Source organism: Leiobunum rupestre, chromosome 7 (genome assembly GCF_980474605.1).
Source record: "Leiobunum rupestre chromosome 7, qqLeiRupe1.1.hap1, whole genome shotgun sequence".
In the NCBI taxonomy this organism is placed as follows: Eukaryota; Metazoa; Arthropoda; class Arachnida; order Opiliones; family Sclerosomatidae; genus Leiobunum; species Leiobunum rupestre.
Genome location: NC_143390.1, coordinates 35,865,828 through 35,919,936, shown reverse-complemented (window position 1 = coordinate 35,919,936; position 54,109 = coordinate 35,865,828). Strand labels below are relative to the sequence as shown.

The 54,109-nt window shown below is 34.9% G+C and overlaps 4 protein-coding genes across 4 annotated transcripts; 3 read left to right on the top strand and 1 right to left on the bottom strand.

Annotated features, from left to right (window-relative positions):
• Nucleotides 1-15,616: 15,616 nt before the first annotated feature.
• Nucleotides 15,617-16,890, top strand: LOC149936109 (trypsin-2-like). Its single transcript, XM_090153102.1, has 6 exons — nucleotides 15,617-15,722; nucleotides 15,809-15,992; nucleotides 16,072-16,201; nucleotides 16,269-16,404; nucleotides 16,468-16,607; nucleotides 16,688-16,890. Exons 1-6 carry the CDS (start codon nucleotides 15,665-15,667, stop codon nucleotides 16,850-16,852), a joined length of 813 nt encoding a protein of 270 aa, XP_090009228.1. The 5' UTR covers nucleotides 15,617-15,664; the 3' UTR covers nucleotides 16,853-16,890.
• A 96-nt stretch (nucleotides 16,891-16,986) lies between these two features.
• On the bottom strand, nucleotides 16,987-22,331 carry LOC149936108 (MFS-type transporter SLC18B1-like). The gene is made up of 14 exons (XM_090153101.1): nucleotides 22,214-22,331; nucleotides 22,006-22,138; nucleotides 20,405-20,500; nucleotides 20,258-20,331; nucleotides 19,953-20,100; nucleotides 19,618-19,686; nucleotides 19,375-19,462; nucleotides 19,168-19,307; nucleotides 18,838-18,936; nucleotides 18,681-18,772; nucleotides 18,521-18,616; nucleotides 17,385-17,459; nucleotides 17,229-17,322; nucleotides 16,987-17,171 (listed from the first exon to the last, which is right to left on the bottom strand). The coding sequence occupies exons 1-14, from the start codon at nucleotides 22,285-22,287 to the stop codon at nucleotides 17,073-17,075; spliced, it is 1,377 nt and encodes a 458-aa protein (XP_090009227.1). The 5' UTR covers nucleotides 22,288-22,331; the 3' UTR covers nucleotides 16,987-17,072.
• Nucleotides 22,332-23,009: 678 nt separating this feature from the next.
• Nucleotides 23,010-25,302, top strand: Archease (protein archease). The gene is made up of 7 exons (XM_090152930.1): nucleotides 23,010-23,237; nucleotides 23,460-23,484; nucleotides 23,548-23,558; nucleotides 23,622-23,815; nucleotides 24,942-24,994; nucleotides 25,065-25,101; nucleotides 25,181-25,302. The coding sequence occupies exons 1-7, from the start codon at nucleotides 23,177-23,179 to the stop codon at nucleotides 25,268-25,270; spliced, it is 471 nt and encodes a 156-aa protein (XP_090009056.1). The 5' UTR covers nucleotides 23,010-23,176; the 3' UTR covers nucleotides 25,271-25,302.
• A 1,749-nt stretch (nucleotides 25,303-27,051) lies between these two features.
• gbb (TGF-beta family member glass bottom boat) lies at nucleotides 27,052-31,387 on the top strand. Its single transcript, XM_090181614.1, has 6 exons — nucleotides 27,052-27,700; nucleotides 28,864-29,056; nucleotides 29,126-29,277; nucleotides 29,338-29,517; nucleotides 29,596-29,678; nucleotides 30,984-31,387. The coding sequence occupies exons 1-6, from the start codon at nucleotides 27,247-27,249 to the stop codon at nucleotides 31,242-31,244; spliced, it is 1,323 nt and encodes a 440-aa protein (XP_090037740.1). The 5' UTR covers nucleotides 27,052-27,246; the 3' UTR covers nucleotides 31,245-31,387.
• Nucleotides 31,388-54,109: the final 22,722 nt, after the last annotated feature.

Sequence of the window (54,109 nt, the reverse complement as noted above, 5' to 3'; positions counted from 1 at the left end):
CGCCCCTTGGCATTGGTCAGCTAAGGAGGGGCGTATCGGTTTTTAATAAATAAATAAATATATTTTAGTTTCCCCAAACCTTTTCAGCGTTATTTTTAGTAGGGGAAAGCCAAGTACATGGACCGTGGGGCTTTATCAGAGATTTGGCGCCCCTAGAAAAATGGCGCCCTAGGCACGTGCCTACTTTGCCTAATGGTTAATACGCCCCTGTTTCCGTCGATTCCCATGATATCAAACAAGTGTATTTTGGCTTGCTCATTTTGTCAATTTTTCCAGTGAAAAAAGGTTTCAGATGATGCTCTACAAATTCTCAACTGACAAAAAGTGGTGAAAATATTATTTATCTAAAAGTGTTAAAATCTTTTCAGAAAACGATGAAATTTCACCAATCAATGTCACCCGGTGTATTTACTTAACCATAAAAATTTCAAATGTCTATCTTAAGTACCGTATATTGTGAAGCTCAACTTACAATTCAAAAAAATAACATATGATTGTTAATCATTAAAATTTTAAAAACAAACACGCTTGTAGAAATTTTATTCAAGAATATCGAAAATCGTTAAATGCAAATATGTAAAAATTAAAAAAACAGACCAAGTGCAGATTTTAGAGTGAAATAAATACAATGGCACACGAAATAGGGGTGCAGGGGTAGATTACACCCCACATATTTCAGTCAGGTGTACACTGTATGAATTTGTACCCCCACAAATTGCACTCTCAAAATTTATGAAATCATATTTTGGATTGTAAATTCCTAAATTCTTTCGAATTATAGAAAGCTTTTGGGTAAAGGAGGAAACACGAAAAACGTGAGAAAGAAAAAATGTTTAAAACAAGAAATTTAATCGATTTACGTTATTGTTTGGTAAGGCATGGTACGCGAGGACAGTCAGAGAATAACTGTTTCCTAGAGACAATATTAACGAAATTAATTTTTTTTCAGCAATAAGACATCCGCGGAGGGTTTTATTTTTGTCTTATGCAGCAACTGCAATGCCACGAAAAACTACTGTGTCTTAAATCATCTTTGTAATCACTTTGCAACGAATGTATATAAAATAGCAGACATTTTGTAAACAAAATGACGATAAATCGAGGCTTTTAAGTGCTTTATATAAATTATAGGTACGCTAATTTCGGAAGAAAATATGAAAGTCGCCTTCATCATACTTTACTTATTTGCTTTCTCGAGAAGGGAAACATTGTAAAGCTTGATTGCCACTCGCGTAACGGTGCGAATCCAAACTTTGCCATGAACAAACGCTTTTACGCGCATAAAGAACAAGTTCACCAAGCCGTAATATTAGTTTCCCATCGATAAGTCGGGGAAAGGCTAATTTACACGTTATGGTTGCATACTAAATAATCTATTAAATTTCTCAAATTACTATTGCGACCGCGAGGGTTTTTCATTACCTATCTAATTATGCATAATTTATATTTCTTGCCTTAATGGTTTCGGATACATCTAGAGTTGTAAGTCGGAAAGTTTTCCGTGGAAAATTACCGAGGCCTTTCTGCAGAAACATTTTCCGTATTTTTCCGGGACAAAAGGTTTTCATTCGATGATTAGCTTAATATTGTTCGCAAATTTAAATTTTGCGGCATTTTGTCGAATCCAAAAGTAAAACTAAACTTCTAGACGTCTAGGCTAGAATAAAAACCCTTAAAAAGTAATTGATGTTTCAATTATTTTTTTTCGATTTCAGGAAAATTTTCCGCAAATTTTTCCACATTTAATTTTTCCGGAAAATTAACAACTCTACAACAATATAAAGAATCTTAACCAAACTTTCAGTTTGTAAATTAAAGGTGAACAGGATTTATAGAAGCGACGGTGCAAAGGCCAAAATAGATGCAACAATTTATCTTTCACAGGAAAGCAGATGTCGTTAAATATGACAATAACATGGTTTTGGGCAGGAATCCATACCTCTACTTGGAATGGTTGTCTTGCCGTATTACGTATGGTAAGATCACTCTGACGGCCTGCGCGCGCTTCCCTCTCACGTAGTTGTTTGTTAAGTTAACATAGTGACGTCAAAAAAAAACCGTCAGCCACATCGAGACGAAAATCTGCCGCGATAAGCATTCCAAGTAGAGGTATGGATTCCTGTTTTTGGATATATGACTTCAAGGATCCTATAGCTAGCCAAAACCGCCATCCGAATCAAGTCCTCACAATTTCGTTAGGGCATTTACGCAAAATTCATAAATCATGGGATATTAAATCATAGACGGAACATAGTTTTACAATTAGGTAGATGCCATTAAAGTATTTTGGAAGAGAACCAGTAATTATCGAAGGAGTTGCCAATTACGACGACTACACCTACACGTAACATTAAAACAATAGTTCCACTCGACATATATTTCGATGTAAGCCAAAACATACATAATTACGCGCTGATAGTGCAAACGAATCGCCGATGAGAAAAACTTATTTTTGTTATTTTATTTAATTTAAATATTATCATAATATTTGCATAATTTACCCGTTTCACGCTACGACTTTCCTAATATCGAATCATCGAATAATTTGACCTAGTTCTGTCAAATAGCAGTTTGATATTTGTGGGAATCGGTTGTTTTAGAATTAAAGGGAAATTTTAATTAGCCTCGTTGAGCAGGTAAATCACCGGGTTATTTTATTAAACGGTGACGTTTCAGATTATAATTTTTTTTATCTCATTACGGAAAAGAAAAAGCTTTTTATAACAAGAACTGTCGTTGTGAAATATTTAGCGGAAACTTGAAAGAGTTTCGATGACAAGGAAGTTTCATTTTATAAGAGAATTAGCAAAAGCTTAATTCAACTGTCCGCACTATTATAATGTACTTTATAAATGATGCAAATAAGAAAAACGTGTGATTAACAGATCATTTGGTCTTTTTAGGGGGTTTTAATAGCGGGAGACAGCTTCTAGCAATCACGTGATCAAAATCCATTTAATCGTTTACTTTCAAGGAAAAGAAACCACAGACAGACGTTGCTTTTAATTCCAGTTGGTCCACTTATGTCCAAATTACTAACGTGCCAGTTCCGGCAAAAATGTAATTGTAATGATAGTGTTTAAATATCAATAAGAATCACTTTTTTCCTTGAACAAATAAGCGATTGTAAGTTAGGCATTCGTACAAAGAGAGTCTGAAAATAACGTTTCGGACGAGTTTGGCACAACGCCCAAAACGGCAAACTATCATACGCGTATATTTCCCTGGCAAAAAAAATAAATGCAATAAACGAATACGTACTTCATTATCAAGATGGTATTTCATGTTAGTTTGAAAAATATATTCTGGTTAATAACGTAAGGAATATTTCGATTATTTCAGGTTTAGCATAAGTAACATAAAAACAATAAGTAAGATACTGACATTCTCGATAAGCTCCGACTAGGCCTTGCGCTCGAACTGAGTAGCATTTTGTCATCCTTATTTAACCTTAGGCATATTTAGGCACTAGGGGGCTCTATGCTGAGAACCAAAACTAGCTTTGAAAATCAATTCTGTGATATTTTATCTTAATTGACATACTAGTGGTTATTACGGTACTAAAGGCTATATTCTATATTTTTGAGGATTATAACTAATAATAATAATAATCAGCTACGCCCTTCTTACCACGCGAGCCAAAAGCTCCCTACACTAACTATTACCGTTAATCTCTACACGTTTTAATGAAAAGGGGAAACCGTAGAACTTGGGGAAAAACCCCTTAACTTATTGGTGTTTGTACATATTACATTTAAGCGCAATATTTCAATCGACATGACCACGTGAAACGAGTTTAGAAGTCTTAATAAAACTTAATCGAGCATCGAAAACCTGCAATGTAAAAAACTAAAAATAATGTAGTTAATTTGCCTTAATTTAAAAAGTCATTAAAATTTCAATTTGTATTAATGAAGCTTTCTTAACAAATATTCAAATGGGGAAATATTCGTTATCGCCGTTGGCGTAGTAAACATTTTCAGAATTAAATACATCTTTTAGAAATAATTAGATTTATCGAGGTAACATAATTGCAAAGTTCAATCTGAGATATTTTAGGTCAATGGTTTCGGCATATACAGGGTGTTACGGATAAGAGTACCGAAACTTTCTACATGCATTCTATGGGTCTCTATGAGTAAAAAATGTCTAATAAACATAGGTCCTAAAGTGCTTCGTTTCAGAGATATGGGCTCCCAAAAAACTACCCCAAAAAACCGGACACAGCCTTAAATCTGGCAAACAATATTCTTCCTTGAACCAAATTTTTTTCATTAAACTATCCATTGTTTTTTATCCTTGAGGAGAGAAACTTTAATATTCAGTGGCAAAAGTTCATTAATGTCCTTTTAGAAGTAAAATGATTTTGAAGACAAAGTCATTTTAATTTAGTGATACGATTTTAATTATTAAATTGAAAGATACAAATGTCATAAAAATTCTAAAGGAATGGTTTTAAAATGGTCTAATTCATTCTGTAGCTAATATGGTACATTGGTCTAGGAACGCTTATTGCATGGACGGGCTCAAGAAAAATGGGTTAGAAGCTCAAAGATTCAACCAGCCGTAGATTCCTAAAAGACTGGTGTCAGATCGACACAAAGTTTAAACATTTTTTTCTGTGATTGGCATGTAACCTAAAGAGAGATACAAATAATATTTCGACTGGTTTTACCAAATAGACGAACGATTGAATCTTTGAACTTCTAACCCAATAAGCGTTCTTGGACGTGCCATATTAACAACAGAACGAATTAGACAAACTTAAAAGCATTCTTTTAGAAATCTTATGGCATTTGTACCTTTAATTTTGATAATTAAAATCGTTCGTAACGACAAAATGTTTTTATTTTATTTGGAACCGTGTCAATAAAATTAAAATGGCTTTGTCTTCAATTTCATTTTACTTCTAAAAGGACATTAATGAACTTTTGCCACTTGTTATTAAAGTTTCTCACCTCACGGATAAAAAACAATTGATAGTTTAATGAAAACAATTTGGTTCAAGGAAGAATATTGTTTGCCAGATTTAAGGCTGTGTCCGGTTTTTTGGGGTAGTTTTTTCGGAGCCCATATCTCTGAAACGAAGCTTTTTAGGACCCATGTTTATCAGACATTTTTTACTCATAGAGACCCAAAGAATACATTTAGAAAGTTTCGGTTCTCTTATCCGTAACACTCTGTATACTAAAAGGTAAAATATGTTTGGACCCGGAGAAATTTAACACTAACCAGTTTAATCTTCCGCTTAACCAATTCCCCATAAAAGAAGATCATAAGCTTATAATAAACGTCTGGTAGGATATCAAAAATAATAAACTACCAAAATTGCCTAAACGCAGTCAACCTTCTCAATCGTGTCTACGGCACCCAATTCAAAGCTAAACAAGATGTCACAGACACTTAAGTACACACAGTCCACCCGATATATTAATATTTTGAAAATTAAATATAAATTTTAAGAAAGTTTCAATCACCTTGTACATTAACTTAATAACCGTATCCAACGCTCTGCAGAGGAAAATGGATACTGTTCGTAGAGGTTTCCAAAGTCGAAGATAAAATATTTGGCGATAGATGGCGCTTGTTTTTGAACTTCAATTGGTACTAAATTCAAATATCACAATAGTGCTTACGCGTGTTGTGGGGTCCAGAGAATCGTCAAAAAAACACAATTTAGAAATTTTAAATTTCTTGATGCAACTATAAACGTAATAACGAGATGACGAGGGCTAACCAAAATTTTGAATGGCTCTTTCTATAAAATATATACGCATACATGTATAAAAAGTGTTATTTTTTGGAGCGCGCGCTTCCTAATAGTTCCGTGTAGGGGGTCTCGTGCGTTTTTGCGTGAGCTCAACAAAAACCAAAATATGCGCACGCTCTCTAACTTTAACTGCACGATGAATCTACAAACAGTTGAGGAGTTATGCCCCGACCACGGTGGCGGCTGCAACGGCGGCGTTGGCGGCTACGTACCTTGAGAAAAGAGTAAAACCCATCAAAACAATAGAAATTAGAAAAAGCACCAACAAAGAGGCAAAGCTAATAACTGCCAATATCTGATCAAAAATCGCCGAAAACATAACGACCAAACTAGCAAAACGGTTCATAATTGGAAGCAACCGAAAACACCCAACATTGTCAAGCGCTTAACCCACCTTTAGTAAAGTACAATTCAACGGTATTTTACCAGAAGGTTCGCGCTCAATTCGTTTGTGCTCCATTGGTTTCTGCACAAAACATTTTCCTTAATTTGTTATTAAGAGGAAAGAAAGTCCTCTACACTTGCCCAACTTGTTAACGTGGGATGACGAAATAACTTACGTCGTTAGTTAAATCCTACAGATGAAGGTAGATATTTTTTTCTTGATTTCCAGATTCGATTACCAAAATCGGCAGCCAGAAATTTTCATCTTCGAGCTTAAGTTCTTGTACTAATCAACTGGAAGAAAAATTAAAGTTTTAATCAAAAGGATATACCACCTCTGTGTGCATCATAAACTGATCTTTTTAGTAGTTACATCATAAGTAAATGAACGTAAGCATAAAGTTAATGAAAGTTTGTCGCACATTGATTGCGTAATCGAAAGCTTCGGAAGAGGAAACATGTCACAACCCAGTCTATTAGTTGGCAAAATTACTGCCAGGTTTGTATGATGGCTACGAGCAAAATAGAGTTTAGGTCTAAAATACGAAAATAACTAGATTCATAAACGAAGAGAGAGTTTATAATTATCAGTTTTGTACTCCCATTCAATAATTTATAATTATTTTTCCAACTTAACATTATGTTTAACATTGAAAGCGTTTAAATTTTCAATTAAGTTAATAAGAACCACCTATGGACTTCAATTCAAAGAGTGATAAATCATTCGAAAAGGTAAAAAATCGTTCACCATTAAATTTTACGTTTTTATTTCGTTTACACACGGCCGTTTCGAGATCTGCTCTCGCGCTTATAACAGCCCCGGCAAAGATTTTCTGCCCCATGTATTTTCGCGAATAGACAGAATACCGCTAGGAGTAGTGGTATAGTTCCCCCCCCCCTTCCCCGAATTATCAAAAAGGCGGGATATAGAGTAGTGTCAGTGCTACATCACGCAACGTCACCCATGCTTTTCCTATAGAGAAAAAAAAACGTACCTAAAATGGCGGCCATGGCCAAAGCTACGAGATGATACTACTCTATTTAACATGGTTTTCAATGGCGATAAATTCAACTAGTTGAGCTTATTTTTCATTGTTTTAAAAAAGTTTTCAAAAGTTAAAGATATGCACCTTATGAGTTTACCTTAAACGAATAAGTTTTCATTTAAAAGCGTTATTTAAAAAAAATTATAAATATTGAGTTTTATTAATTAAATGCTAGGCCTAAGCAAAATTAGTTCACGTTCTTCAGTCACAGGTTTTCAGTTTTTAAGTTTTCGAAAATGCCTGGTACAAATATTTGTTGCGTTCCATTCTGTACATCTAAAAAAAGCCATGTGTCATTTCATCAGTTTCCCGTTGATGATAATTTATGCAAATTATGGATTAAGAACATAGCTAGGAAATATTTTGAGGTCCATGAAGATTACCTATAACCAGATGTGGATAAAAACACAAGAATATCAAACCAGTTCGTAGCTTTACAAGAAAAGCTGTGTACCCAACAAATATTGAAATTATGAGCGTAATGCGAGCGATAGATATCTTTTCAACTCTTGTTATATCTGCTTCGGAATGTCTAATGAACGATGCAAGAGCAACTATTTTCAGTTTAGAATCCATCCTGAAGAGAGGCACCATTGCATTAACAAAACCAACAACATCTAATGTTCCACAAGACAGCTTCACAGACATAACAGCCATGATTGATACTAAACTTCACGAATTTTTGACTATTTTAAGTATCAGTGAAGAACCATTACCAGCTGAAGTCACTTACATCATACTAAATGTCTTGGTTAGTACCCAGACACACAGAGATGGTCCTTACGACTTGCAAGTACGCGTACTTGGCTGGCTACGTCATTCAAATCTTGGAGGAAAACAAATTTTATCAATTGTGCATTGAAATTGTGTCACAGCCTACTTTCGATTCATCATTAGCTGGCCTGATAAAATTTTCAGCCAGAGTAAATCTTGGGTATCCCCACTAAAGTTTTATTATGCTAATGGCGACAGTAACACCATTTGTGGAGAGAACGGTACCCTATATCTCCGTGAATAAGCTGGAATATGTGAAAACATTGAAACTCACTTGGTGACCAAAATCTCTCTAGGCCCTTACATCCAATGTGATCTTTATAATAACCGAAACAAATTGCCGAATTAATTTGCAGAAAGGTCATACCTCCAACTATCCTCAATATCACCAAACATTGTCCGCACAATTTGAGAAAGATAAAGAATTAATCCACAAGCCTCTTTCACGTAAGGTACACAAGTGGTTAATTGTCGTATACATTTTCCTTAGAGCAAATTTTATTAATCACACAACAATGCGTTCAATTCCTTTTTCTTAAGCTTTCACCATTCATATTCTATAAAAAATTGTCCATTATTCTTCAAGTCAGCATTATTCCATAGCGTTTAATCTCTATTTATAAATTAACCATTTAATACGACATACCATCAGAAGCCTTAGAACTTTGAAGAGACCAAAAATACAGCTGTTTATATTTTACAGTGAAGCGATTTCAGGCCTAAACGCCGCGGTTTTAACTGTCCAAGGAACCTATGACAGGGTTTCCAGCATACGTTCAATGTATATATCTTATTATTAATTTGCTATAGCACCATGCTGGTTTCGAACCCGAGAACTCCTGTATGACAGGCGGGCGTTCTACCATTACACTTCACTGAAAAATAACAATTTGGCTTAAGCGGAATAGAATTTTACATTTTGGTTCTTGTTTCGATTTATATTATTGCGTAGAAGAAAATCAAAAATTGTGGCTTGCCAGTGTTCTATATCAGAACCACCGACACATTTTACGCCGCGATGATATTTAGAAAAATCGCTTTGGCGAAAGTCTGTTTTCCTTTACGCTTTTAAAAACGAATTAACGGCAATTTATTCTACTGTATAATATTTTCAACATTTATAATTTAAATTGAAATTAAAATTAATAAATTATTTTAATATAAAATACGGTCGTGGCCAGGAATGGAACCCGGGTAAAATTTTAGAAGACGAATTGTTTACCGCTAAGCCAGTGATTTTCATGTCGCTGTTTTGAACATAAAAAAATATCACAGCCAACTCGACGAGGAGAGGTATATTTTGGCTTGCCAACTTGTTAAATAAAACTTTTCACGACTATTTTGCGTTAAAAAATCTCATATCGTGTTTTAATTGTTTATTATTAGCTAACTCAAATTTTACTAAAAGAACTTGTAACCAAATATTATAAATTACGTAATAATTAATGCAATTACAAAGTTCATTATATTTTTCTCCCCCTTCCAGTGTACTTTCTCAGAGGGAGCTCCACTAGCGCTAAAAAGTGATGTGGGCTGGGTCTCTATTAGCTAATCGTAGCGCTCTTACCCAAATAGTGTTGTTTTTTTTAATTTTTGAGATACATTGAGAAATTAAGTTTTACGACGTCTTTATTGTCGAGTAGCTTTCTTTTTCCGGCACCGTTGCCATAGAAAAAAGTTACAAATATTTTTCTAATTTTCCCAGTATTTATGTAATTTTATCGCTTTGGAGGTTGGCACCAGAATTTTGAGCTTGAAATATTTTTCGCTAATTAAAATTTAATATTGATCTTCGGTTAAACGTTTTCTGAGTCCAAATAAAACCTGGGAAACAGGATGTAGTCATAAAAACTTTACTTTGTCTAGCTATGAAATTGTACACTCTTTTCTAGAACAAATATTTCTGAAAAGAGTCGGGCCTAATCCCTATACATCTCTTTGGCAAAAGCTTTTTAATTTACGTTAAAATAGACCTATGATGGTTGCCATGTCGTTATATTTTTTACTGAGAGCTTGTCGCGAAGTAAAGACGGTAGGAGAGTGGTAAAGAATACGTCATCAAAATTTTCGCCGCTCCAGCTCCACCAAGTATGGCGTTTTAGAACGTATGTCTATGCACGACTAAAGAGAAAAAAAAAGAGAGAGAGAGAGAGAGAGAGAGAGAGAGAGAGAGAGAGAGAGAGAGAGAGAGAGAGAGAGAGAGAGAGAGAGAATCGCTTCACGACAAATTAGCCCATAGACCAGATAAATTAACCGCAAAAATTTCGATTATTCATAAAAATTTCGGTTCACTGTTTATTTATGGATATTAAGGGGTTTCTTTTCGCCTGTTCTCGGACTAAAAGTGTACTCTTTTTACCCTAAATCGTTTTCTTCGTCTGTTCCCGGGGATGAGAATTACTCCGTCCCATAAACTATTCGCTAGTTCCGGAGTATTATGACTACTCTTTTTACTCCTCCTGAAAAGGAGGTGTAAAGGAGTAAATCGGATTTTGTCATCTGCTAGCCAGAATTTATCTGCTAAAAAGACCACAGGCAGCCATTTTGGAGTTTTTACTCCGACTCAGAGTAAAATGACGTCATAGCCTTACTCTTCTTACCCTACTCCGAAATCCCGGAACAAGCGAAAAGAAACCACTTATAATTCGCGATTATAAAACGATTTAATATGCAAAAAATAAGTTCTTAAATAGATAAAAATAAATAAAACGGATGGTTCTTATCCAAACCCCAAGCTCTATACCAAAGATAACGCTTCCAATGCATAGCCATCTAGTTGGATTTGTAGTCGATGGTGAGACTAGCCCTCAGTAAATATTTCAAAAGGCGCAAAGGTAGGGCTGACACATCTTTGGATCTTATGTCACTTTTGGTGTTAAGTACACCGATTATTAAAGTTAAATATGAATAATTATCTCAATCATCCTGCTCATTATGAATCGTGGCGTAAGATTTACAATCACTAAAACGAAAATTGTTCATTGAAATGAGTACTAATCAAAATGTTCATTATAAAACTTATGATTGTTACGTTACTTCCGATAGTATAGTTGTTAAGTCACTTTTGATACTACCATATTACTCGCATATTTTAAAATAGTTGCACCGGTATGCATGCAGATGTCAGGGTACTGTGCTCAGAGATTTGCGAACTTGTACAAGATAGAGAGAGGGTGATAGCCTTGTTTTAAGATAGTCTGAAACCGGTGTAAGGGTGGCTCTTGTACATTACCTGGAATAATAATAATCAGCTCGGCACCACACTAGTAGGAGGCCACCAACGGTCAATATATAAGAATTAAACGACAAAACTGGTAAAAAAGACCGTCAATTTAATAAAAATAAAGCGCAGTACTTCGGCAAAATATGCCTTCAAGGCGGTACAAGATTTGAAAGAAGAACACTAGGCCCAAGTCATCTAGCGACTTTTAATGCCATTAATTCAGGTAGTCGGGTTACAATGCGTAGGAGTGTGGTGGCAAGCCCTTCATGCCACGCGAGCCAACAGCTCCCTACACTAACTATTACCGTTAACCCCTACAAATTTTTATGGAAAGGGGAAAAACCTTTAAACTACTGTGGAGAAAAGTTGTACATTCTGCGCAGAAGGATTGGTTAGGAGTTTACACCCAGTGCCGCAAGCTGGAAACGAACCCCGCTTCCCTTGCTGCGAAGTGAAAGTGCTAATCACTCCGCCACCCCACATTCGTCTTTGTCCTCCATGAGTACAGGAAATAGATCTTACTTAACAGTATGACCAATATCTTACGTTTCCTATAAATTTAGTTTAAGCATGGGTGGCCAGGTATTAAAAATAGACCAAGGGGTAAACGAAATAATAATATCACCTTGGCGAACTTGTTTAGATATTTTTTAGATATTTTCCACCTACAGAAAATCAAACATATCCGAAATATATATTAGAGACTTTCGATATATATTTGTAAATTAGCTCGGGTCGAATTCCATTAAAGAGGTGCTGAAAACTCCAGACGCCACTTAATTAAAAATATCGGGCTCGAAGGGGAACGCAAATCGAATTAACACGTCGGACTTATTCACGCACTAATTAAAGTCTTATAATGTTCCCTTTGCCCCAAAGGCCCCCACCCGAGCTTGGTTTGGGCGGCGGATAAGCCCCGGTTTGGGCGTCTTAATACGAAGCCGGACAGTTTGTCACCCAAGGCCAGAAGAGCGCTAATGAATTTCGCAGATCGCCAACCTACGATAACCGAAAGGCATTCGACTCCAATTCCGATTTATACGCGTACGAGTTGTCCACGGAGAATTAAAGAGAACCAGATACCTGAGCAATCTGGCTTACGTCTCGGGTCCGAAGAACGCTTTGGGAATTGTTTAGGGCCTATAGTTTTCGGGCGATTGTAAGACGCTCTACAGTGCTTAAGACCCCAGCCTTCGCAACACCCCAAAGTAACCCGGATTACGGACTACATACCGATCGGAAAGTTCTATCGCGTAATTTCCCTAAGGATATCGTGTGCTCGCACCTTAAGTCACTGGCGTAAACACTATAACTACGCTTAGCAAAGGTAAATAGTAGGAGTGAGTCGTGGGTTAGACGCCGATAGATATTTAATCAGCAAACATTTTCTTAAAATTCCAATTCGATCCTGCGTGACTGTTAACAAGGATTTTATCAAAACTTGTACTCTGCCGTGGAAACCGGTAGATAACTATTAATTTTAAGGCAAAACTACACTTGTATCTCTTTAAAAAATGCATAATGCAGTTTTTTACGCAGTTATTCATTTAGAAAGTTTATAACTCGAATATTTGTTTTTAATTAAAACTAAAGTGAAATAATTTAATACATTTCCAGTAACGTGTAGTGAAGCACAAATATTTTATGGAAAGGGAGCGTATTTTTGAGAAATTCAATTGTAAATTTTAGCTTAGTGATCTGAAGCGCGTTTAAAAATATGTTGACCACAGTCAGTACATGGCTTCCAATATCTCATTGTCACGTGTAAGACAAATTCTTATTTCCAAAATATAAGGAGGATGAGGTAATTTATATTTTACGTGCTTGCGTTTCAGATGTCAATGATAGCGGTCAGTCGAAGCGATCTATTGGACACGCGTTTCATTACTTAAGACGACGAAATACGCCCCAAGTTGAAGGAGAAAATGTTAAAACATTCTGACTCAATAACCAAAATAAACTTTGGTATTTATGTACATTCTCAAAGACAACGATTTTCTTACAGTGCTACTTAATAAAAAATAATTAGCTACCCAAAGCACCACCATAGGCCCGAGTCCGCTAGCGACTTTTAAAGACTTACAGATAGGAGGGTTACAATTCTTAGGAGGGTGGTAACAAGCCCTTTATGCCACGCGAGCCAACACTATATCTATTACCATTAGTAAATTACTCGTAATTATTAAAAATAAAATATACTACTACAAAATATGTCAATTTATATTAATACAGTTATTTATCATTAATATTCACATTTAGTTTTGTATAATCAAAAGGATGTGTGCCAAAATTCTTATATTCAAATATTTTATTAATATTATAAACACCGGCCTTTCTTCAAAACGTGGTTAAAAAGCTTTTGTTTGGCTAACACGTTATGTAAACATTTTCTCCGTTCACACGGAGCCATTTCTCCATTCTCAGGGAGCCACTTCACTATTAACACGGAGCAATATCGCCAATAACATGGAGCAATTTCTACATTAACATGGATCCATTTCTACAATAACATGGAGCAATTTCTACATTAACATGGAGCGATTTCTGCATTCATACGGAGCAATTTCCACATTAACACGGAGCAATTTCTTCATTAACATGGAGCGATTTCTACATTAACACGGAGTGATTTCTACATTAACACGGAGCAATTTCTACATTCACATGGAGCGATTTCTACATTAACACGGAGCGATTTCTAAATTCACATGGAGCAATTTCTACATTCACATCGAGCGATTTCTACATTAACACGGAGCGATTTCTCAATTAACATGGAGACATTTCTACAGTAACATGGAGCAATTTCTACATTAAAGTGGAGCAACTTCTACATTAACGTGGAGCAATTTCTACATTAAAGTGGAGCAATTTCTACATTCACAGGGATAAATTTGTCCATTCACATGGAGCAATTTCTACATTAACATGGAGTGATTTCTACATTAACACGGAGCGATTTCTACATTCACATGGAGAAATTTCTACAGTAACATGGAGCAATTTCTACATTCACACGGACCAACAATCATTTGCCAAAATGTTGGTTCGTGTTAATAGGCCTGAAATCTTACGTTTCAATAAATAAAATATTGATTTTGATGGACGCTTATAGAATATAAGATAAAATAAATCGCAATAAAGCCATTCCATTTCAAAATATCGAAATTTCTTTTAAAAAATAGCATATTACTTTTTGCAATTTCATTCATTGTAAAAAGATATACCTACTGGTGAATAACCCTAACTTAATTCGGAATAATATACCTTATTAGATAAATAAGAGAAAAAGCGATAAGAAATAAATCAGCTTTTGAAACGTTTGAATGATAGATTCGTTTCACTTGAAACTCTCGCACGCCTTAAAATTTATTTTCCAATCTTAAAAAAAAACCCCCAGCGTATCAGATAACGCATCAATAAGGAAAGCGTACTGAACTAATCAAGATAAAATATATTTCGAATGAATTTTCCAAGCAAAAATATTATACGTAGACGGTAGAGGAATCGTATAACGTTGCAACCGAAGCAAATTGATGAACATAACGAAACTTGCCCATAAACAAAATTCCTATTTTTTTATAGTTCAATGTTTTACGGAGCCAAAGGCGTTATAAGAATATTTCCCGAAACACCAAAACTTAGAAATCCCCGTAACTTTACTTGGCTAGACGCGAAAGGGCCTAAGAGATTAGATTTTGGCCAAATAAATCATTCATTTTCGGACTATGATGGATGGAACGGCGTTCGATAAGCTATAAGATATAGTCACCAGCTTGGCGCAAATACGGAAACGTGTTGAAAAAATTGTTTGTAAAACTTATACTCTCTCCTTTGGGTGCATTTCAAGCCCGCAGAGTTCCAAAAGGAGGAAACTTGTTGGTGGATATTCAATCAGCTTTTCGTGTCAACACCTAAATATTAGAGGATTATTGAAGGCCTACCGTCTACATTATTAACCAGCGTAAAAGTCAGTTACACATAGTTTAAAGAATGATTTTAGTGTAGTGATTTCTCAATTATCAACTTTAATTACTAATATATCAGAAGTTTACTTGGAAACCGGACTCGGTGATAAGATAAGGCATCTTTAAACAAAAAATATCGTTGAACACGCGCTTTAGTAGGAAATATGTTATCGGTTTTCAATAAAACGTTTCAAGGATACCATATTGCCATCATCATAATCGGGAGTTCCGCAATAATATTGATTTTAAAAATAACTGGAAATTTGCATTGTATTTGGAAAACGGGTGCACCTTTTCTTTTTCACACGAAATGATGACTTCCAAAATATTATCAATTAACTCATGGTCAGAAATTATTTCCGCGCGCCGGGGAACAGGTGTCGAGATTCCGAACGAAGATATTATCGCTTTTGCACGGTGAAAGCGATAATGGACTTCTATATAAAAAGAAAGCGGTGCCCCATTCCGAACAAGCTCAGTCATTGGAACATCAACAATCATGAGAGTCTTGAGTGTCATCGCCTTGCTCGTGTGCGCAACTTGCATCTACGCCCAAAGTGAATATTTTTAAAATGGATAAATTTCGCGTATTTTGTTTTAGCTAAAATTTAAGCAAGGGCGTTGATACAATTTAATTATCCAGCTTGTGGCAGACCAACCAGGACTCCAGCCAGCGGAAACTACGAAGAAGACCGCATCGTAGGAGGTAAAATCGCCAACCCGCACAGCTGGCCGTGGCAAGTGTCCCTTCTGGTAGGAGGCAGCCACAACTGCGGTGGATCTATCATCAACAACCAATGGATCCTCACCGCCGCTCACTGTTTGGTGTTAGTAGTCTTCACCCTTAAAGCGACTTTACTTGAAGGGCTATACTGATTCTGGTGGCTTTGTGTACTTAAATTTCAGAGGCCGTAGCGCGTATTCCATTTCTATCAAAGTAGGAGAACACAGTCTAAGAGTTACCGACAAGGGAGAACAAGTCATTCCTTCTAGCAAATTAGTCATACATCCTTCCTACAGCCAATTTTCATCGGCCGTAAGCAATATTTAGCGAAACGAAATCGCCCGTCGGATAGTTTTAATACTAATTTTCTTAATTTCAGTACGATATCGCTTTGATTAAAATGTCAAGGGCTATCCAATTCTCGGATACCATTCAACCAGTATGCTTACCAAGCAGTGGACAAGAACTCGCTACTGGAACCATGACCTACGTTACCGGATGGGGCAGCACTGGCTGTAAGACCAACCCCAAAATTTTCCTCTCGATGGAATAATTATAATATGGAATATTTCTCGTAGTCGCTTCTAGCTCGGATAAGCTGAAACAAACAGCGGTACCAGTTGTAGACTGGAACCAATGCCGTAGAATGCACCAAAACCCAGTCCAACCAAACACTATTTGTACTGGTTACACCACTGGTGGACACAACCCGTGTTTCGTACGTCCGCTATAGATATAAATTCTATAATTTATCTATACGGTAATTTAACAAAGTCTTTCTTATTTTGAACGCCGCAGGGTGACAGCGGTGGACCATTGGTTGTAAACAACGGGGCCTTTTGGACTCTACACGGAGTCGTATCTTGGGGACCCAGGACTTGCGCCATCAAGGAAGAACCCGCCGTCTTCTCCAAGGTGTCCGGTTACAGGTCTTGGATCGACCAAACCGTGGCCCGTGGTTAAAGAGAGAGCCTGAAAATAAAAGATTATTTGCTCAATCATTTTTGTACGTACTAATTTATTTAAGACCAAAAACTGAACCCGGATATATTATTTGAAGACTCGAAACTTGTAAATAAAATTTGAAGAATGAAAAAAAAATTAAGGAACATGTTTATTTAAATACGCAAAACGGATGAATTGTGAATAAATTATACATTAGAAAAATTTTCGCTTTTTAAGTTTAGTCGATTGGCATGTAGGAATTGAGAAGAGCTCTTCGTTCTTCCTCTCTGGCCGCGTGGCGCTTAGTGACGAATAGGAACGCAACCAACGTTACGATCTGAAAGATATTCATATTCAATACCAAGGGCGTAATTGGGTTTGCGTCGCGTCTTACTGTTAGGACATTAGTTCCGCTGATGAACATGGTCGCATTGCGATATCCAAAATGCTCCAGCAAGACTCCACCCACAGATGGTCCGATGAAGGATCTTTGCGGGGGAAAAAATGCTTAATTTTTGCGGGAACTTTAAATACTTGAGCGTTCACGTACCCTACAGACGAAACTGATACCATAACACCGCTGTACAGAGTATGAGTGGCTACGTTATCCGGGAATCCGCGATTTCTAGTGGAAAATTTCCCATTATCAGTAACTATTGAATTTGGAATAGTACCGCTAGAATAACAATTTCAATCTGCCTTCTGCGAAACAAATTTTTCAAAATAAAGAACTCTATCATTTGTCGGTGGCGCCATCCCCTGTTAGCGGCGGGAGCTATATACTATGCAACTGAATTAATAGTACTAATGTACTACTTTGAAAGTGATAGATGGCGCCACCCATATAATGTCATTCTAGCGGTACTATTCCAATTCATTGGCCCCTTCATGGAGAAAAGGTAAAAGGAGTCGTTGTGTAGGACAATTTAAACGCGTCAATGCGATAGTGGTTTCTATAAAATTAAATGAATAAAAAATAAAAAAATTAATATGTTGTGTTGCGCAAGACTCAGCTTTATTAGTATATTCTTCGCACGCGCGATTTGCACACGCGCTAGACAAACCTATATCACTCGTGACTGTAGCCTGGCCAAAACACAGACCACCTACCCTAAGTTGGACATGTATCGCTGGTAGTAATATAATTTCGTAAGTCTTTAATGTGATGCTGCTTTATTAAAAGTTTGCCATCTCACGGCAAGTAGAGGCAGTTTTGAAGGTAAAAAGAAGAGTACGCGTGATAATAAAAAATGTACCATAGAAGTTGGCTCACGCACGACTATTTATTTTAATTTCGTAAAATGAAGAATTATCACTCGCTATTTTCTGTTTGCTGTAAAGCCGCGTCACTTTTGAGACACCTTGTTTCGAAGTTGATGCGAGTTCTTGTTGGGTGGTCTGTGGTCAAAGTAAGAGACCGTGACGTAAGAGTACATAAAAAATAATGCCACGTTACTTTATAGAAAGACCTATAAAAATAATGAGTGGGTCTTTTTACTCACATGACGTCAAAGCTACAGATTATCCATATGGAGCTTTGTTTGACGTCATTACGGTACTTCAAGCGCAATAAAAGTCCCTTTACCAGCTGGCAACCTGGTGACGCCCTTAGTGTGTTTTACAACACAACTCCATACCTTTTCGCCATGGTTACACTATTGGTTCCCAAATGTTTCAAAAACTCACAGAACGTTCTTCATAGCGTGGATGTAGCTGCACAATAGCTGGGCGCCTAATCCCAGGCCCAAAATCACTTGGGACAGTATCACAACGTTCAAGTACCTACAATATAGCGTTAGGGCTTTGTATAAACGGCATTAGACTTAGAAATCTATAGTTGACGTACGTTCCGAATGTGAAGAATGGCGCGGGTCCAACGAGGATGTAAGATATCAAAGTAAGAATACAACCAACCAGACCAATTACTTGTCCATCGAACTGTACATAAATGTTAAAATTAACGTAAGTAATAGTAATTTGCTTATAAAGGAAACAAGTCATACTCCTCTGTCCATAATGCATCCCCAAATGGGTGAGGACACGGCGTAGGCAATTCCTTGGATTATGAAGACGAAACCCAGCGCGTAGGGTTTTAAATTGAACTAAAGAAGATATTGGTAGAAAAAATCATTAAAAAGCTCGAAATTATAAAGATTGTTACTCCGACCATACTGAAGATGGCGCCACAGAACAGTAGCGGACTTTCCTGCTCCGTGGAATGTGTTATATAGAAACGAGAAAGACTCCTAGTGATGTGTGGCGCCATCTTTAGCATGATCGGAGTAGAAGTCTCCCTTATTAGATTTTCCCAAATATTTAGTGGAGTCAGTCACCTGCCTAAGATGTGGTTCCAGTGTAGCTTCATTGAAGCCGATACACATGAAACAGAAGGCCATAATGGCCATGTCCATGAGAAAGGTACTGTTGAACAGCATTTCGGATAAACTGCGTGTTTTGCATTCATTCTTTTCCTCTAAAATTGAGGAGGAAAATACGTTAGATTTCTTTCGTGTAATAGCAAATGATGTCGGCCAATTTACCCGCTGTGGGTATGGCGAAAAACGCCACGATGGATGCCGAGAACATGAACGATCCCATGACGATAAAAGGCATCGGGAATCCACCAGCCTATACCACAAACAGAGATAGGTTAAACCAGCCTCTTGAAAACGTGAACTTATAGGAGATTAAAGTGTACATAATAAAGCTACACTCTTTCAAGTTTCCTCGTTCACGTTTTCATAGTAACTTCAAAACCTATAAATCTACGTTTTATTTCTTACCTGAAATAGAAACCCTCCGATCGTGGGTCCGATAATATTTCCCGCGCCGAAGGCAGATTCCATAGCAGCCTAATAATTGTTAGGTAATTGAATAATAAGACGAATACGTGGTATACCAGCAGCGAAATTAAAATTGACCGCAAACGCTAGCGTGGTTTTGAGATGAAATTAAAAAAGCAGCCCGCAACCACTAAAATTTCGAAGACTAATAAAGTTTAGGTTTTCTCTTCTTAAGGGTCAATAAAAATGGTACGTGCTTAATACGAAAGGCATTGCCGATGACCACAAGCGGTAAGCTTTTGCGGCAAAACTTTGATAGGAAAAATGAGTTTTACTATAACAAATCCAATTTTGCTGTGGAAGAGAATGGGCACTAGCCCGTAGGCGGCGGAATACGTGGCTGAGACCCCTACGGCTTCCACGATTCGGACCAGGAAAGCCAGCGAGATGAAAACGCTTCCCGCTGGACACTTGTCCAATAACCTGTGACAAGGGTATATTATTAGAGCTTTTATCCAAATAACGACGTCTTCTACAATCAACTTCCATCCGAAGCTATTAGAGACTAATATCGTATTCTGATGAGCGACAATTTTCCGCTTGTTTACCCTTAAGCGAAATTGACAAAGAGGAAACTTACCCGAAAAATATACTACACAGACTTGATATGAAAATACCAGAGACCAATACGAATTTCGGACCAGTATAAACCATCTAATTTGGATAAACCCGTGGTTTTTTTTAGAAATATTTCTTGATATTAGATTTCCTGTTTACATAAACGTACCATTTTGCCCCAAATTGGAGAAAATACGAAGAGGATAAGTTGAAAAACCCCAAAAATGAGTCCATAAACCGTCGGCGTTGCGCCTTTCATCTCAGCCTAGTAGGGATAAATCAAGTCATCATGAATTCTACCAATTATTCTAGAACATATTAAATTTAAGGCACAAGTTATTATTTAAAAAAAAGTCTTGCTCGTTTTTTTATATCAATAAATTATTTCGGAAATATTTGTACTAATAATTTCGAACTTAGGGCTGAGATTTATTATTCAAAGATTACGAGTCGGCTATCAGTGAGTCGGGGGGGGGGGAGAGGGGAATAGCGGTTTGTCATTTTTTCTTGAGATACAACCTAAAAGAAATCAAGCTAATAAGGATAATATTAATGATGATAATAAATAAATATTGGGATGAAAGATGTTCCTATGACGTCCGTTTTTGATGTCAATAACGACTTCATGTTAGTTTTAAAGTTGCACAGAATCGTTTGAAAAATTCGCGTGACTAGAGCAGCATTACTTCCAGGTTCCCAAAACGCATCGATATGTAGCGTAACTCTCAAAATCCAAACGATTATGTGGTCCATTAAAGGGAATATAACCTGCTAAGCAATCTTTATGGAAGACCCCTTATTTTTTTCAAATTTCCCTGTACAGTGGCGCCAAACATTTCTACAGCCAAAAGTTATATTATCTTTAACTTTGACGTGAAAAATAACATCCTAATAGTTATATTTAAAGCCAATAGATGGCGGTACAATTATTTTATCTCTCTTATTAGAGGGAGTACAAAGTGAAATTCGTTGATGGAACCATAGACAAAGAATCTAAGGGGACTCGGTGTTCAAGCTTTAAAAAGGACGCGTTAATACTGGGAATAGGAGGAGCATTCACGTTCAATTTTTACAAAAGGACGCCGTTGTTGTTTGTTAAATGATTAGGCTTAGGAAGTCTTAAGCCTTTTATTATTGAAATAGGTTCTATAAAAGTTTAAGTAATGTTAATCAACCATGTGTTAAGTAAAATTAACTAGTTAGTAAGCCGCGTATGGCTGAGGTTTTTCAATCAAATTCACTGGAATCCTTTTCATTTCTAAACTTAAAAATTTAACGAACTAAGCCTAACCTAACTTTCTCGCACGTACATTCGCCCGACTAAAATTCTCGTAGTGATAGTTGAACAGAGTTCTTGAGGCGATTCAAAGCTGCTGATGTTCCTCAGTAAACCTTCCGATATAGACCACGCCTACCGTGTCAAAATATCGGGAACAATGAGTCCCCTTAGATTCTTGGTCAATGATAAAACATTAAAAAACCAATGTCCGCTAATGTTATTTTGATTGAATAAAATTAATATAATAATTTCTTAAAGGTCCACAGAATCAATTTAAAAAATTCGCCTGAATTTCATCTAACTCCTCCGATAGAAAATACGGCCAATCAACTTTTGCCAAAATTCAAACGATTTTCTGGTCCTTTAAGTAATACAAGATAGAACTTGAACTTTGTTAAGTGGGTAGAATACTTTCAGATTGGTACAACAGGGTCATATTTTTATCATTATCACAATCATATGAATTAATAATAATTATTTAATAAAGTTACTTCTTTTGGGAAAAAAGGTGCCGGCAACGAGAAACACGTAGCTACGCAGAAATTGATGTAGAGAAGCGTGAAGAGACGGATTATGTTCCGCCATGACCATCTAAAATCCACTTTAATGCTGGATTCCTTATTTCTATCAATCGTCGAAAACAATTACGTCATCCACTTTTGCAATCCACAACAAAAATCACAGTAATTGCAAACTTACGTGACTAAGGACAGGCTGGATAATTGGAGTTTAAGGCTGCTTTCGAAGCGCTGCGGGTTAGTTACGAGAACCATTTTCGCGGCTTCTAATTCCCACTAATTCCACTAAGAAAAGAAATTTACTAGTATGGGCTATCAATTCCCAAAACTTCTCTAAAAATAAGAGAAATCAGATAATACAAAGTCCATGTTCCAGAGAGAAAACTTTAACTAAATATTATGGTCATGAGACTTGTAAAGAGATAACTGACTAAATATGATTTTCTAGTGTCATGTTCAATTTATTTTTTAACACTTTTTAATTTCACGGTGAAAGGAATCCCAATAACTTGTCTTTAAAGAGGTTAATTAGTTTCAACATTGAGCTCAATTCTTGTATTTCTTTCAAGGATTCATGGAACTTTCATTGAAAACCCTGGTTGTAAAAATGTTTGTCAATTTTATTCAAAATCCTTGGTTTATTGTATCAAGTATTAATTAATGCGATAAGGCTTTTAAGTTCTCTCGTATTGAAGATAAATATTTGGCGACGCGATTGAACATTTCCTCGAAGTACAAACTAGGCTAGAGAGAAAGATATGCATCGGAAATATATTGAATTTTTTGGAACAATATCGCCATCTACATTATTTATTTCAAAATTTAATTGTTTTTTGTAATATTAATTCGTATAATTATTTAAATAATTATTCAAATATTTTGAGATTAAAATTATTTAAGAAATTCGTAATATTATTTGAACGTAGTTCTTAGATGGCGGTAAAACCGTATTAATCGTCTGCTCTATCAAACTGATAGCCTTGAATTATAAGGTAGACGCTGCTTAATTGTCATCTTGTATGTATCGCTAAACGAACTAAATATGTTATAAGATTTAGATTACAATTGCTGTTAAACATAAACGTCAGTAATAACTGCAGTCGTAAGAAATTATATCAACGTTCCATTCTAAAGTATTGACATTATGACGAACGACCAGGATTTTTCAGAGGACGATTTGTCGATTCCGCCCATAAAATACGAATGTAAGATTTTTTTTCGGACTTCTCAAACTATAAATTTTGGTCGTAGCTAGCGTGCTTTAAAACATAAAGTTTGTGACGCAAAGCAAGTCCAAAGCTAAATTTAAATAATGAGCAAAATGGCGGCTAATGGAAGAAATTTTATTGGCTAACGTTGGAAAGAATGCCTATGACGCAATTCTGGCGTTATTTTCAAATGTACACTGATTTGTTTTTATTTTGCAGTTTTGGACCACCCTGCTGATGTGCAGTAAGTGTTTTTTTTTATAAAACATTGTTGAATTATATTGGTTTAAAATATTTTTTTTTCCAGAATTCACTCTTGTACGTATAGTGAGCAATTATAATTAAAAATAAATTAATATTTTGTGGGGTTTAACATATAAGGGGGAGATGACTTGCAAGAAACCTTTGAACAGGCGGCTGTTGCCATGTTTTCTTACATGACTGAAATTGACTACATTGACATAACCAAGAGTGAAGACATAGAGGCTGAAGGGGACGACATGCTTTCTCTGTTATTTCACTTTTTGGACGAATTTTTATACGTTTTCAGCGCAGATCCATTTTTCATCGCAAGAGTAAGGCTAACCAAATGTTATTTTGAGATAAAACCGGGTACCCGACGACGGAATTCTTTTGTTTGGACTAGACTCCAATTTTCAATTTTTTGTGAAAATGACCACGAAATAAGTTGATTTTAAGAAGTGAAATTAACGTTTTTTTTTTATAAATTTGAGCTCTCTTTGGACTTTTACAAATTTTGCATCAAGTAAATGACCTGGCTTGTGGGCCCCTAAGTAAAATGAAAATAGCCTATAGTCTGCAGTATCTATCCCTGACAACATCAGAGGACAAAATATTTATGTTTGGACAAGACTATTTACGATTGGAAATTTTGCGGTAAACTTAATAGAGACGTTAAGCAAAGCGTTCTAGAAGTTTTAACAACAACGTTGGGGTTATTCGACGTTCGAGGAGAAATATTCTTTAAAATCGGTTAAGCGTGCTTTCAGTTCAATGGCTAACGCAATCAAGTACGTGTGCAATCGAATTTTAACAAATTGCGCACCTTTCTCTACCCAGGATACACGAAGAATTAAAAACGTCATTTGGACAGTACTAAAACTGGTGTATGTATGGGTATGAGTGTTGTCGAAATACAATTATTTGTTTCTTCGTGTGCCCAGGTGTACCCCAAACGTTTCTCTTTGTATACTCGTACTTATTTCTCCAAATTGACTTAATTGTACAAAGCCTAGGCCTATTTAAATTCAAATAAGTGTTTACGCTTTTTAACAAGTATGCTGCTAGATAAAAAATAAGTTGTCATAACGCTGTCCCGATTTGTTGAGTTTTATATTTATAATTATCAGTATTTGTATTTAAAAACTAAGTATATTACCACATGTCACGTTACTCACGTAAGCTCGACATAAATATGGCGTCGTCTTCAAGTTGTTAAATATTCGACACCGAAGTGCAAACGGGAAAAGTTAAACGTCTGAAATGTTCACGTGACCACCGACGTTTAATGTATGCTCAAACTTCTAGAGTGCTCTACTTAACCTCTATTATAATGCATTGGAGCAAGAATATGGTCCAATCACAAGTGATTCGTCGTCGGGTACCCGGTTTTATTATTAAAAGGAATTACTAAATATCTACAATGAAGCTTCAAATTCCATATTTTTCCAATGTTTCTAGAGGGTGAAGATTTTGGAATTTGACAAAGAGAATTTCAGAATTAAAGCTCGAGGGTATGACTCAATTTCACAGAGTTAAACATGAAATTATAATTTCGAATGACAATTTAATATTTTCTTAAAGGTTTGGTGAGACGTTTGATATTAGCAGGCATCCTCAAGTAAAGTTTATTTAGAAATTTAGGTCTATAATGTTGGAAAAATCGTGTTTATTTATTAAAGTTTAATTTTTCACCCCAGGGCACAGAAGTTAAGGCCATAACCTATTCAAATATGCAAGTCTATGACGAAGAAGACAGACACGAATTATTCGTTATTATTGATATTTAAATTAATCCACTATTTTCTTGATTTAATTTGTAAATAAACCATTTTGCAATAAGTCACAAATTTGTCATGAATCATAGAATTAATTCTAAGAATTTTTAACTATAATAAAAACGGTTTGTTCTCAATTTGAAATTGTTTGAACAACAGTAGGTCTATGTATTGTCGTTTGAGCACTTACGCGGCATTTGGTTCATTCAAAATACACGTTATACCGGAAGAATATAATAACTCTTTCGATATAATTAAGTGTCCATATACTTAATGCTAATTTTAGCGCTATTTCCCCCAGAAATCCTATGTAAAATACCTAATGGGGGTCGAGAAGGGGGTTAAATTTTAGTACAGCCAAAGTTACACTCAAGGGGGATTTTGACACGGAAACCTTCCCCTAGTCTACACCATTGCATCAAATACTATCTTTCTAAAATTAAACCATTGGGATAATTGCTTTATAAATCAGTAATTATTCCCAGTAGTCTAATTTTAAAATTTTACATCCTTAAGCCATACACATGCGCGGTTTTGGCGAAAAATTCGCGTCCATTGGAACCTGCGAAGGTACACGTTTCATTTGAATTACCTATTTGGATACTTCTCTCATTAGACATATGTTATGAACATCTGGTCATACGTAATGCATATACATAAATGCGTAGATTATATTTAAGGGCACCGTTTACTTGACAGCACTGGGTAATCGACAGAAGGGGGTAAAACCTAACCTCAGCGATTCTATACTACCAGGAAACCCTACTTCGTGACAAACCATCATTAGCGCGGGAACACACAAAAGGTATTCTGGTCGTATTTCAGGCAAAACCGACGTCACTGAGTCATAACAATATTGATCTGGCCAAATCCACATCAGCCTCCTTTTAAAAATAGTTAAATCGTAAGCGGTGACCGGTTGAAATTAACCTCGAATAGGGTCATATAGCGGTACTATAAAGCTGGTGTATAAAAAACGTCTTCGTTATTAGTTCTTTCAAAAGGAGGTTTTACAAGAAGCAGATCGCCTTGCAAGCGTTGGAAAAACATTCTTGAAATGCCAATTAAGCCACGGAATAACGCCTTGTCCACGTGACACGCCAGGAAATTAACCAGGGAAACTAACCTCGTATATCTATAAGTCAGCGCGGAAAATGTATCTGAAGTTTTATTCGTTTCTAACCCTCGCCATTCGGAAATGAAAAGAGTATATTTATGTTTCGTAATTATCTAGTTTCCGGATTCACGTAGACGCGTTTTTCTCTCAAAACGAAAGTGAGAGCGTTTGGTAAAGTCGCTCCCTTTCACCGAGTTCGCCTCTATATAAACACAACGGCTTTTGTTGTAAGCGCTTTGGTTTGTCAGTAAAGAGCGTGCCTTTTGACCAGCGGGATAGTAAAATTCGAGGCCAGTCTTTTGGGTGGTCTCCGTCCTCGCCGAATTTCTAGTAAGAGTGGATTTTTTAAAGGAAGAATTTTTTACCATTTTTAATATTGTCGGCGTAAAAGAAAACCCCTTATCTAGCATCCCGAGGAAACTGGGCTATCGCGAAAAGGGGGAGTCCGCGAAACCGTTCCTATCTTTTTTCTACCTGTCGAATATTTGCGGATATTTTTTTGACCAAAGAGAAACTCAATAAGGAGCGAATACTTTTATGGCGCCTCCTGCTGGGCGTAGTAAGGAACTAGTGGCGCAGCCCCGGGCGTTTTAACTTTTAAAAGTACAAGGCACTTTTTCTCCGCCACTTCTACGAGCATTGTCGGGAAAGAGAGAGAGAAAAAGGCAAACGTCTTGGCTATAGTTCGACCGAGAGCGAGTACCTGTTAGAACCGCGGCGCGCTTAATCGGATGGCGAGATAGAAGACGCTACGAAGTGACTCGCCACGCCAGTATACTTCGTGGTCGTCAAGCCAGTTTCGGCAAACTAAAATAAGTAGGAGTAGAAAAAAAGAAAACTTTGTTTTTGGCCCGAAAGCCTCGATAGAAAAATGGAGGATTTGGCGCGGCGAGGTATTCAATGGACGTGGTACCTGCTGACGGCGTGGATCTCGTTGAACCATGGCCTGGTCGCTTTCTCACCGTGGACCCCGACCGGTACCAGCAACGGAGTATTGGCCGCCGATGGCTTTTACGCGGACAATGGTCTGGACCAAACGATGATTTACAACTCGATGCCAAAACGCGAGCGCAAGGCTATGCAGCAGGAGATTCTCAATTTGCTGGGTCTGCATCACCGGCCAAAACCCAAAACGCACGGAACAGACAATTCGGCTCCCAAATACCTGATCGAACTTTACCGATCCTTCTTGGACGAGGAGACCGGTCATTTGAAAGTCAACGAGTTCAACGATGCTCAGTCCACCGTGGGACGGAGATTTTTTACCAACAATAGCATTCACGCTATCAACGATTCCGATCTCATCATGAGCTTCGTCAATAGAAGTAAGATTTTTGTACGTTATATAATTTTGAAGGGGAATATTTGAAAAGGGTTCTTTTTGAGAGTGCGCGCGTTCTAGTCTAGCTTTGGAATGTTAATTGCGCGAGCAACTGCCTCTAAAGGGTTTCCTCGCCTTTAATTAAGCTCAAACGCGAGAGTTTTATGTAAATTTCCAAACCCTGATAAATCGCGAAAGTGACCAAAAAAATTATTTTTAAAAGTATTTAGCGCTTTAAAATTAAAATAATTTATAAATAAATCGACTTGTTTTTTTGAAAATTCTGGCGCGTTCCGCTATCATGTACTTATTTCAAAAGAAACAAATTATAAATTCTGTCACGCAATTTCCCAAAAAGGAAAAATAAGATTAGAATTTCTTAGAAAGATAAAGATAATATATTTTGATATAGCTATTTCCATTTTAGCATGCCATCTATCTTTGTAAATGTGAAAGAGCCGTTTTGTTTCATGTTAATGAGATTTCTTTTCGAATTCCCGGTGCTGGTATTTCTAGAAACGAAATGTCAAAGTACATTAAGCAAGCGTTACATTTTTACTTAATTTCAAATTAATTTAAGGGAATTTCACCCTAACATCGCAATATCGTGTATTTCAATAAGAATTAGGCTTTAGGTATTTCATTTCTCGCCAGAATTGTCCATTTGGATCACACGAAAGTATTTCGCGTATGCCACTTTTCTACGTAAAACGGATACGCTCTAGACGCTATCGCTAAGCACAAATGATAGAAAATTGCAGGTTAGGGGCAGGGTAAATCTCATTAGGCGGGGTGCGCGGAAGAATCTTGACCAATATAGGCCTGGAGCGTCAAAGCACGGTCGGGTCCTGTTCGCATCACCCTTTCTTCTAAATCATTTTCTTCGTATCGCAACGTGTGACGAGCGTATCATCGCAATCTTAGTTCCAAGAGAAAACCCAGACTTTTAAAATAAACTAATTAATACATTTGAAAAGATCTTTTAAGAAAAAGTTGGAAGGGCGGCTATGCTTTGTATCAATTAACGACAGTTTTGTTTACGCAAGAGCCCTATCAGATGAGATAAAAATACATGTAGAAACTATTTTTAAGCCGCGTCTGTCTCGAAAAGGGCTGATTTCGATATATCAGCCGTAAATATTTGATCTAAAAGTATATTTACGACAGTTCATCACCACGCGCCTCACTTGCGACACGATCGCGACCGAAGGTTCTGGTTTGACGTGAGTGACGTGTCACCCCAAGAGGACATTATCGGAGCCGAGCTTCGCCTGTACCGCAATCGAAGTCTGGACACCATGCCCATGGACGAAGTCTACACTTTCTCTCTGTTCGCCCTTCAACAAGGGAAAGATCCAGAGTAAGATTACGAAAGATACGATAGAGACCCGGACGCCGGCTTTTCTTATGGATAGTAGTTCAATTTTAGGGATAAACTTCTAAATAAGGTGGACTCTATCGAAGTGCCTCACGACGACGACGGCTGGTTAGTCTTTAACGTAACGGGACCCATGATCAACTGGGTCACCTTCCCCAAGTCCAATTTAGGACTGTACTTGAGGATAAGCGCCACTAGTACAGGTAACGGGGAATATCTTTCATTTGACCGGTTTCAGTATTTAATTTCGAATATGAATTCAGATCGAGTGGTCCATCCCCACGAAGTGGGCTTAACGGGAAACAAAGGTCCCGAGGAAAAGAAACCGTTCATGGTGGCATTCTTCAAGACGCCAACGCATTTGCACGTGCGGAGGACCAGGGCGGCTACCAAGAGACAAAGATCCGATATTTCGGCGCACGAATCTTGGAACCCTTACACGGGTAAAGCTTTAGTCTTTAGTTCAACGTGTTTTTTTAGAGTATAAGAGTTTAATAAAACTGGTTCGATACTATTTGCAGCTTCGATGGACTATTTCCATCCTTCGAATAAAATTTGTCAGAAAAAAGCACTGTACGTGAGTTTCAAGGATTTAGGATGGCAGGTAATTCTTCGTTTCTTTTAAGATTGTAATCGGTTCTATTTTAATTGAGTTAGATAGGTTAAGCAACAGGTATTGCGTTAGAAAAAAAACGTTATTGGGAATTTGGGATTATGATCAATGTGCTGCATATTGGCCACAAAGCTTCGAAGATTGTTTAGTAAAAAAAGGCTAATATTTAGAGAAGAAAACACTTCAATATCTTTATTTAAAGATTAACGACTTTTTCACAAAACAATCCAATAATTTTAGGAATTACTCTCCGCAACAAACTACTAACCTAAGTCTATAAAAGATTATTCTATAAGTATGGAAAAATTATAAGTGAAAAATTATTACTGAGAGCTTTTCACAACACAGACTCTAACTCCTCAGCAAACAGACAAAATTAGATTTAAAATCTAGATTGTTTTATTCTGTACAATCTACTTTCCTACACCGTCTAATATTACAAATTCATATCACTAAAAAGTTGTTGATGTTAACGGTAATAGTAAGTGTATTGAGCTGTTGGCTCTCGTGGCATGAAGGGCTTGTCACCACCCATTTATCTCGGCCATCTTAATTAAAGGCAATAAAAGTCGCTAGATGACTTGGGCGGTGGTGCCTCGGATTTTAGCTTAGCTGATTATTATTATTATAATTATTATTAGCAGCGCCGAAATTGGCAAGTCATAGGAGGGAGCGGACAATATTGGAACCTTCTGGAGGGGTGATTAAATTACTAGAGGTTATATTCCCTTTAATAAGAGGCTACAGCCTAAGATTGCAATACTGACCAGGAGAGTACCCGAGGTGTTTATTGCCGATTTTGTTCAAAGTCGGGCGTAATGTAGATCTATGTGAAATATGAAATTTCCCATTCGATTTGCCATGGCAAACGAAAATGTTTTTGACCGCTTAAAACAAAACAAAAAAGATTTTTTTCCTTATTTTACCCAAAAATGTTCCAATTTTCCCAAACTTGATGAAATTTACCTAAATGTGGTCCAAATTACACATTTCGTAATTTTAAAATTAAAAAAAAAAAACATTTTCGTAGCTAGGACCTGTGAAACCGAGAAAATCCCATGTTTTTTTAATGGAGATTTTTTGTTTTAAGTGATCAAAAACATTTTCGGTTGCCATAGCAAATCGAATGGGTAGTGCAACGTCTCCTTTTGGGAAATTTCATATCTCATATAGGTCTACATTACGCCCGACTTTGAATAAAATCGGTAATAAACACCTCGGATACTCTCCTTGTGAGTGACCTTAAATTTTTAATTTATTTAAAATGGAAATAATGATGTTTTTATCGTTGAACAGGACTGGATCATAGCTCCGGATGGTTACGCGGCATTTTACTGCGACGGGGAGTGTTCATTTCCCCTCAATGCCCACATGAACGCCACGAATCACGCCATCGTACAGACATTAGTCCACCTAATCGACCCAACTTTGGTGCCCAAGCCGTGCTGCGCCCCGACGAAATTGTCTCCCATCATGGTGCTTTATTTCGACGACAGCTCAAACGTCATTCTCAAAAAATACAAAAACATGGTCGTCAAATCATGCGGATGTCATTGAACGAAACGAAATAATATATATTTCCTCTGCACAAAAGCGGAGAAAAAATCAAACAAAACACCTCGAAATCTAAAAGCTTTCTCATAAATTAAGTTGCCAAAATGTTATTTTACACGACGATCCATCGTATGTAAAAATTTTGTACAGAGAAATGTACGCGCGGATCATATTTTTCATTGTTGTATTTACAAAAGCGCGTTACAATTTCTCAATTATGTAAATAGCGTGTTATTATTTTGTCATTTCGAAATTGTAAATAAAAATGTAATTTTATACGACAGCGATATTACTGTCGCCGTAATATTAAATTTAACTCTTTTAAAGGCTGTATAAATATCGATAATACCTAAAACAAATTGTCGACCTGCTTACGAAGTTCGCCCGAACGCCGCAAGTAAACTTGGCGCGGTGTGTAGCTTCAGGGCAAAGAGGAATCTTTTTCCTCAGCAGTATTTGCTTGAGGCCAAGGCCTCCTGAAAATTGAAAACGCTTTCAAAAGGGAAAATTAACGCTTACTTCGACCAAATATTGATAAATAATTTAATCGAAATTTGAAACTTGTATTTATAACAATCAACGTAATTTGGTAGTCAATTTTCCACAAAAACAGATAAAACCAGTAGCTTGTCCTCAGTAGCAGTAGTAACTTGTTTCGTCTATGTATATGAGGTTTATAGGACTTTTAATTAAAAAAGACAAAAAAAAATAAGCTAATACTGACAAGTTACAAAGGGAATGTCTTTAAGAAATCGCTGAAGAACGCGTTTATTTTGTCAGTAGGTACGCATTGCCAGTCCTTGAACGAGTTCATATAGGCATAACTCACTTATCGACCTGGAAGGCAAGTACCGACATCGACGGCGGAATGTTACAAAACCAGTTTTAATCGAGATAAATTTTAAATAACGAAATTATTCTAAAATAAATTTTAATTTAAGCCAAGCAAATTTTTTCATACTTATTTTGAAAGATACGAAATTTAAAGAATTTCTGATTGAAATTCCGATAACAGAGGGCCTCAGTTAACAACAAACTACTGGCTACTTTCGTAAAAAAGAGTTTTAAAACCAGTTTTGACATTTTCGGTCGGAGCTGCAATCTGTACAGCCTTGATTTTTTAGACGCATCTTTATCTTATTATAACAATTTGTTTTAGTTTTACTCTAGACCAGCGGTTCCTAAAAGGTGTTCCGCGGAACCCTGGGGCTCGTGGAAGGGTCACAGGGGTCGCGAGAATTCGCAGAACAGCCATCTTTGTTTGTGTCAAGAGTCTTTTGAGTTGAGAAAATAAAATGATGGGGTTCCGCCAGAATTTGGAGGATATTTTAGGGTTCCATAGCAAAAACGAAAATGGGAACCGCTGCTCTAGACACAACAAATAGAAGAAACGCGTAATTTTGAAGATTAATCGCTTTAATTAACTCGTATCTAAGGAAATACACCCAAAGACAAATAAAATGACAAATTCACGAGCAACATTGAAAAGCAAACAATTTTAACGTGAAAGGGCTATGAAATAGCCAAGGCTGACAGGAAATTGTTGCGTTATTAGAGTCGGACGATTTAATTACAAGCTGTAAAAGTGAGCCCGAAATAGACAGTCTGAGCTCGTACGTAGTCGAAGAGGTCATTCAATAATGACATAATTCCTCGAGACAGGATGTCTTCTCAAATTAATTCAAAACGGAGCTGGCACCGAACTAATTGCGAAACAACCTTGCGGAGACCACATAAAGCCCTCCTGAATATCGTGTCACAAATGTTAAAGTCGGGTAATTGGAGGACAGACCCGAGCCGGGAGAGCCCAGTTCGTCTGCCGCCTAACCTCCTTTTTTCATCTTCCCAAAATTATAGACCATCCATCTGGGAATTTAAATTTAGAAATTCGTTTAAATGACGCTTACGCGAAAATATCCAAACTAATCCAACTTGTCATTTAATAGCGAGGCCCTTATAGACTTCGAAAATATTTCATATTTCTAGTCATTTTTAAGACTTTTTGCCTTTAAGATGTCAAATTATCGGTGTTCGGGGGTAAAATTAATTTTAAGGGGCTTCGCTTTGAACATTTCTACGTCAGTAACATCTATCTTCGGCCAAAAGCAATTAGTCGTTTGTTTTGCGCGGCTTACGTAATGAGCGAAGGATTCAGAATTAAATAGAAAGACTTTTCCCTTTTAAAGTAATAATAATATTCAACGGGGAAAAGCGAAAGGCGCTTCGATGCGCCTAGCGAGCGCGACCGTTGCTATTCGAAACAATTTTCTCCTGGAATATACGGGGAAGCATCTCAAGCCAATTAGCTTTATTTGCAATTCAGCGATTTCGAATGAACAGGCGGAGGCAACTAGAGTCGCTGTCATTATTTAACAGCAAAGGGAAAGTATTAGCGGCAGTGAAAAGACTGCGAAAGAGCTCGGGCACGCGTGAGCTCACGTCGACTGGGTGCAATTAAAAGTAAGAGAAATTCTGGTATACCTATATGCCGCGTGAGGTGCAGCTTAAGCGGATCAAGACGTTAAGGTTCCGAACCAAAGATAAATTTCGAATGGGAAGAAAGTGCAAATGGATAAAAGTCTTTCGTATGAGTGATTGAAAATAATTAATTTAAACTTATGGAATTAGCTACGGAGTTGTAAAAAGGTAGTTCTTATTTGAAGTCTTAAATCGTTACAATTTATTAAAACCTTCTTGGAGAAAATAAAGATGGAGGTGAAAACTACAGAGCTCTACCTACCGGAATACCTAGTAGTTGGTAAGGTGCATGCTTTAACTCAAGACAACCTTCGAGGGCTTCTGGGTAAAGTTTTAATAATCAGCTAAGCTAATACCAAAGGCACCACCTTAGGCCTAAGTCGTCTAGCGACTTTTAAAGCCATTAATTCAGGTGGCCGGGTTAAATTGCGTAGGTGGGTGGTGGAAAGCCCTTTATGCCACGTGAGTCAACAGCTCCCTACACTAACTATTACCGTTAACATCAACAAGTTTTTGGGGAAACCAAAGAGCTCGGGGGAAAACCCCTTAAACCAGAGAAGAAAGAACTTGCAAACTCAGCGCAGATGGAGTTGTTCCGAGTTTTCACCCAGTGCCACAAACTGGGATCAAACCCGGCTTCTCTTGCTGCGAGGTGAAAGTGCTAACCACTTCGCCACCCCACCATATTTTATTTTTAAATTCACACATTGCCCACGAGCCAACTTATCATTGGTCAGTTAGAACAATTAGACCAAGAAAAAATCGAAGAAACATTTCGCTAAGTGACTCGGAAAAATTTTGATAAATTTGTCTAAAATCGAATGTTATCCCCCAACCCGAAATCCTCTTCGTTACGCCCCTGGTTAAAACTAATCTTTGCTGGAACATAAAAAATCGAACGGGTTTTAATTCGATAGGTTAGGATAGACCGATAATAGAATCGCTTTGAAAATAATTACTATCAACGCGAAGAGCGAAACTTCTTAACGCATCGTTGCCACTACCACGGAGCTATATGACTCAGAGTACCAATAAAAAGAAATAGAAAGCGCAAAACCCCGAAGATTGGAAGTTTCGGATAAGGACAATCTTTTATCGAGAGGCCAGCAGTCAATCCATGCAAATCAAAGTAGTGTTTTAACAAGTTTACGCGGCAGCGCCTCGGAGTAAGGCTCCACAACGTCTCTTCGGGCAGAGCGAGTGGGGACACGACATTGATTACTTTCCTCCTCGTTGGAATAGCTCTTAGTCCCTCGCCCCCAGAAACACCATCAACGCTCTCTATAAAAATCTAGCTCTCCGCACCAGCACACCACCCCAGACGAAAGTTTTATTTGTTTAACGTATAAGCTTTCACTGTCCTACGCCGATTTCTAGGAGACGGTTAATTAAATTGCCTCCTCTCCTCTTTCGCTAACTCATTCATTACGTCAGCGACGAATTCCCAACGAAAACTTTGTATAAAGATAAACTCAACCCATGTTAAGTGGATTTTGTCGAGTTCTTTTATTAATGGACTTACAAAAAAAGACTAATCTATCGATAGACCAATTTGATAAAAAAAAAGTGTGATTCTAATAAATATCTTCGCTAATACTACCAAAATGAATTGCAATTAAAAATAATATAGATCTATTACAATCCCAGCGCTGTACTTCTTGACTGGGTTGAGGCCTAATTACAAGTTACGGAAGAAAAATGTCTTACGGTTTGAAAAGTGTCACGAAGACAATTTAAAAGCCGTCAGTTGACTGAGAAGGAATTTAATTATAATCTGGACGTTGTTACACGAGATCTTAAAAATGAAAAAAAAAACCCTAAAGTAGGAGGATTTGAACGTCAAATCCCAATCACTCGGGAGTTTCATTTATATACTATATGTAATATCAGAAGTATATAAGGCATTTCTTAGAGAAAAGTATTCATCTTCCTGTACTGCTAATGTTAGGCACTTGAAACCTTCACAAGCTCCTACTGATTTTTAAAAACACATTTACATTACATTCCCAATTATAGTGATTTTCATCAGAAAGATATGGTTTATAAATAAGTAATAAAAATCAAGCTATAATACACAAAGCCCAAGTCATCTAGCGACTTTTAACGACTTTAAATCAGGTGATAGGGTTACATTGCGTTTCGCATTTCTCGTTATTTTAGGGGAAGCCAAACGTATTTACGCGTTTATGCCACGCGAGCCAAAAGCTCAATACACCCACTATTACTGTTAACCTCAACAAGTTTTATTACTAGGGAGTGTAATTTTTATAATTTACATCGATAGGTGGAGTTATACACGTGGTAAATTGTTAATCACGATGCTATATAATCGCGTAAATTGAAACCTGCCTGGTACCTACGAAAGAACATTTTGAGTTTTACCTAATCTTCCTTGGTTTTACAATAGGCTTAGTAGGCTTAGTCAGGAACGTAATTTCAAGATTTTTCAGGAATATTAATATTTTTAATCGATATAGTTATTGCATAATTGCATAACATTCAAGTCAAAACAATGAATACGTGAAATTAAACAGGACGAATATTCATTAATGGTGTCCTATATATAATGTATATTAGTTTTACCATAAGTTTATAATATTTTTACATAAGTGTGATACTTCCTATTCTTCACTGAGAGCAACACAAAACAGACAGAATTACGGGCTTCGGCGCCGTTTTGCGACCGCTTGCTAACGCGTAGCCTTTGACAGCGCCTCGCTAGGGGGAGATTTTCTTCTTGTGATGACGTCACTCCGTTACTAGCTCTCAGTAAAATATTCTCCAAAGTGACAAACTTATCTAACAATATTATAGACTTATGTTTTTACTGATATCGGCAGATTTCCGAGTTGAAATTTTGACTTATAATACAAACAGGATGTATATAATGTAGTTATATGCAAATTTATTCGTGTACTTTTATAGCTCGTAATAATTCAGGATTGGCAATGACCCTCTTTGCCCCACCCAATGACGTCCCTGACCTTACCCAAAAGGTCACGGAGGGGTGCCTAATAAAGCTTAGGCCACATTGTTAGCCACTAGGTTCTTTAGTAAGAGTTATGTACTTCTGATAATATGAATCCCACAACCTACGCCTCTATAGTAGAAAAGTTTCGATAGATGGCGAGACAATAAACAGTGAGCTGAAGTCGTAATATACTGGACAATATCCCCTGGTTTCCCTCCGACAGTTGAGGTATGTATGGGTTCCAATCGTGCAGAGAAACGCCTTATAAGGGGAAACGGTTGTCGAGAACAGGAAAAAACAAGCGGAGTCGGCGATAATAAAAGCGAGGCATTTCGAGGAATATATATCTATAGAAGAGGAGAGTATATACTGTTTAACCCTTGACGCCCACGTTCATTCTGGCGCTTGGCATTTCTTGTTATTTTGGAGGAAGCCAAACGTATTTACGACTCCGGTGAGAGCTTTCGTAGTTCGCAGTCACGGACACAGAGCCCCCCGTGAAGAAACACCCGCGGACAAATTTATGCGCCCCGAAAGTCGTTTAAGTGGCTCGATTGTTTCGGACATCCACCTACATCTTGCCCCCCACGGAGAAAGCTACTTGTCTAAAAGCTCTGATTGTGTTATACGGGTACCGGTTGATCAAATTTGATATGAAGCCGATTAAACCAAAGACCATATAGCTCCAGCTAGAGATGAAGTACGATTTTTCGGAGGTCACGTGCCGGAAGTGGGAAATCGCTCGTTACCAAAACTTTAATCGGAAAGCTCTCTTTGATTAAACTTAACAGGATGTTAAGTTAATACCAAGAATTGATATTGTTCGCCGCCATGCCATGCAGTGTTCGCACGATTTATCGCGGTACGTTAGGGGTACAAAGACACATGATATGTTAATCGATTGGAAATATCGTGCCCGCGCCGGCATTGTTTACATTTGTGAAGTGGGGCATTTGCCCATTTTAGTGATTTTGGGCGATTTTAGAATATAAATGTACATATTGTTTTTAAATTAAGACCGATTTGGTTAAATATTACATTTTTAGTTAGTAGACTTCGGGCCAACCCACGTACGTACTATTGTCGCATTTGAATTTCGTGCCAATTGATACAGGCGCCATCTAACTCGTTCGTGTTTCGGTACTTTATTTCCAAAACCAAATAACTCGAAAAAGTATTTTTCGATAAAATGTATCTTGGGTTTGTTAAGTTAATGTAAAAGATGATTGAAATTTTTTTCAAATTTAAATTTAATATTAAAAATATAGTTAATACATCGGGAGATTGTGTACTTAAATGTCCGTGACATCTTGTTCTTAAATAAACATATCAATATATAAGAAAACAATGCAAAAATTATATTAAAAGTCAAATTTAGGAATAACGATTAGGAAAAACTAATATCGTCTGCTTTAGCCACTACCTATCTAGGTTTCAATGGCGAACCAAAGGCGGCGTTGCGATAGTTTTTAGTCGCGAATAGTTCATAAATAGGTAAATATTCTTAACGCGTCGGTGTTTACAGTTTAGCAGGAGTTAAAATCATACAACTGTAATCAACAATTCTACTGGTTTGGTCAAATGTCTATCATTTAATTGGAATGCCTTAGCTAGTGCAATGGCCGTTTTCGAATTTTTAATAAAAGACTGATCGTTGCAACTATAAAGAATATTGTCGTTAACAATTTCGTCATTTATCAAATAATATTTTTCGCTTCCTCTGATTTACGTCACTATGACGACAAGCACTCATCAAGCAAACATCAAGTAAAAACCGATTTTCCCCAGATTTGCGTTACTAAACGTACCCTTTGAGACCACTCCCGTATGAGATAAATTGCAAAGTTTGGAAATAACTTAATAATAATAATATTCCGTTTGTCCCCGAAATCAATAGACGTAAGACTCTCCCGGGAGTCATATTTTAACTTTTCTATAAAATCGCGACCTTTCCAAAAATCACTTATACATGGTAACCAAGAATTATCCGTCCCCGCAGTTTGAAAGTGGAATCTATAGCCAATAGGTTTCAATAAAAAGGTAGGTTCCGCGACTGCCACCTACGAATAGTGCCCCCTGCGGGGAAGGGCATGCCATGCGCCAAAACGATTTTATAATAAATCGAACACTTTTTAGGGTATATCTTTCGCGCTCGCTTCTAACCGAACGTCCGAGCGGTCCTGACTTATTGGACACTCAAGAATTCCGTTTTTTTTTAAAGACAATCGTAAGAAACGGAAGAGAAAGAAAAGGAAGGTGAAGGGAGGGGGAGATGCTCCTTCGATTTGGAATTCCCCGTGAAATTCCCTAGAGAGGACTTCTACTTCGGCGATAGAGGACAATTCCTCCAACAGATAGTGGGAGAAATACGCCCGAGAGGGACCCGGCACTGTGTCTTAAAGAAAAACCATTGATCTACATCGCGAAATTCTCCGGGCTACTCGCTTCCCCCTCCCCGAGTCTAGTTTCCGCTCATAAAAGAAAGGTTCTCGATTCTCAAAGATATCTTACACGTCCGGGCTCGCTGGAAAAGTTACCACTGCTCAACGTAACGCGTCATACGGAAACGGAGCCAATTGAAATTTACCAAAACAACGTGACGTCCCGACTGATTGCTACTGGTGAAGCTGATGCTTGGGAATTTGAATCGGGGATCATGTAGACGGATACGTACCCGGAGGTCGTCGACATTTGGGTCCGAGTCCTCATTTTCCCGGATGAATACGGATAAAAAGAACAACTGGATACTGGTCGTTCCGTCAGATTGGCGGGTTTCACGTTACCACGTAGCCCCTTTTTGGGGGTGTTGTTGAAGAGGGAAAAGAATGCGCCATGTCAAATGAAACCCACGCCCCGAGTAATATTATCGCGACCAGTCGTGGGGTTTTTATCGGACTTCTACGGCGATGGAAGAAGGAGTGAGATCTGGAAGCGATAGCGGGGCCGCCTCTGGGTCTGCTGATGGTGGTGCTGGATTGGAGAGTGAACATTTATTAAAGCGAATCCAACGGTCAGCGACAAAAAAGCCACTCTGACTTACTGCTACGACCTTTAGGTTTTTTCTATTCCCATTTAAAGGGGAATTCGCACCGCTTCTAATGGGCTCTAAAAAAGTTTCCAAGGATGGCTTTTCCCCTTTTGGAAAACTAAAAGATCGGACGAGCACCTCTGCCTGGCTAGCGACCCTTAATGATTTCCCATAAAGACACTTCGCAAAGTGGAAAGACCTTCTTTCTGGCTTCCTCCATAAAAACGCCTTGTTTAATATCCAATAGTTGCGAATTAAAGCCAACTACATTTAGCACTGGGATCCGTCCGTAATAGCTTGTAACGTTTCGAACGTAAAATTCGTTGAAGATTTTTTCGTATATCATGCAATTAATCTTATTTTACGTCTTGGAAATTTATAGTATAGACTGATACACAGTTGATAAAGGGAGAAAGCCGTTAGAGGTAGATTTTTAAACACGAAAGGTATTTCTAGATGACGTCAGTAGTCTGAAACGTCAAAATTTTTAGTTATATAAAAACCGATAAAAATAATTTTTATACCGAATTTGTGTTGAGGTTTTGTTTTTACTTACGACATAAACATTGTTTGAAGTAAAAACTCGAACCCTTCATGGCTTAAATTTCATATTTATCTAAAAATTAACAAGCTTTCGGGTTTGTGACCCCTTATTGGTTGAGATTTAAAACTGAAGTGATTAAAATCTTAAGAATATTTTTTTACATTTCTCTGCTAACATATTTTTTACAATACTATATATTTTTACATAATTTTACGTAAATTTAACTTTTAAGCCTTTATTAAATTTTAAATAACTCCAATATTTTGTAATTTTTTTTATCTTTGTCTAGGTTTAATTTACCATTATTTTTTATAGCTATAGTTTCCTTGAAATCTCTTTTCAAGGAAGCTATAGCTATAAAAAATCCGTTGAGTTTTTACATAGTTTTTATATTTTTAATTACCAAGGTTAACAACTTCAACGTATATTCCCTAACTATTAATAAATAAAATCATAAAAACCTAACCTATTTCGTTCTTAATGTTGATTTCCTCGTAAGCAATTTGTTAATCAGTCTATTCTAATCTTAAGAAAATGCGTGTAAATAGAAACATCACTGATAAATCGAGGATGGATCTAGCCGCCTAAGAAACTAAAATTCTGATTTCCAAATAACGGGTTGCGTGAACGAAATTTAAACTGTCTGATTTAAAGGTTTTAAATCTTGATTGTGAAGGTTTTACGGGGGAGGGGGGTACCTTCCACAAAAAATAAAAATCGTAAAAAGTTTTGGAGGGGGGAGGAGTTCGGATCGGAAAAATGGTCTAGACTTGGCATTCTTAAAGGGTGATTCGCAGCGCGAATTCGATCGTTAGGAAATAGGTTCGCGAACGTGAAGTACATTTCCAATAGGCCATTGATATAGGGGCTCCACTGGCCCTGCACTGGCTACCATATTCCATAACTGACATTTTGAGTCTTTATTTTTCGATACAAAACTGGTGTGGCAGCCAGCTAAAGGGGCATTTCTTTTCCCCTTGTCTAGAGAATCTGTAGACGTGACCCGTCCGTACCAGAAGAAAAAGAGCTAATTTTCAGAAGAAAAAAAAACATTTTGATTTATCGGCTTGAGAGAACAGAGCGGAAATAAGTCTACTATACACGGTTTGCTTTCTCTTACGGCGCATTATTTATTAGGAAGAACGAAGTTAAGTATTTATGGAAGAGTATAACGTCTTGCCGTTAGAAATTCTGTCAAATACATAATCAACTTTGATTTGTTTCAGACACAAACGTTTCTAAACAATAAACGAGTAATTTTCCAGGCAATTGGGAAATATTTTCGATGATGCGGAGAGTGGCTTTAAAGAATATCGTACGGTCAAATCAGACCATGCCATTACAAAAATTTGATCCGAATTTCAGCTAACTTCTCCTTTTCCGCACGTCGTGATAGCAGAATTAAATTTTAGTATTTTACAAGCTCTTTTTTCGAAACTTTTACGATTCTGTAGCGGTAAAAATCCTCAAAATCCGTTTTCGCTACTTGCCACCGTGAAAATTTCCACTTTTGCAAGTCTTGTCAACCGGAAGCTTAGAATTTCTGTTATAAACAAATGGATTAGTGATAATTTAAATGGGGCTTTAGACTATTAAAACCATATAATAAGAGTATATAATAATACTCCATAAGGTAATTGATAATTATATTTTATTCTATGAGGTAAATTGATAATAAACGAGGTAAATTAACAATTAGAATTTATCTAACGAGGTAAATTAACAATTATAATTTATCTAACGAAGTAAATTAACAATTATAATTTATCTAATGAAGTAATTTAACAATTAGAATTTATCTAACGAGGTGAATTGACATTTATAATTTATCAAACGAGGTAAATTGACAATTATAAATTTTAAAATGTTGTAAATTTGCAATTATAAATCGAGATTAATTATCAACTGTGAATTATCTAACGAGGTTAATTATCAATTGTGAATTATCTAACGAGGTTAATTATCAATTGTGAATTATCTAACGAGGTTAATTATCAATTGTGAATTATCTAACGAGGTTAATTATCAATTGTGAATTATCTAACGAGGTTAATTATCAATTGTGAATTATCTAACGAGGTTAATTATCAATTGTGAATTATCTAACGAGGTTAATTATCAATTGTGAATTATCTAACGAGGTTAATTATCAATTGTGAATTATCTAACGAGGTTAATTATCAATTGTGAATTATCTAACGAGGTTAATTATCAATTGTGAATTATCTAACGAGGTTAATTATCAATTGTGAATTATCTAACGAGGTTAATTATCAATTGTGAATTATCTAACGAGGTTAATTATCAATTGTGAATTATCTAACGAGGTTAATTATCAATTGTGAATTATCTAACGAGGTTAATTATCAATTGTGAATTATCTAACGAGGTTAATTATCAATTGTGAATTATCTAACGAGGTTAATTATCAATTGTGAATTATCTAACGAGGTTAATTATCAATTGTGAATTATCTAACGAGGTTAATTATCAATTGTGAATTATCTAACGAGGTTAATTATCAATTGTGAATTATCTAACGAGGTTAATTATCAATTGTGAATTATCTAACGAGGTAAATTAAGAATTAGAATTTGTCTAACGAAGTAAATTGACGTTTATAATTTATCTAACGAGGTAAATTAACAATTAGAATTTATCTAAAGAGGTAAATTAACAATTAGAATTTATCTAACGAGGTAAATTGACAATTATAATTTATCTAACGAGGTAAATTAAGAATTAGAATTTGTCTAACGAAGTAAATTGACATTTATAATTTATCTAACGAGGTAAATTAACAAATAGAATTTAGCTAAAGAGGTAAATTAACAATTAGGATTTATCTAACGAGGTAAATTGACAATTATAATTTATCTAACGAGGTAAATTAACAATTCGAATTTATCTAACGAGGTAAATTGACAATTATAATTTATCTAACGAGGTAAATTGACAATTATAATTTATCTAACGAGGTAAATTAACAATTTGAATTTATCTAACGAGGTAAATTGACATTTATAATTTATCTAACGAGGAAAATTAACAATTAGAATTTATCTAACGAGGTAAATTGACAATTATAATTTATCTAACGAGGTAAATTAGTAATTAGAATTTATCTAACGTGGTAAATTAACAATTATAATTTATCTAACGAGGTATATTAACAATTTGAATTTATCTAACGTGGTAAATTAACAATTCGAATTTATCTAACGAGGTAAATTAACAATTAGAATTTATCTAACGAGGCAAATTAACAATTAGAATTAATCTAACGAGGTAAATTAACAATTAGAATTAATCTAACGAGGTAAATTAACAATTAGAATTTATCAAACGAGGTAAATTAACAATTAGAATTTATCTAACGAGGTAAATTAACAATTAGAATTTATCTAAAGAGGTAAATTAACAATTAGAATTTATCTAACGAGGTAAATTGACAATTATAATTTATCTAACGAGGTAAATTAAGAATTAGAATTTGTCTAACGAAGTAAATTGACATTTATAATTTATCTAACGAGGTAAATTAACAATTAGAATTTAGCTAAAGAGGTAAATTAACAATTAGAATTTATCTAACGAGGTAAATTGACAATTATAATTTATCTAAAGAGGTAAATTAACAATTCGAATTTATCTAACGAGGTAAATTGACAATTAGAATTTATCTAACGAGGTAAATTGACAATTATAATTTATCTAACGAGGTAAATTAACAATTTGAATTTATCTAACGAGGTAAATTGGCATTTATAATTTATCTAACGAGGTAAATTGACAATTATAATTTATCTAACGAGGAAAATTAACAATTAGAATTTATCTAACGAGGTAAATTGACAATTATAATTTATCTAACGAGGTAAATTAGTAATTAGAATTTATCTAACGTGGTAAATTAACAATTAGAATTTATCTAACGAGGTATATTAACAATTTGAATTTATCTAACGTGGTAAATTAACAATTAGAATTTATCTAACGAGGTAAATTAACAATTAGAATTAATCTAACGAGGTAAATTAACAATTAGAATTTATCAAACGAGGTATATTAACAATTAGAATTTATCTAACGAGGTAAATTAACAATTAGAATTTATCTAACGAGGTAAATTAACAATTAGAATTTATCTAACGAAGTAAATTGACAATTATAATTTATCTAACGAGGTAAATTAGCAATTAGAATTTATCTAACGAGGTAAATTAACAATTAGAATTTATCTAACGAGGTAAATTAACAATTAGAATTTATCTAACGAGGTAAATTAACAATTAGAATTTATCTAACGAGGTAAATTAGCAATTAGAATTTATCTAACGAGGAAAATTAACAATTAGAATTTATCAAACGAGGTATATTAACAATTAGAATTTATTATGAATCGAGGTTAATTATCAATTGTGAATTTTCTAACGATGTTAATTATCAATTGTGAATTTTCTAACGTTCGATGTTAATTATCAATTGTGAATTTTCTAACGTTCGATGTTAATTATCAATTGTGAATTTTCTAACGTTCGATGTTAATTATCAATTGTGAATTTTCTAACGTTCGATGTTAATTATCAATTGTGAATTTTCTAACGTTCGATGTTAATTATCAATTGTGAATTTTCTAACGTTCGATGTTAATTATCAATTGTGAATTTTCTAACGTTCGAGGTTAATTATCAATTGTGAATTATCTAACGAGGTTAATTATCAATTGTGAATTATCTAACGAGGTTAATTATCAATTGTGAATTATCTAACGAGGTTAATTATCAATTGTGAATTATCTAACGAGGTTAATTATCAATTGTGAATTATCTAACGAGGTTAATTATCAATTGTGAATTATCTAACGAGGTTAATTATCAATTGTGAATTATCTAACGAGGTTAATTATCAATTGTGAATTATCTAACGAGGTTAATTATCAATTGTGAATTATCTAACGAGGTAAATTAAGAATTAGAATTTGTCTAACGAAGTAAATTGACGTTTATAATTTATCTAACGAGGTAAATTAACAATTAGAATTTATCTAAAGAGGTAAATTAACAATTAGAATTTATCTAACGAGGTAAATTGACAATTATAATTTATCTAACGAGGTAAATTAAGAATTAGAATTTGTCTAACGAATAAATTGACATTTATAATTTATCTAACGAGGTAAATTAACAAATAGAATTTAGCTAAAGAGGTAAATTAACAATTAGGATTTATCTAACGAGGTAAATTGACAATTATAATTTATCTAACGAGGTAAATTAACAATTCGAATTTATCTAACGAGGTAAATTGACAATTAGAATTTATCTAACGAGGTAAATTGACAATTATAATTTATCTAACGAGGTAAATTAACAATTTGAATTTATCTAACGAGGTAAATTGACATTTATAATTTATCTAACGAGGAAAATTAACAATTAGAATTTATCTAACGAGGTAAATTGACAATTATAATTTATCTAACGAGGTAAATTAGTAATTAGAATTTATCTAACGTGGTAAATTAACAATTATAATTTATCTAACGAGGTATATTAACAATTTGAATTTATCTAACGTGGTAAATTAACAATTAGAATTTATCTAACGAGGTAAATTAACAATTAGAATTTATCTAACGAGGCAAATTAACAATTAGAATTAATCTAACGAGGTAAATTAACAATTAGAATTAATCTAACGAGGTAAATTAACAATTAGAATTTATCAAACGAGGTAAATTAACAATTAGAATTTATCTAACGAGGTAAATTAACAATTAGAATTTATCTAAAGAGGTAAATTAACAATTAGAATTTATCTAACGAGGTAAATTGACAATTATAATTTATCTAACGAGGTAAATTAAGAATTAGAATTTGTCTAACGAAGTAAATTGACATTTATAATTTATCTAACGAGGTAAATTAACAATTAGAATTTAGCTAAAGAGGTAAATTAACAATTAGAATTTATCTAACGAGGTAAATTGACAATTATAATTTATCTAAAGAGGTAAATTAACAATTCGAATTTATCTAACGAGGTAAATTGACAATTAGAATTTATCTAACGAGGTAAATTGACAATTATAATTTATCTAACGAGGTAAATTAACAATTTGAATTTATCTAACGAGGTAAATTGGCATTTATAATTTATCTAACGAGGTAAATTGACAATTATAATTTATCTAACGAGGAAAATTAACAATTAGAATTTATCTAACGAGGTAAATTGACAATTATAATTTATCTAACGAGGTAAATTAGTAATTAGAATTTATCTAACGTGGTAAATTAACAATTAGAATTTATCTAACGAGGTATATTAACAATTTGAATTTATCTAACGTGGTAAATTAACAATTAGAATTTATCTAACGAGGTAAATTAACAATTAGAATTAATCTAACGAGGTAAATTAACAATTAGAATTTATCAAACGAGGTATATTAACAATTAGAATTTATCTAACGAGGTAAATTAACAATTAGAATTTATCTAACGAGGTAAATTAACAATTAGAATTTATCTAACGAAGTAAATTGACAATTATAATTTATCTAACGAGGTAAATTAGCAATTAGAATTTATCTAACGAGGTAAATTAACAATTAGAATTTATCTAACGAGGTAAATTAACAATTAGAATTTATCTAACGAGGTAAATTAACAATTAGAATTTATCTAACGAGGTAAATTAGCAATTAGAATTTATCTAACGAGGAAAATTAACAATTAGAATTTATCAAACGAGGTATATTAACAATTAGAATTTATTATGAATCGAGGTTAATTATCAATTGTGAATTTTGTAACGATGTTAATTATCAATTGTGAATTTTCTAACGTTCGATGTTAATTATCAATTGTGAATTTTCTAACGTTCGATGTTAATTATCAATTGTGAATTTTCTAACGTTCGATGTTAATTATCAATTGTGAATTTTCTAACGTTCGATGTTAATTATCAATTGTGAATTTTCTAACGTTCGAGGTTAATTATCAATTGTGAATTATCTAACGAGGTTAATTATCAATTGTGAATTATCTAACGAGGTTAATTATCAATTGTGAATTATCTAACGAGGTTAATTATCAATTGTGAATTATCTAACGAGGTTAATTATCAATTGTGAATTATCTAACGAGGTTAATTATCAATTGTGAATTATCTAACGAGGTTAATTATCAATTGTGAATTATCTAACGAGGTTAATTATCAATTGTGAATTATCTAACGAGGTTAATTATCAATTGTGAATTATCTAACGAGGTAAATTAAGAATTAGAATTTGTCTAACGAAGTAAATTGACGTTTATAATTTATCTAACGAGGTAAATTAACAATTAGAATTTATCTAAAGAGGTAAATTAACAATTAGAATTTATCTAACGAGGTAAATTGACAATTATAATTTATCTAACGAGGTAAATTAAGAATTAGAATTTGTCTAACGAAGTAAATTGACATTTATAATTTATCTAACGAGGTAAATTAACAAATAGAATTTAGCTAAAGAGGTAAATTAACAATTAGGATTTATCTAACGAGGTAAATTGACAATTATAATTTATCTAACGAGGTAAATTAACAATTCGAATTTATCTAACGAGGTAAATTGACAATTAGAATTTATCTAACGAGGTAAATTGACAATTATAATTTATCTAACGAGGTAAATTAACAATTTGAATTTATCTAACGAGGTAAATTGACATTTATAATTTATCTAACGAGGAAAATTAACAATTAGAATTTATCTAACGAGGTAAATTGACAATTATAATTTATCTAACGAGGTAAATTAGTAATTAGAATTTATCTAACGTGGTAAATTAACAATTATAATTTATCTAACGAGGTATATTAACAATTTGAATTTATCTAACGTGGTAAATTAACAATTAGAATTTATCTAACGAGGTAAATTAACAATTAGAATTTATCTAACGAGGCAAATTAACAATTAGAATTAATCTAACGAGGTAAATTAACAATTAGAATTAATCTAACGAGGTAAATTAACAATTAGAATTTATCAAACGAGGTAAATTAACAATTAGAATTTATCTAACGAGGTAAATTAACAATTAGAATTTATCTAAAGAGGTAAATTAACAATTAGAATTTATCTAACGAGGTAAATTGACAATTATAATTTATCTAACGAGGTAAATTAAGAATTAGAATTTGTCTAACGAAGTAAATTGACATTTATAATTTATCTAACGAGGTAAATTATCAATTAGAATTTAGCTAAAGAGGTAAATTAACAATTAGAATTTATCTAACGAGGTAAATTGACAATTATAATTTATCTAAAGAGGTAAATTAACAATTCGAATTTATCTAACGAGGTAAATTGACAATTAGAATTTATCTAACGAGGTAAATTGACAATTATAATTTATCTAACGAGGTAAATTAACAATTTGAATTTATCTAACGAGGTAAATTGGCATTTATAATTTATCTAACGAGGTAAATTGACAATTATAATTTATCTAACGAGGAAAATTAACAATTAGAATTTATCTAACGAGGTAAATTGACAATTATAATTTATCTAACGAGGTAAATTAGTAATTAGAATTTATCTAACGTGGTAAATTAACAATTAGAATTTATCTAACGAGGTATATTAACAATTTGAATTTATCTAACGTGGTAAATTAACAATTAGAATTTATCTAACGAGGTAAATTAACAATTAGAATTAATCTAACGAGGTAAATTAACAATTAGAATTTATCAAACGAGGTATATTAACAATTAGAATTTATCTAACGAGGTAAATTAACAATTAGAATTTATCTAACGAGGTAAATTAACAATTAGAATTTATCTAACGAAGTAAATTGACAATTATAATTTATCTAACGAGGTAAATTAGCAATTAGAATTTATCTAACGAGGTAAATTAACAATTAGAATTTATCTAACGAGGTAAATTAACAATTAGAATTTATCTAACGAGGTAAATTAACAATTAGAATTTATCTAACGAGGTAAATTAGCAATTAGAATTTATCTAACGAGGAAAATTAACAATTAGAATTTATCAAACGAGGTATATTAACAATTAGAATTTATTATGAATCGAGGTTAATTATCAATTGTGAATTAATAATAATAATAATAATCAGCTAGGCTAATACCCAAGGCACCACCTTAGGCCTAAGTCATCAAGCGACTTTTGAAGCCTTTTTAATTCAGGTGGCCGGGTTACAATGCGTAGGAGGGTGGTGGCAAGCCCTGCATGCCACGAGATCGAGCCAACAGCTCCCTACACTAACTATTACCGTTAACCTCAACAAGTTTTTATGGAAGGGGAAACCGAAGAACTCGGGGGAAAACCCCTTAAACCAGTGGGGAGAGAACTTGCAAACTCAACGCAGAAGGAGTTGTTCCGAGTTTTCACCCAGTGCCACAAGCTGGGATCGAACCCGGCTCCTCTAACGATGTTAATTATCAATTGTGAATTTTCTAACGTTCGATGTTAATTATCAATTGTGAATTTTCTAACGTTCGATGTTAATTATCAATTGTGAATTTTCTAACGTTCGATGTTAATTATCAATTGTGAATTTTCTAACGTTCGATGTTAATTATCAATTGTGAATTTTCTAACGTTCGAGGTTAATTATCAATTGTGAATTATCTAACGAGGTTAATTATCAATTGTGAATTATCTAACGAGGTTAATTTTCAATTGTGAATTATCTAACGAGGTTAGTTTTCAATTGTGAATTATCTAACGAGGTAAATTGACGATTATAATATTAATTTATCTAACGAGGTAAATTGACAATTTTATTATATCTTACGAGGTAAATTGACAATTTTATTATATCTAACGAGGTAAATTGACAATTATAATTTATCTAACGAGGTAAATTAACAATTAGAATTTATCAAACGAGGTATATTAACAATTAGAATTTATCAAACGAGGTATATTAACAATTAGAATTTATCAAACGAGGTAAATTAACAATTATAATTTATAATAAATCGAGGTTAATTATCAATTGTGAATTTTCTAACGATGTTAATTATCAATTGTGAATTTTCTAACGATGTTAATTATCAATTGTGAATTTTCTAACGTTCGATGTTAATTATCAATTGTGAATTATCTAACGAGGTTAATTATCAATTGTGAATTATCTAACGAGGTTAATTTTCAATTGTGAATTATCTAACGAGGTAAATTGACAATTTTATTATATCTAACGAGGTAAATTGACAATTTTATTATATCTAACGAGGTAAATTGACAATTTTATTATATCTAACGAGGTAAATTGACAATTTTATTATATCTAACGAGGTAAATGGACAATAATAAATTATCAAAAGAGGTAAAACGTTTGCCCCAGGCAAATCAATCAACGGAATAGTAGCGTTTTCATACTTTAGTATTACAGTCTCAACTACTAAGCCAGGAATTTGCCGCAGAATACACAAAGAGAAAAACACCTTTACCCATGAAATGGAAAGGATAAGGCCCAAAACTAAAATAGTTTCCAGGTTAGCGGGCCAAGGCTTGAAACAGCGCGTGCAGGGCCCGAGAATATACGCGTAGACGCCAAAGGAAGAAATAGAGAGAAATAACTATTTTTCAAAGCAAATGTTCCGTCTGAGCCCTTTCTAAAATCATAAAGGCGGAATAGACGGTAAAACCCGCCCACATATAAATTCTAGAATAAAATACGGGTGTGAAAATGAAAAATTCGCTGAACGAGTTTTTGCAATGTTGCACGTTCTTATTCTGAAGATCATACGGAGATTATTATCCTTATATTTTATAGAAACGTAAAAAAATATTGTTGGTTTATTTCAAGATTTAAATATTAGTAATCTTTTTTACTTTGGTAATAGTAGAACCAATTTATGAAATAACTTCATCGAATATTTAAACGTTATAAGTATTTATCTATGCTAATAAAATTGAACTTGCAGGCACCAGGCAATTTTCAATGAGTGAGATTTTCACGCCGCATCACAGCTCAATATTTACCACCTGTATTACCGCGCCTATAACTAATAATAGTGTAAAAATGACAAATTAATAGGCGAAAACTATTCGCTAGTTTTGGAGTATTTTTTTAGGAAATAGCGAGCAACTTCAAAATACAGTTTGGCTGTTATAGTATAGACGAAGTTGGTAGTTTGGGGTAAAAGGTGTACTCTGTTCGTCCAAAACGAGCGAATAGTTTTGGCCTAATATCTACTGATTTATCAACCACATTTTTCACAGCTACAAAGTCAATAATTGATTTGGAAAATTATTATAATTATTTTTTTGCGAAACGTATTTGGAAAAAACGTATATCATTAGCGGTACCGGAAAAGAGGTTTTTAAAAACTTCCGGTTATACGTAAAAGGCGCGACTTAAAGGGGGTAAACACTAATTCGAAAAAGCGTCTAATAATAAGGGATATGACTTGTTATTAACTTTATTAGTGGCAATAATAACAAGATGTCACAGACACTTACGTACACACAATTCCCCCGATGTATTAAATATATTTTGAATATTAAATTGGGCAAATGTCTGCTCGATTTTATAAAACAAAAATGTCAGATGTCACTGGCGTTGCTTTTTTGATTGAAATTTAGAAGTCTGGTCAGCTCATACCATTGGGTAAGTTTGAAAAAGGCGTTGACTCGCTGTATAATTTATTTTCCCTGTTTTACGAGGAGTGGTGGTGGGGGATCTACAAACCATAACAAAAAGATAGATTTTTTCGGCTTATTTTCCTACTCACAACGCTAGGAAAAACCAAAATAATTATCTGTAGATGAAATCGTAGACGATTCATTGATTATTTTGAATCTTTCTATATTACCACAATTATATCAAAAAGCAAATGGTGATAAATGTATAGAAAGCAATAATGATTTGTAATACAACAGAATGGCTCTGAGGGTGCCGCTATTTGGTGGTGTTTGGTTAGTTAAAAGATAAACTGGGTAAATTCTGGTTAAAAGTTTTTCCATATAATTTTACATCCATCGTACTTTACCGCTTAAGGTGGATGCACACATAGCCTTCGCGCGCGAAATTTCGCTGGCAAATCGCGTCGCGTCACGTGACTTAAAAAGAATGGAAGTCATGGCGCATGGGTGCGTATGTGTGTTTGGGCCTTATCTCTGAAGTCGACACTTCTTTCGCAATATAAATATAAATTATTTATTATATTATTATTATTATATTTATGATGTCTGCCGGGGTCACTAGAAAAGTGCTTGGAAGAGGTTTCCTAAAATGTACACGGGCAGAGGCGTACCGAGGGGTTGTGGCACCCGGTTCAAAATTTTGATATTGCGCCCCCAATGAGTGTCATTAATAAAATAAATTACGAATGAATATTAATTATTCCCTTACATATTAAGTCGTTGGTTATTTTCTACTGATAATTATATACTGATTAAATAACGAATGAAATCCTGATTAGATCGTCCTTCAAAAATGTTCTGTCATTAAGAATGTTAAAAACTAAATTCTACTCACATATAATTATTTAGAAACGTCAAACGCATCTGAAGGACCTTTAGGAACATTTGAATATCAACCCCTTATATAGTTGGAATAATCTTGGGCCTTTTGGTGCCCCTTCAGAAGACCCCTAGAGCGCTGCCCTGTTCAGCATGTCCCGTCTGACGACCAGTTTAACATGCCCCCTCTGCCCTCCCTATCGGTACGCATCTGAACACGGGCCTGGTTGACAGTAGTAAAAATTAAAAGAGCCAGACTCAAATTTTTCACATTCAGGGATTATTAGACCTATTTGTAATTAAGTAAAGTTACGCAGACATCTTTTATCAGGAAATAATGATTTTATTTTTAAAGAAAGTAAGCCGATCCCAATTTTGCATGGCTGCAGGCGACCAGCAAGCGGAAATTCACGACCAAAACGAGTCTAAGTGGGTTAACGGCGCTAGCTTCTCCGAGGTAGCGGCTACGTACAAATTTAAAACTCATAAGAACGGGTTTTCTTAAATAAACGATGAGAAAACTATATTAATATGCAAGTATCATTATTAATAAAGTCAAATTTATACCAATAACGATTATGAAACACTAATAGCTCCTGCTTTAACCGCTACCTATCTAGTTTCAATGGCGAACCAAAGGGGGCGTAGTGATAGTTTTCGGTCGCGAATTAAAAATTCGCTGAAAATGGTAGAACGTTCACTTCTGTTAAATTAAAAGTAAAGCCCGTTAAATTTTTTATTTAAATAAAAACCGAAATACGTGCTACCTTTTACGAGCTATTGCTATCGCCTCATGCGCTGCTTGCTGGTCACCACGACGAGGGGTTGGAATATTAATTACATGTTAGATTTAGTGATGTAAAATACCCGGGTATTTAAAACGCAGGGTAAATACCTTAGGTACTTACCCGGGTAAATACCCAAAATACATAAATACCCAGGTGTTTATAAACACCTTTAATTTCTTTGTTAAATATTTTTTTATTTATTCAATTAAGAATACGGTAATTGAAAAACCCACAAACACATCAAGTTATTCTCATATTAAATATTAATTATTGTTTTTTTTTACTTTTTTTGCAAATTTTACATTTCCTGATATACTTTGTCATTTTGTTGACATTAGAATGTTTGTATTCCTTACAGCAATATATATGAAAGCAACACCTTTATTTTTATCTTTGAATAACTCCCAGGCTAGAAATAAAATTGACTAATATAAAACTGCTTTTAAAAATGTAGTTTGCCCAAATTGTACTACCTAATAAGCCCAAACCAAGCAAAAGATGTAGACAAGGAGGATAACAGATAGCTCCACTCGACCCGATACTAACTA

Bases quoted from the DNA above. Each gene is read 5' to 3' on its own strand.
- LOC149936109 (XM_090153102.1), top strand. From the start codon at position 15,665: ATGAGAGTCTTGAGTGTCATCGCCTTGCTCGTGTGCGCAACTTGCATC. The intron at 15,723-15,808 runs GTGAATATTTTT...TTAATTATCCAG, and splicing joins AACTTGCATCTACGCCCAAA to CTTGTGGCAGACCAACCAGG. The intron at 15,993-16,071 runs GTTAGTAGTCTT...CTTAAATTTCAG, and splicing joins ACCGCCGCTCACTGTTTGGT to AGGCCGTAGCGCGTATTCCA.
- LOC149936108 (XM_090153101.1), bottom strand. From the start codon at position 22,287: ATGGTTCTCGTAACTAACCCGCAGCGCTTCGAAAGCAGCCTTAAACTC. The intron at 20,101-20,257 runs GTAAGTTTCCTC...CCCTTGTCACAG, and splicing joins CTGTGTAGTATATTTTTCGG to GTTATTGGACAAGTGTCCAG. The intron at 18,937-19,167 runs GTGACTGACTCC...TATCTTCTTTAG, and splicing joins TGGAACCACATCTTAGGCAG to TTCAATTTAAAACCCTACGC.
- Archease (XM_090152930.1), top strand. From the start codon at position 23,177: ATGACGAACGACCAGGATTTTTCAGAGGACGATTTGTCGATTCCGCCC. The intron at 23,238-23,459 runs GTAAGATTTTTT...TTTATTTTGCAG, and splicing joins TCCGCCCATAAAATACGAAT to TTTTGGACCACCCTGCTGAT. The intron at 24,995-25,064 runs GTATGACTCAAT...ATTTTCTTAAAG, and splicing joins TTCAGAATTAAAGCTCGAGG to GTTTGGTGAGACGTTTGATA.
- gbb (XM_090181614.1), top strand. From the start codon at position 27,247: ATGGAGGATTTGGCGCGGCGAGGTATTCAATGGACGTGGTACCTGCTG. The intron at 27,701-28,863 runs GTAAGATTTTTG...TATTTACGACAG, and splicing joins CATGAGCTTCGTCAATAGAA to TTCATCACCACGCGCCTCAC. The intron at 29,679-30,983 runs GTAATTCTTCGT...ATCGTTGAACAG, and splicing joins TCAAGGATTTAGGATGGCAG to GACTGGATCATAGCTCCGGA.